The 72,089-nt window shown below is 37.7% G+C and overlaps 1 protein-coding gene and 1 non-coding gene across 2 annotated transcripts; both read left to right on the forward strand.

Annotated features, from left to right (window-relative positions):
- Positions 1-16,706: 16,706 nt before the first annotated feature.
- LOC121268736 lies at positions 16,707-16,814 on the forward strand. The gene has a single exon (XR_005941246.1). It is a non-coding gene; the product is annotated as a small nucleolar RNA R71 (small nucleolar RNA).
- A 26,121-nt stretch (positions 16,815-42,935) lies between these two features.
- LOC121267452 (protein VAPYRIN-like) lies at positions 42,936-44,816 on the forward strand. Its single transcript, XM_041171311.1, has one exon. The coding sequence runs from the start codon at positions 43,017-43,019 to the stop codon at positions 44,634-44,636; it is 1,620 nt and encodes a 539-aa protein (XP_041027245.1). The 5' UTR covers positions 42,936-43,016; the 3' UTR covers positions 44,637-44,816.
- Positions 44,817-72,089: the final 27,273 nt, after the last annotated feature.

Below are 72,089 nucleotides of genomic sequence, written 5' to 3' on the forward strand. Positions count from 1 at the left end.
TTATCACGGTAAAGTATCGCCATCCCATTCCTAGATTGGATGATATGCTTGATGAATTGCATGGCTCATGTATTTTCAGTAAAATTGATCTTAAAAGTGGGTACCATCAAATTAGAATGAAAGAGGGTGATGAATGGAAAACTGCTTTTAAGACTAAGTATGGGCTTTATGAATGGTTGGTTATGTCATTTGGACTTACAAATGCGCCTAATATTTTCATGAGATTAATGAACCATGTCCTACTTGCATTCATAGGCAAGTTTGTGGTTGTGTACGTTGATGATATCTTAGTATACAACAAGGACTTAAATGAACATGTTGAGCATTTGAGATATGTGTTTGATGTGTTGAGATGTGAAAAGTTGTAGGCTAATTTCAAGAAATGTGCCTTTTGCATGGAAAAAGTTATTTTTCTTGGTTATGTTGTTAGTACAAAAGGTATTGAGGTGGATGAAGAGAAGGTCAAGACCATCAAGGAATGGCCAACGCCAAAAAGCATCACTGAGGTAAGAAGCTTTCATGGCTTAGCTAGCTTTTATCGGCGTTTTGTTAAAGACTTTAGCACTATTGCTGCACCACTCAGTGAGGTAATTAAAAAGAATGTTGGGTTTCAGTGGGGGGCTAATCAAGAGAATGCTTTTGCCACTATTAAAGAAAGGTTGTGCTTTTCACCTGTGTTAGCATTACCTGATTTTAACAAAACTTTTGAGATTGAATGTGATGCCTCAGGAATAGGGATTGGAGCCGTTTTGATGCAGGATAGGCGACCCATAGCCTTCTTTAGTGAAAAGCTAAGTGGGGCATCCCTGAAGTACCCTACTGATGATAAAGAGCTTTATGCTCTTGTTCGTGCATTAGAGACTTGGCAGCACTACCTATGGCCAAGGGAATTTGTAATCCACACCGATCATGAATCATTGAAGCATCTCAAGGGTCAAGATAAGTTGAATAAAAGGCATGCTTGATGGATGGAATACATTGAGACCTTTCCCTATGTCATCCGTTACAAGCAAGGTAAGGAGAACATTGTTGTTGATGCTCTATCCCGGATGTATGTACTTCTTACTTCTATGAGTGCTAAAATGCTTGGGTTTGAATATGTGAAAGAAATGTATGCCGATGACGCTGACTTTTCTGATGTGTATATGGCATGTGATAAAGCGGCATTTGGTAAGTTTTACAAGCATGATGGTTATTTATTTAAGGAAAGCAAACTTTGTGTGCCAAGTTGTTCTATGCGTGAGTTTTGGTGCGTGAGGCACATGGTGGGGGATTAATGGGACACTTTGGTGTCAAGAAAACTTTGGACATTTTGCATGAACATTTCTTTTGGCCTAAGATGAAGAGAGATGTTAATCGTATTTGTGGAAGGTGCATTACATGTAGAAAGGCCAAATCTAAGGTTTTGCCACATGGGTTGTATACACCCTTACCCGTTCCTAGTGAGCCATGGGTAGACATATCTATGGACTTTGTTTTGGGGCTGCTTAGGACAAAAAGGGGTAGAGATTCTATTTTTGTAGTTGTGGATAGATTTAGTAAGTTGGCACATTTCATTCCATGCCATAAAACAGATGATGCCACAAACATAGCTGACTTGTTTTTTAGAGAGATAGTGCGACTCCATGGTGTACCTAGGAGTATTGTTTGTGATAGGGATGTTAAATTCCTTAGCTACTTTTGGAAGGTGTTGTGGGGGAAATTGGGTACTAAGCTCTTATTTTCCACTACTTGTCATCCACAGACTGATGGTCAGACTGAAGTAGTTAATAGGACTTTAACTCAGCTTTTACGCACTATTGTTCAGAAGAATTTAAAAACTTGGGAGGATCGTCTGCCATTTATAGAGTTTGCATATAATCGGACCATGCATACTACTACTTCATATTCTCCTTTTGAAATTGATTATGGATTTAATCCACTTACTCCTTTGGATTTGATACCTTTATCTGTTGATGGCAGGAGTAGCTTGGATGGACAAAAGAAGGCGGAGTTGGTGAAGTCACTTCATGAGAGGGTACGACTTCAAATTACCCAAAAGAATGAAAGGGTTGCTTCCCAAGCCAATAAAGGGCGAAGGCGTGTCATATTTGAACCGGGAGATTGGGTTTGGGTTCACATGTGCAAAAAAAGATTCCCAGCCCAAAGAAGGACGAAGTTGCATCCTCGAGGAGATGGACCTTTCCAAGTTCTTGAGAAAATTAATGAGAACGCATATAAAGTGGATCTTCCAGGTGAGTATAATGTTTGTACTACTTTCAATGTTTCTGATCTTTCTCCTTTTGGTGTAGGTGAAGATTCGAGGTCGAATCCTTTTGAGGAGAGGGGGAATGATGGAAACCAAGTTGGGCCTACTCTTAAAGATCATTTACAAATTCCAGATGAGCCAATTACAAGATCAAGGGCCAAGAAGATCAAGGAAGCAATGCACGGATTGGTGCAATCCACTTGGGATGAAGTTAGCAAGAGCCCAACACTCAAGATGGGCTTGAAAGAAGGAGAACCAGCTTTGATCCACTTGATTCAAGCTGTGGAAGCCATGACTTAGAGATAGGGCCTATTGTTATTGGAGACTTCAAATTTGATTAAATGATTTATTTTATTAGTTTAGAATAAGTAGGCTTGAAGATGCCTGGCCCACACGTCTTATTTTCAATGAACTAGGGTTTTCAAGAAGGCCTTGCATTTTGGCCAAGGGCTTAATTGGAAAGTTACTTTTTAGGAATTTGGGTTTCAAGAGGTACTGTAGCGTTACTGTAGTCGCGGGTACTGTAGCGCGACACTGTTCATCAGGGCATTTTGGGTAAAAAGGGGCTTTATTTTGGCTAGGGTTTTAATTAGGTTTAGTTTAAATACTCCTTGTAGCCTCATTTGAAGGGTAGACAATATTGAATGTTATTTGTGAGTTGAGTTTTCTCCTCTTGTTCTTGATTGAACTCTTGAACTTATCAAAGGTAGATCACAACCTTTGTGGCGTTCCTCCTTTGTAATCTTGGTTCTTGAGACGGGTTCTTCAATGGGTCTAGATTTTGATATAATCTAGGTTCTTGAAATGAGTTCTGATCGGGTCTAGGTTTTTCCATCCATTGACTTGAATTTGACTTTCTTGGAGAGTTTTCAAATTGATTGTGGGTTCAAGGGATTTCATTCCCGCGGGTTCATATCACGCACTATCTCCCTAAAAAACAAGTCAAGGTATGTCTGTGGCATCGTTTGTTTTATGGCATGGAATGAAATGTGTCATCTTACTAAATCTATCCACAATCACAAAAATAGAATTATACTCCTTTCTTTCCCAGGCAACCCCAAAACAAAGTCCATATATGTCTACCCATGGCTCATTAGGAACAGGTAAGGGTGTATACAACCCATGCGGCAAAAGCTTAAATTTGGCCTTTATGCATGTAATGCACCTGCCACAAATACGATTGACATCTCTCTTCATCTTAGACCAACATAAATGTTCATGCAAAATGTATAAAGTTTTCTTGACACCAGAATGACTATTCCAATTATATGGAAACTCAATGAAAGGCGAATGATTGTCTCGCAAACGTTCATGCAACAAGTCAATGTATGGCAAATGATACTCCCACAAACGTTCATGCAACAAGTTTAAAATCTTCTTTATACCAGTATAAGAACTCCAATTATATGCAAACTCAATGAAAGGCAAATGATACTCCCACAAACATTCACGCACCTCGTCTAAAATCCATTTTACACCATTATGACCTAACAAACCACATCCATGCACTAGCATCTCACGCATAATACTAATAGGCTCACAATGTTTATTCTCTCTAAACAAATACCAATCTAGTCTATAGCACTTTCCAAATGACGTCTTCTCACACGCTCTATACACACTAGCAAAGTCATCATCTAATACATGCAAATTCTTATCATATTCAAATCTCAATAATTTTGCATATAAAAAGGAAGACAAGGACATACCTTATTGGTAAAGCATCAACTACAAAATTTTTCTTACCTTGTGTGTAATTGATTTCATGAGGAAAAGTCTCAATACAGTCCTCCCACTTAGCATGCATTATAGTCAACGACTTACCTTGTCCCTTCAAGTGTGTCAAGGACTCATGTTCTTTAAAGAAAGGTCGTTTAGGAATTGTCGCACCTGGCACAAAATCAATGTAGTGCTCTAGCTCTCTAATAGGTGGCAATCCACTAAACACACCTCTAGGAAAAGTGAGTTTTTATCGCCTTAGCATAAAAACTCACTTTTCTCTTTGTTTTTCTCTCACTTTCTTCATTCTCTATTTTCTTTCTACACTCTTTTTCTTTTTCACTCTCTTTTTCCCTTTCACTCTCTTTTTCTTCATCTTTTTTTGAACTCTCGACCTAACTATTGTTTTTCCCTTGAGGTCTCAGCCTCAACCTCATCTTTTTTTTTTCTCTCTCTCATTTTCGGCCTCACTATTTATTTTCTTTTCAATCTCACATTCACTATTGATTTTTAGCTCAATCTCACTCTCACTCTTGCTTTTTAGCTCAATCTCCTTTTCACTTTTTCTTTTTTGATCACTCTCATTTTCACTCTTTCTTTTTTGAGCAACCTCACTTTTCATTTTCAATTGGTCCCCATGGACTTGTGTTGGAGTTAAAGGAGCAAGTTTGATTATTTTTCCATCATTTTCAAAAGTGTACATGTTCCTTAACCCATCATGGATCACCTTCCTATCATACTGCCATGGTTTCCCCAACAAAATATGACCAGCATGCATAGGCACTACATCACAAAGGACCATATCCTGGTATTTTCTAATTGAAAAAGAAACTAGCACTTGCTTATTTACCCTAACCTCCCACAATCACTCAACCACTGCAACATGTATGGTTTAAGGTCTTTCAAGGTAGGTAAAACACTAGAATCTTCTCTAACTCTGAGTATACCCTTTTACTCTCTAAAGAATAGGGTTCTTGCTGCCGCACAAGGTCTGGGCTTTACGTGAGGCTACATGGCAGCCGTAGAGGGTGGCACCAGTCGGCCTTCCTTTGCCGATCTGGTGGGTACCGTCCCTCAACCTATACCGGAGATGCTTCTTGCACCCAGGCTTCCAAAGATGTTGGAAGGTGAGGTGTATTTTCAGTTTACTAAAGAAGAAATAGCAAGATCAGCGGAACCTTTCCGCTACTCTGTAGTCCTCAAGTTCTTGAAGAACCGTCCGTCGTTGGATGCTGTGAGGGCTTTCATTCACAGTCGATGGGGCCTTACGGCCAGTCCAGTAGTTTCTGCCATGAGGAGACCGCGTAACGTCTTCGTTCGCATGGCTAATGAAGTTGATTTCACCAAAGCATTATCACAGGAGGTTTGTGAAATAAATGGGATCTTCTACCGTGCATTCAGAGATGGTCACTAGAATTCAATGAGGATGCCGAGCCATCAAGGGTCCCGGTATGGGTTTCTTTGCCGGGTCTTCCTCCAAACTTTTATCAAGAATCTTTCTTGAAGATTTTGATGGCACCGATTGGAACTTTCATTCACCATGATAATCCGACACGGTGCGCAACAAGAACAGATGGTGCACGGCTCTGTGTGGAAGTGGATGCTGCAAAACCGCCACTGTCTCATTTCTGGATTGGAGCGCCTGGACTGTCTTCTAGCCGAAAGCAAGAAATATTTTATGAAACGCTCCCGGCTTTCTGTTCGTCATGTAAGATGTAGGGTCATAATGCACGGACTTGTAATCCTAGAAAAGCTGGTAAGAAATGGGGAAGAAAAGGGAGTAGGAAAGGCCTCTCGGATGATCACGGGGTAGAGCAGAATGATGATAAGGTTGAAACTCCTCCGCTGGTTCTTGTGGAAAATAATGTTGTGGGTGAACATTCTATGCGGATGGACAAAGAAACAGAGGAGGCTGGGGTGGAGAAGGCGACGAAAGTAGCAGTTGCAGTTCATGTGTAGTTGGATGCCGAGAAGGAAGAATTGCCAGTGCAGGTGGCAAACCAAATGGTGCAGTTGGGTTCTGAGAATGATGAACAACCGGAGCAGATGGGAGAAGCAATTCCTCCTGTGATTAATAAGGTGGAGCAGTTGACGCCTCTTGTTGAAACAGAGGATGAAACAGATTTAATGTTACACGTTGGGGATGCAGATGGTCCAGGGATTGTCACGGGTGCGTGTTATGTGGCGTCTAAAATGGACGTAAATCAGAGTTTGCATGCGGAAGATAATGGTCCGATTATGGAGCAGACGCAACCAGTGGTGGAAGAGGAAATAGATGAGGACGTTGATGAAGAAGTTGATGAAGAAATCATGATGGAAGAGAACTGCTCTTCAGAACCAGAACCGGAACAGCATCCAGAGGTTTTTTCACAAACTAAAGACTACTTTACTGAATCTGAGTTGAATGATGGTAAAAAGAGGTATAATAAAAAAAAGTTTATTAAAATGCGTAGTTCTTCTCGGGTTCTTGCCCGAAATTCTAACATTGCTTAATGATTGATTCCATCTTGGTATGGAATATTAGAGGGGTGGGAACATCTAGAACCAGACTAAAGACATTGGTGGGAAGATATAAACCGAAAATTGTTGCACTTTTAGAACCGTTTCAAAATTTAAAGGGTGCTCGTAAATTGGCTAGAAGTCTAAATTTTGATATGGTTATTTCTAATGAGGTGGAAGGGGGGAAAATATGGCTTTTGTGGGATAGTATTTATAAGGTGCAAGTTGATAAGTTGGGTATGCAATTTATTTCCGTTGTTGTAGAAAATGGTGCGGATAAAATTTTGATTCATGTGATTTATGCTAAATGTTCCTGGGTGGAGAGGCGCTATCTATGGCAAGAGCTCAGTAGTAATCATGTGGGTGTAGATCCTTGTGTTGTTGTGGGAATTTTAATATTATCAAGAATGATTCGGAAAGGAGAAGAGGAAGACCTCGGCCAAATGTGGCTATGGATGATTTTAATGATTGGATTCATCAAAGGGGTCTTATGGAAATGGCTACGAAAGGGAGTTGTTTCTCATGGTGTAATGGACAATCAGGATTGGCCCGTTTGTGGGCTCGGCTTGATCGTGCTCTAATGGATAATTCATTCAGTAATTTGTTCCCTAATACTATTTGTTCTTACTTGTCTAGATCTACTTCAGACCATGCCCCCATGATCATTGAGTTCAAGAAAGATCCTTTCTCCTATGGGCCGTCTCCATTTCGGTTTCAACAAATGTGGGTGGATTATCCTAGTTTCTTGAATTGTGTTAGAGCTGCTTGGAATTTACAGATGGTAGGTTCTCCGATCCTGTGTTTAAGTAAGAAATTAAAACATACGAAGTTGGTGCTTCGGGAATGGAAAAAAAGAGTATTTGGTCACACAATAGGGCGTATTGATGCCCTTGAAAAACAGATTGAGGAGATTGAGCTACAGCTTCAATCAAATTGGGAGGTAAATTTGGAGAGAGAACTACATGAGGCAGTCTTAAATCTAGCTGGTTGGAGGCATCGGGAGGAGATGAGATTGGCACAAATGGCTAAGCTTAAATGGAAGTTGGAGGGAGATAGTAATTCAAAATTTTTTCATGCTTGTCTTATCAATAAAAGAAGGAAGAGAGTGCTGGAGATGAGATCGAATGGAATAACTTATGAGAGCCCGGAGAGTATTCATCAAGGGGCGGTGGAATTTTTTCAAGATTCACTTCGAGGAAAACTGCCCATAGAGCAATCTAGACTGGAAGGCCTTATTGAGACGGTCATACTAGAGGAGAAAAATGTTTCTTTGATTAGGCCGCCTACTTTAGAGGAAGTGTTTGAGGCAGTATGATCCATCCCAAATCAAAGCACTCTGGGTCCTGATGGGTTTGGAGCAGGTTTTTATAAAAATTGTTGGGAAGTGGTTAAGGTTATGTTTGGAAGGCAGTAGTGGAATTCTTTATGATCAAGGATCTTCCAAGATTTTTCACGGCCTCATATTTGGTTCTTATACCAAAGATGGAGTCACCCACAGGTTTTGATAAGTTCCGCCCTATTAGTCTTTGTTCTATATTTTATAAAATTTGCTCCAAGATTATTGTTTCTCGTTTAACTGGTATTTTACCTCGCTTGATTTCTTTGGAGCAAGGAGCCTTTATTCCTGGAAGGAGTATTTTTGAGAACATTAGCCTCACTCAGGAGTTGGTGCAGTCTATTAATAAAAGAATACATGGGGGGAATATCTTGTTAAAAGTGGATATGGCGAAAGCTTATGATCGGGTGGATTGGGGATTCTTGATAATGGTTTTGAGAAGGTTTGGTTTCTCTTCTCAATTCTGTGAGTTGATTTATTCATGTATCTCTAGCCCTTGGTATTCAGTCATGATGAATGGAACGGTTAAGAGTTTTTTTCAGGGTGGTCGTGGGCTCCGTCAAGGTGATCCTCTATCTCCTTATTTGTTTATCATCCAACAAGAGGTTCTTTCCCGTTTGATTCATAGGAGTGTGCAAGAGAATCAGTTTGGCCTATTCTCTCAAGCCCGAGGTACGCCTATTATCTCTCATTTGATGTATGCTGATGATGTTATGGTTTTTTCTAATGGAAGTCAAAGATCGGTGCGGGTTCTTCAAAAAACTTTGATTCAATATGAGAGGTGGTCAGGACAAACTATTAATGTTCAGAAATCTGTTTTGTATTGTTCTAATAAAATTCCAAATCGGCGTAAGCAATGGATTTTAAGGCAGACAGGCTTTATGGAAGGAACTTTCCCTTTCAAATATCTAGGTGTGCCAATAATTCGAGGGCGTTTGAAACAGGCTCATTTAGAAGATATGGTGAATAAAGTGAGGCAAAAGATTAGTGGATGGAAGATGAGGCTTCTTTCTTCGGGAGGAAAACTTGTTCTTTTGAGGCATGTTCTATCTAGTATGAATATCCATCTACTTGCTGTTTTACAGGTACCTCAAGTTACTATTGCCAAGATTCATAGATTGATGAGTTCCTTCTTTTGGGGAGAAGCTGATGGACGGAACAAAAAGAAATGGTTGGCTTGGAATAAGATGTGTAAGCCGGTGGAAGAAGGAGGAATTGGGTTACGAAGCCTTGAGGATGTTTAGAAAGCCATGCATATGCGCTTCGCTTGGAACCTTCTTCAAGGTAATTCTTTATGGGCAAATTTTTTTCAAAACCAAATATGTTGGAACCCGGCCGTGGTATCTTATAGAAAATAATAAAGGATCTCGATTTTGGAGAATGGTTGCTAATTGTATTCCGTTGTTATTAAATAATTCAAAATGGAAAATTAGAGAGGGTGATCTTTTTTTCTGGTATGACAAATGGAGGGATAATGGTCCATTGATTAATGATATGAATGTCATGGGTTCTCCTCTTTTGAAAGTTAAAGATTGTAGGTTATCAAATAGTTGGGATGTGGAGTTATTGGAGGTGTTAGTAGGGCAAGATAAGGTGGATGAGATAATAACTGATTTAGCTGGACTGAAGAATGGAAAGGATGTTCTAGTTTGGACTCCTACGGATACAGGTATTTTCTCTACAAAATCTACATGGAATTGTATTCGTATTAGAGGTAATTCTATGGTTTGGCATGCATGGATTTGGCATAAGAATCTTCCTTTAAAAATGTCTATCCATTTTTGGAGGACATGGTTTATGGCCTTGAGTGTGGATGACAGATTACGCCATATTGGTATTCCTCTTGTATCTAAATGTAATTGCTGTAATCATGGTCATATTGAAGATATTAATCATGTGCTTTTTGAGGGAGAATTTCCATGCAGAGTGTGGTCTTTTTTTGGAAATCTTATTGGCATATCTCTTGGTAGAACTTGGAAACTGAATGTTGAGATTTGGTTTAGGCGGGCTAGCTCTTCCTCACAGGTGGGCTTTATTGTTGGCATTATTCCCATTATTATTACTTGGCGCCTATGGAGAAGGAGGTGTCTTGCTCGAATGGAAGGTATATTGGAATCGCATAATTCTGTTGTTCATTCTATATGTGTGTGGTTAGGGTCCATCTCACAGGCGGCTAAGCAAAATAAAAATCTGTCTCGTCGAGATGGTATGATTCTGGAAGCTTTGCGAATAGTTCCGGTGGTTCCAAAAGTTCCAAGTTGTAAAGTGGTGAGGTGGGATAAACCGCCGCTGGGGTGGTTTAAATTGAATACGGATGGTAGTAGTATTGGTAATCTGACTCTTGTGGTATTGGTGGGGTTATTCGGGATGCTTCTGGTGGGATGGTTCAGGCTTATGCTTCTTATATTGGGTTTGGTTCTAATAATAAGGCGGAGCTTATGGCTCTCCTTTATGGGTTGAGAAGATGCAAAACGTTGAATCTCTCAAATGTGATAGTTGAAATGGATTCTATGGTAGTTATTTCTTGGTGGAGTAGAGGGAGATATGGAGTATGGTACCTTGAGGATTTTTGGGAGGAAATTGTTGAGTTAGCTTGCACGGTTCAATGTTGGTTTCAGCATGTTTTTCGTGAAGGTAATAGGGTGGCAGATTGGTTAGCAAAGGCAGGGGCCTTAGGTTCTGAGTGGGATTTTTTGAGTAGTTATAATTTGCCTCGGGTTCTTATAGGCCTGATCCGTTTGGATTCTTTAGGTTTTCCATCTTTGAGATGTTAGATTGTAAAAGTTGGGGTTATTTGTAAGCCTTGGTTTTGGGTTGTGGTGGGTTTTGTTTAAATAGTGGTCTATTATTTTTGTTCTAGATTTTTTCTTGATTATGGGCCTGTTTTTCCATGGTCCTTTCTTGTAACCACGGTATTCTTCCGCCATAAGTGAGGGCTTTATTAGTAAACTTTGGAAGGGGTCACTATTGGACATGTGACTTCCTGCTCTTTTAAAAAAAAAAAGAAAAAGGTAGGTAAATTCAATTTCTCAATTAAAGTAGTGCTAGCTAAATTAATACAACTCTTCAAATCAATGATCATACTACATACATTGTTGTTGATGTGGCATCTAGTATGAAAAATGTTCTCGCTCTGCTTCTCTATATCATCCATCTTAATTTGTGTATTGAGTGCACACCTAGTAACAAGAGAATCACCATACTCTTCTTTCTCATACCCATTTTTCAACACTAGACTCACGTCGCCTCGTATGTCTCAGGCCCTGTAGATTTCTAATTACTGCATCTTGATGATCTATTCCTCACTTCATCCAACACCAAATTCAATTGCTCAAACTTTTGTTGCATGTCATGCAACACAAAGTATGAGTTATCTGCCATCCCTTTTGGTGATGAGTCACTCCTATGAGAGATCATAATGTGCTGCACAAAATCAATGTTAGTGGAAAACCTCACACACTCCCTTATGTGTTTACACTCGAATAATGACACTTCGCTTGTGTTTCACTCTTAATTAGTTTTTTTCCGATAATAGTCTCACACTCTCTTGCCTTTTACCTCAATAGTTTTTCCACTCAAGTTTTTTAATAATTAGTTGAACTAAAATCAAGATAATATAACCTTGTATTATTCCAACCAGCAATATAGATCCAAGAAACAAGGAAGGAATAAAATGATAAGAGACTCAAGAAATTTATACGAGGGAAAGAGTAATTATAAAACAAGATACAAACTAGAAAGATGTATTCAGCCCCTTTGATGATAAAGCTCAATCAATAAATGTATTTCCTTCTCTTTGTTGTAACTTTGTAGCAACCTTTGAATACGCTACCATTTCTTATCTTCCTCTTCCTCTTCTTCTTCTTTTTTTCCGAATTTTCTTTTCTTTTCTTTTCATTTCTTTTCTTCTCTTTCCTTTCTGTTCCTCTCTTTTCTCTTCTTCTCTCTAATTAAATCACAAACGACACTCCAAGCAATTGACAAACTAAGAGATGCAGGAAACCCTAGAATTTTGAAACCCTAGGTAATGAAAATTTCAACCCAACCAGAAACCCTAAGAATTTCGGCAGCCTACTTTTTGTTTTTTTTTTCAACCATAGAACAATGAAGCCCTAGAATCAAAATTAAGGATGCAAGAATTAAAAGATAGAATCATACCTGATTGGAAACCTTGCTCTGAATACCAAATGATATGAACCCGTGGGAATGGAATCCCTTGAACCCACAATCAATTTGAAAACTCATCCAAGAAAGCCAAAATCAAGTCAATGGATGGAGAATCTAGACCCGAGAAAAACTCGTTTCAAAAACCTAGATTATATGAAAATCTAGACCCGTTGAAGAACCTGTCTAAAGAACCTAAATTATAAGGAGGAACGCTACAAAGGTTGTGATTTGCTTTTGATAAGTTCAAAAGTTCATTCAAGAAGAAGATAAGATAAACTCAACTCACAATGAATAAATTCATCAAATTTCATATAAACTTCTTAACATGAGGCAACAAAGTGTATTTAAGCCAAAGCCTAATTAAAACCCTTACCAAAATAAAGCCTTAACTTCTAAAAATACCCTTGAGTGAATAGTGCCGTGGCTACAGTACGACGCTATAGTAACTCAGCTACAGTACTTTTGAAACCCTAGTTTGCTACAGTACTTCTTAAAACCCTAGTTCAACAAAATAATAAATTTTCCAACATACCCTTGAATAGACCCCCCCTTACGTCTTTCTCATAATTAAATCCAATAATTCTAAACTAAAAAAATAAGTCATTTAAATAAATTAAACAACTTGAAACCCTTCAAGAGTCCAAAGCTTTTAAGTCTTGTCATTGCTCTCTTCCATAGCTTATCAAATGAGTCAAAATTGGATCTTCATCCTTCAAGTCCATATTAAGTGTTGGAGTCTAGCTAGCTTCATCCCAAGTGGATTGTGCCAATCATTGCATTGTCTCCTTGATCTTCTTGGCTCTTTACCTTGTAATTGACCCACCTAGAACTTGCAAAGAATCTTTAAGACTAGGTCCATCTTGGTGCCTATCACAAGGGTAGGAAAAATCAGTGTATAGGCTATAATCCAATGCAGAGAGATGTGGATGATGTAGGTATATGAAGAAAAAAAGGCTATATGTGTTTCTTGGCTCAAAGTTGGCTACTAAGGATCTATAATTCAAAGGGTTGGCTTGAAAGGCTGAAACGTTGATCCTAAATTGACTTTCTTCATATCCCAAGTATATCCATCATCTTACCACAAACCATGTAATGAGATTCTCACAAGAAGTGCCCAATTCAATAGATCAACGAATGCTTATCATAATTTACTGCATTTGTAGGCTCTCAATCCTCTCCAAATCTCACATGAATACTTAAGCAAAAGAGTTCTCTAGCTACATGTGTCAAACCACCATCTTACTACAAAGCTTGGATGAGTTGCATTTGGGGTTCTGTGAATGCTTCAGCAAAAAATGATTATGGTGGGTTTGGTGAATTTACGAAGATGACTATGAATGAGAATGAGTACACATGTGAAAAGGATGCACGTGTGATGCAAATTTTAAAAAAAAATTGACACATGAAAATATGCCACAGAGTTCCAACAAGTATTTTAAATACTGAATTTGCACCACCACCACCCAACTTAAATGAAACATTGTCCTCAATGTTTAAGAATCAAATTTGAATGGGAAGTAACTAAAAAGGGTAGAATACACCTGCCGTTGTACAGAAACCGACGGCACCGGCCGCCACCTACGCGAACCGACCGGCTGCGTCAGGAACCAGCAGGAACCGGTGGAGAACCGATCGGCGTGCAGTGAAAATTTCATGAAACCGACGTTCAGTGGTTCAGTCTCGGTTTGAAGCTGGACCAGACCGCTGAATCGACCGATATAATAAAATCTTTTTTTTTAACATACCCTTATTGAAAGGACGCCGTTCCACTTAATTTTAGCTGGAATGGCGTCGTTTTAGTTAATAAGTATTACAACAGATACTGGAAACGACGTTGTTTTGCATTAAACCAAACGGCGTCGTTTTATTAACGATGTAAGAAAAAAATAATAAGTCTGAAACGACGCCGTTCCACTTAAACTTAAGTGGAATGACGTCGTTTCGATAAGAGTCTTCTTCTTCCCGAATGCCCTTCTTCCCGAATTCGATTCTGCAACTCTCTCTATCTATCTCTCCTCTACAACTCTCTCTCTCTCCTTTGCATCTCTCTCTCTGTCTCTCTCAATCCTCTCATTATTCTCTCAGTAGAACCGTCGAGAACCGACGCCGATCGAGAACCGCTAGAGAATAGCCTAGATCAGTGTCCTCCTCCCCATCGACCGGTTATGGTTGGCGCTTCTCCCATTTTTCCAGACGTCGGTTGGCGTCAGTTTTGCCCAAAAACCGCGCCGACGACGTCGGTTTTTCCCTTTACCTAAAATGAAAAAATGAAACTAATATGCAAACAAAAATAAAGAAAACAACAACAAACAAAAAGGAAAAGAAAGAAAATAAGAGAAAACAAAAATAAAACAAAACAGACAAAACAAATAAAGAAACACATATATGCGTGGTATGGTCAAGGTTGATAGACCGGATCCACAAGTGGAATGTCTTCCACTTCTGGAACTTGCCTATCAATTAATACTTTAAGTCGTTGACCATTTATTTTAAATATCTATCCATCCTTCGGATCCTCTATTTCTACAACCCCATTTGCAAAAACATTCTTCACTACAAAAGGGTCGATCCACCTAAACCTAAGTTTTCCTGGGTGCTTATAAAGTCTAAAATCATATAAGAACACTCGATTATTAAGCTTAAATGTCTTCCTAACAATATTCTTATCATGAAACGCTTTCATTTTAGCCTTATAGATTGTAGAGTTCTCATAAGTATCATTTCCCAACTCCTCTAACTTGCTCAACTGAAATTTCTTAAACTTACCCGCATTCAATTTCGAAGAAATACTAACAAGAGAAGTGTCACCTAGGCTGAGAAATGCTTGCTTTAAACTTGAGGGCGGTGGTTTCAATTCCAATTTGGGACTCTCCACACTTGAAGGAATTTGTTTTTCACTTTTCTTAGGCAACACCTCAAATTTCGATTGCCAAGACTGTGTTCCATAATCCTAAGCTTCATAAAAAATAGCACAAATATCAACAACATCATATGAATCACTAATAGTATCAAACTCAAAATTAATATATAAATATTCAAGGGGATCAGAATCATGCGTTGCGTGAACTCCCTTGTCTATGATTGCGTCAATCATATATGTTTGTTGGCACTTATCATCCTCCATGGGCTGCCTACTTGCATGGAATATATTGACCTCCATGGTCATGTTTCCAAAAGATAGTTTCATCAGCTCATTCCTGTAGTTTGTAGGTGCATTAGCAGTAGTAAGGAAATGTCTACCTAATATAAGAGGAATTTTAGAGTCAGACTCAACAACCGACTGAGTATCCAAAACTAAAAAATCAACAGGGTAGTAAAACTTGCCAATTTGGATCAAAACATTCTCAACTATTCCTCTTGGTTTCATAACTGAACGGTCAGCCAATTGAAGCACAACAAAAGTAGGCTTAATTCCCCCAAACCAAGCTACAAATAAATGGAATAAGGCATCAAATTTACACTAGCTCCTAAATCTAGCAACGCTTGCCCAAACTCATGATTCCCCATATTACATGCAATTGTTGGACAACCAGGATCCTTGTACTTAGGAGGAATTCGCTGCTCAATTAGAGCACTAACTTGCTATGTCAGGAATATTGTCTTCTTAACATGGTGCTTCCTCTTAGCTGTACACAAATCTTTGAGAACTTTTGCATAAGTAGGAACTTGTTTAATAACATGCAAAAGAGGAAGATTGATCTTTACCTATCTAAGGTTCTCCAAGATTTCATTGCTAGAATCAAAAGTTTGCATACCAAATTTTAAAACTTGAGGAAATGGTACCTTAACTGGGCTCTTGATTACCTCAGCTTCCTTAGGCAACTCAGCACTATTATTGATTTGTTCCTCTTCAACATCCTCTAGCTTATCAGTTGTGGGATGTGTAAGGACTTATCACTTCGTGTCACAATGGCATTGACCCTCCTTCCAATTTCCTTGAGCCATATGTCGACCTTAGGGTGTGGATTGAGTTTTAGAAGGGAACTTGCCACGCTCATTTACACTCAAAGAGCTCATAAACTTGGATACATGACTTTTTATCTCCTTATTTTCTTCAATAACTTGCATAATCAAATATTCAAACTTTTGATTGGTTTTACTCTGTGCCTCAATAAAAGTATGCAAAGTGTCTTCTAAAAGACTCCTAGAAGATGAATGTGAATGATATGGTGCAAGATATGATCTAGGGGGTTGTGTAGGCTGCTGGTTTTCAGACTTCCAGCTAAAATTGGGGTGATTGCGCCACCCCAGATTATAGGTATCAGAGAAAGGCGTAAAAGGCTTATTTTACATACATAAGGCATTATATTGTTCCTCATACATCCCTCTCATATAAGCAAATGTGGGACACTCTTGGGCGAGGTGATCTACCCTGTCACACACAAAACATGGTCCAAAAGACTCCACATGATTAGCCACGTGTGTTGGCTTTAAGTCCTTAGTCTTTAACACATCTAGTTCCCTAGTGAGCATCTCAACCTTAGCCTTAAGGCTATCCTCTACCTTGAGATGGTAAATTGCACCACCATTTGGGTTTCCTGCAAGTCGTGACCTATTTGTGCTCTCAGTAGCACTAGGTCCAGTCCAAGTGTAGCTTTTTTAGCAAGCTCGTTGAGGTATTCTGTGGCCTCATTAGGATCTTTCTGTAAGAACTCACCATTACATATCATCTCCACAAATTAGCTCTCTTTAGGTGTAAGTCCCTCATAAAAATAGCTCACTAAGCGCCAATTCTCATATCCATGGTGAGGACACATACTCAACAACTCCTTAAATCTCTCCCAATATTGATACAAAGTCTCACTGTCCTTTTGTGCAAAGGTGGATATTTGCCTTTTTAATGTGTTGGTCTTATATTGGGGAAAGTATTTATTAAAGAAGACCTGAGTCATCTCACTCCATGACCCAATAGATCGGGGTCTCAGTGAGTATAGCCAACTCTTAGCTCTATCCTTCAAAGAGAAAGGAAAGAACTTAAGTCTCACAACGTCATCAGTTGCATTTTGACTATGAAAAGTCGCAACTACTTCCTCAAACTCCCTAATGTGCACATATGAATTTTCATTTTTCAAGCCATGAGAGGTAGGGAGTAACTGTATCATTCCTATTTTAAAATCCAGCTGGTGAATATTAGCTGGAAACATGATGCATGATGGTGTGGCTGTATGTGTAGGGTGGAGGTAATCATGAAGAGCTCTAATGGGTTGATCTTCGTGTTCACTCATTTCTTCTGGACTAGATGGATTGTCAAATACAGGATTTAAAAATTTTGATTCTGACTCTTCCATAGGCCTACAAGCAAATCTACTTAAAGTGTCTCTATATCTGTGCATGCAAGGTAACAAAATGCTAAAATAATAAAAATACTATAAAAAGAAAGAAGAAAAAAAATAATGCAGCAAGTTAAAAGAAAGAATGAAGTTACCGCCTTTACAAACTGCTGTAAAGAAAAACTATCTATCAATTCTTTTATCGTCTCCTCGGCAACAGCACCAAAATTTGATTACGCCCAAAGAATAACGTGATAGTTGTAGCATAGCTTTTGGGTGTTGATTCCACAGAGAGACAAATTAAAAGAATAGTGGAAGGAACAAATGAACTAAAGAAAAATATTAACTAATTAATGGAGAACAAAGATTAATTTTAAATACAAATTAAAGTGAAGCAAAGTGATTAACGGAAAAAGTACTCAAATTTGACAACAGTAAAGCGTCGGGAATCCCTTGCACAAATCTGGTATTTTAATTATTCTTAATTCATTGAATAACTCAATTGGGAACTTAATTCTCAAAATTTCCAATCAGAAGGTATAGATTTATAAGCTAAGCTTAAACCAAATTTAACCCTTTGAAAAATCATTCACCACTTTTAAAATACTTAAATTATTATCACTATTGAGAAAATCCAATGACGACAATATACTCAGGAATCGATATTGCAGCAAACAACTAAATCAATATAGATAAATAATTGATCCAAACATAATAAAAAAGCTAACCCAATCAATAGAAAAAGCATGACTGAATCCATAAATAGAATAAATTCTATGATTATTCGGAGAAGAAAATATCAACAATGAATTGAGAATGATAAAACAAAAGAGTTTTCGTAATTGAAAATCAAATACATAAATTGAAAATAAATTAAAATACCATCTAATGTGCAAGTTCATCCCTAGCCCTACTTGAGAATTTAGTTACCTATAAATATAATGGACAACAAAAATCTCAACAGAAAAATAATGCAAATGGCAGCCATAGAAATTAATTTCGTCTCCCCCTCTTCAGAGCTGAGCTGTCTCCCCATTTTTCAACTCCTAATTTCGTGCTAATGAAATACTCATATAGGGTAGGAAAGAAACCCTAATGTCTTTCATATTCCTACATACAAAATTGCCTAAATCTTAGGACTCATCTTGGCAGCCATGTACATACTTTAAGAATTTGAATTTGGAAATCCTTATTAGAGACAACGTTTTAGCCCTTTAAGATATCTTTCCAACGCAGTAAGAATCTTATCAATCTGATATATGAGCTTAAAGTTATGATCAAAATACTAAAGTATGTACAGACTGTCTTCTAGGGAATTTCATACTGACTTTTTCTCTTGATCCGAATTACTCTCAAACTCCATCATTATCTTTATTTGAAGAGTCTTACACTTGTTGAAAGTTCTTAGGTTGTTCCAACGTCTTGCTCACTTGAAAGCCCTGTGAATTTGACTAGGTTTGGACTTGTTCTTTTATAGACTCTGATATTAAATATAAAAAACTGCTCAAAAGTATTCCAAAGTAAATAGAAACTCAATTCAAGAATACACATTAGTTCCTATTATTTCTATTCACATTTTAGTATTTTAGTCCAATAATAGGATATTTAGAATGTACTTTCGTACACTCATCAAGTTGTAGTGGTTGAGTGATTGTGGAGATATTAGGGTAAATAAGCAAGTGTTAGTTTCTTTTTCAATTGGAAAATACCAAGATGTGGTGCTTTGTGATGTAGTGCCTATGCATGCTTGCCATATTTTGTTGGGGAAGCCATGATAGTATGATAGGAAGGTGACCTATGAAAGTGAAAAGTGATAAAAAAAAGAAAAAGTGAAAAAGAGATTGAGCTAAAAAGTAAGAGTGAAAGTGAGATTGAGCTAAAAAGTAGGAGTGAATGTGAGATTGAGAAAAAAAGAAATAGTGAGGTCCAAAAGAAGAGATAGAGAGAGAAATGAGTGAAAAAAAAAAGATGAGGCTGAGGCTGAGACCTCAAGAAAAAGAGAGAATGAGTTGAAAAACAATTGCAGGGTCGAGAGCTCAAAAAAAGATGAAGAAAAATAGAGTGACAGAAACAATGAGAGTGAAAAGAAAATAGAGAGTGAAAGGGAAATAGAGAGTGAAAAATAAAAAGAGAGTGGAGAGAGAGAGTGAAAAAAGCGTGAGAAAAACAAAGAGAAAAGTGAGATTTTATGCCAAGGTGAGTCTTAATATTAATGAACTTGACATATATTTGTCTAGTATTGTTGTCTCTTTGTTGCAGGGATATGAGATCGTGTTTCCTAGAGGTGTGTTTAGTGGATTATCACCTATTAGCGAGATAGAGCACTACATTGATTTTGTATCAATTCCTACTCGACATTTATTTGAAGAACAGTCATTGACGCACTTGAACAGACAAAGTAAGTTGAATAGAATGCATGCCAAGTGGGTGCAATTCATTGAGACCTTTCCTCATGTAATCAAGTACATACAAGGTAAAGAAAATTTTAAGGTTGATGCTTTAGCAAGAAGGTATATCATTGTCGTCATTTTAAATGCAAAGTTGTTGAGACTTGAATATGATAAGAAATTGTATGTTAATGATGATGGCTTGGCTAGTGTGTATGGAGCACATGAGAAAGCATCGTTTGGTTAGTTCTATAAACTAGATTGGTATTTGTTTAAAGAGAGTAGATTTTGTGAGCCTACTAGTCATATGTGTGAGTTGCTTGTGTATGGACTTGGTTTGATTGGTCATTTTGATGTAAAGAAGATTTTAGACATGTTGCATGAAGGTTTGTGGGAAAATCATTTGCCATTTATTGACTTGATGCACGAACGTTTGTGGGAGTATCAGTTGTCTTTCATTGAGTTTGCATATAATTGGAGCGGTCATTTTGGTGTAAGTAAGACTTTAGGTGTGTTTCATGAACAATTGTGGGAGAATTGTTTGCTATTTATTGCATTTACATATATAATTGGAGTGTTCATGCTACTACTAAATTTTTATTGTTTGAAATTGTTTATAGACTTAATCCATTTATTCCTTTAGATTTAATGTCTCTACCTGTTAATGACAGGAGTAGCTTAGATGGACTTTTCCAAATTTTTGAACAAATTAATAATGATAATGCATATTAAGTGGATCTTCCAGGTAAGTATCATGTTTATGCTATTTTCAATGTTACTAACATTTTTCCCTTTGATGCAGGTGGAGATTCGAGGATGAATCCTTTTGAGGAGAGGGGGAATGATGGGTACCAAGATGGATCTAGTCTTAAAGATCCTTTGCAAGTCCCAGATAGGCCAATTATAAGGTCAAGAGCTAAGGAGATCAATGAGGCAATGCAAGGATTGGTGCAATCCACTTGCGATGAGTCTACTAAGAGTCCAACATTCAATATGGGCTTGAAGGATGAAGATCCAGTTTTGATTCACTTGATATAAGCTATGAAAACATGAGCAAGAGTTATTGTTTGGACCTTGTTTAATTTATTAAAAGGGCTTATATTATTAGTTATAGGAATTAGTATAGAATAATGGGGCTTGAGGATATTTGGCCCACATATATTTTATGTTTTATGAACTAGGGTTTCGAGAGAAGATTTTAAGGGTAGTTTAGTGATTGTTTTAATTTTTAGCTAGGGTTTCTTTTGGGAAGGCCTTGGATTTTGCCCAAGGGCATTTTGGGAAAGGATTTTATATTAACTTAGGGTTTTAGGTGGACTGAGACATGTAAGTTACTGTAGCCGAGTACTGCAGCTGCGGCACTATTCACTCAAGGGTAGTTTTGGGAGATGAGACTTTATTTTATTAGGATTTTAATTAGGTTTTGGTTTAAATACTCTTGTAGCCTCATTTTAATCAGTTTATGAAATTTGATGAATTTATTCATTGTGAGTTGAGTTTATCCCCTCTTGTGTTTTAATGAATTTTTGAACTTATCAAAGGCAAATCACAACTTTTGTGACGTTCTTCCTTATAATTTAGGTTCTTGGAACAGGTTCTTCAACAAATCTAGATTTTCATATAATTTAGGTTCTTGAAATGAGTTCCTCAACCGGTCGAAATTTTCCATTGGCTTGATTTTGGCTTTCTTGGGTGAGCTTTTCAAATTGATTATGGGTTCAAGGGATTTCGTTCCCACAGGTTCATATCACCATGCTGACCCCACCATGAGACCACTGCAACCCTTCACCGGAGGCAACCGAGTCATCCAGCTGCAAGCCACTTCCACGGAAGCACACACACGGACGAGGAAATATTAGCTCGACATGTAGGGGTGCACCCTCGTGCAGGGATGTCACCAACGTCCCCCATGTCACCTAGTTCTTGCAGCAGCTCTTTCAGTGTCTTACAACTTGAGCTCCTTTGATAACAACCCGCTAGAAATTTATTGGTGGAATTTCTAGTGACTTTAGGAATCTCGTGAAAACTCCATAAGTTTTCAAGAACCGGTCAATCACATAGGTTTTAGCCTGTCAACATAGTCGGTGTTATCACTCACTCTGATGCCAGAAGTGCGATTTTAATTATTTGAGTTAGTTAGAAGCATCAGTATGCATTATGCCATTAGACTTAGTTGGTCATTTAGGATTTATGGTACAATAAGTCTATTTTTATATTTTTGGACGAAACGCCTATTCAAAATTGTGAAATTATTTTTAGGAGCATTTCGGAGTTGTATTTCAGTAAACGATTTTCAGGATAGCTTAGTATAAATATTTAGGATTTTTCATTACTAAGTTAATTATGCACTTTTTCAGAGTGAATAGTAACCTCAATAAGCGCATCAAGTGCATTATTTAAAATCACAGTTTCAAATGTTCAAATTAGCTAATAGAAGTTTTATTTGGACACTTGGCAAGATCTTAGCCACACATAGTGAATAGTATTAGACACTCGGCACCGAAAGGTACGTTTGATAGATTTAAAGGAATCAAGGTGTGTGATCATGCCACCAAAGTAAACACCCTATTCCATCCGGCCAATCAAATTGTACCAAACCAAAGAAGATTTACACCCTAGTAAAACCCTATATGGTTGGAATCCAACTAAGAATCAAAAAGCATGGTTGAAACTGAAATCCTAAGCGATTTTATCCAAACCCTAAAGTTGACCTCCAAACCCTAACTGAATCGGTTTCTAGCATTGTGTTTAATCACTTGATTAAATTTATTTCACATGTTATTAATCTTTCAAATTTATGTTATGACATTATTATTCAACCTTTTTAACCTTGGATATTTTGATTGGGTCAAGAGAAATTGGATTTGGGATTGATGGCAACTCAAACCCTCTTAATACGCAAAATTGAGGTCTATTCAGTTTAGGCCCATTAAGGCACACAAATTTAGCCACCTTAGTATTACTTCTTGGCTAAGTAATTGTGCCCCCACCTGGCTGATCAGATTTTCTCAAGTGGGCCTAGAGGGTACTTGAAGTGAAGGGCTACAAGGCCACCTCAGTCTTTCCATTATACACTCCACCTAGAGCAAATATCCTAGGCTGATTTTTGTATATTGTATTGGGTATAAAAGATCAATATTCAAGCTTCATTTTAGCCTTATCATCTTCCATAACTTTTTTAAGAAGCCCTCCATATCAGTTCCTATGCAAATCATCTCCAACTTTGCACTTTTCTTTGAAAGAACACAAAAGACACTCTCGGGCAACTTTTCTGAGCTCTTTTGCACGTCTGATTCAAAGCTCTTGTAAGTATTTTCTCTAGCATTGTGTTTAATCACCTGATTAAATTTCTTCCACATGCTTTTTAATCCTTAAAATTTATGTTATGACATCATTATGCAACCTTTTTAACCTTGGATATTTGATTGTGATGGAAACCAAGTTGGGCCTACTCTTAAAGATCATTTGCAAATTCCAGATGGGCCAATTACAAGATCAAGGGCCAAGAAGATCAAGGAAGCAATGCACGGATTGGTGCAATCCACTTGGGATGAAGATGCCTGGCCCACACGTCCTATTTTCAATGAACTAGGGCTTTCAAGAAGGCCTTGTATTTTGGTCAAGGGCTTATTTGGAAAGTTACTTTTCGGGAATTAGGGTTTTAAGAGGTATTGTAGCGTTACTGTAGCCGTACTGTAGCCGCGGGTACTGTAGCGAGACACTGTTCATCAGGGGCATTTTGGGTAAAAAGGGGCTTTATTTTGGCTAGGGTTTTAATTAGGTTTAATTTAAATACTCCTTGTAGCCTCATTTGAAGGTTAGACAATATTGAATGTTATTTGTGAGTTGAGTTTTCTCCTCTTGTTCTTGATTGAACTCTTGAACTTATCAAAGGTAAATCACAACCTTTGTGGCGTTCCTCCTTTGTAATCTAGGTTCTTGAGACAGTTTCTTCAATGGGTCTAGATTTTGATATAATCTAGGTTCTTGAAACGAGTTCTCATTGGGTCTAGGTTTTTCCATCCATTGACTTGAATTTGGCTTTATTGGAGAGTTTTCAAATTGATTGTGGATTCAAGGGATTTCATTCCCGCGGGTTCATATCAGAATGGGTCAAGAGAAATTGGATTTGGGCTTGATGGCTACCCAAACCCTCTTAGAATCTGAAATTGAGGCCCATTTAGTTTAGGTCCCCACTAAGGCCCATGAATTTGGCAGCCAAGCATTGCTTCTTGGCCAAGTAATTGAACCCCCACATGGCCGACCAAATTTTCTCAAGAGGGCCTAGAGGGTACTTGAAGTGAATGGCTACAAGGCCACCTCACTCTTTACATTCTACACTCCATCGAGAGGAAATATCTTGGGCTGATTTTTGTATATTCTATTGGGTTGAAAAGACCAACACTCAAGCTTCATTTCAGCCTTATCATCTTCCATAACGTTTTTAAGAAGCCCTCCATCCCACTTCCTAAGCAAATCATCTCTTCTTTACACTTTTCTTTGAAAAAACACAAAAGACACTCTCGGATAGCTTTTCTGAGCTCTTTGCATGCCTGATTCAAAGAATCAAAGCTCTTGTAAATATTTTCTCACAAAGTGTCCTCAATGAATGATGTTACTTTGTGTGTTTAGTTTACGTGGATACCTTATTTGTCCCATTTGAAGATCGTTGGGTTAGTCAAATATTGTTTAAACCCCAGAAATGTCATTTTTGGCGATAAACTGGAGAGTGTATAATATATTAGAGTCTTTGACCAAGCTAATGGATAAATCTTGGTCCAAAACTTTTATGAAGTACTATTAACATGTGTATATGATTATTGGTTGAGGATTTATTGCATGATTAAAGGTTTTGATGAAATATTTTCTTAAATCTTGAAACTTACAAACTAGAAGAAAAAAACCAGTTTATGTTTTAGAAAAGTTTGGATCTTTTGTGATTCAAACCTATTCCAATGACTTTGATAGTATTATTGGAGGATCTTAAGCCTCTTATGTACATGTTAGAATATTATTTTGAATATATTTAATGTTATACTCAAATATATGAATTTTTGTGCAAGGAGATATTCGGATAGGTTAAAGAATTGATGTCCTTAGCTAAATCCATGTTTTGGCTGATTTTTAACCATGTGATATTTTGGTTTGCAGATCACATCTTTATAGGTCATAGATCAAAAGGTTGATCAAAACTTATTTAGAAACAAAAATATGTTTTTGAACTCTGAAAGAAACCAAAATTTCAAGTATTGTTTTAAGTGATTTTGATATTTTTGTTCTTGATTCAAAACATGATTATTCTTAAAAATATGTTATGAGTATATTAAAAGAAAAGTTTTGGTTTAATCATGAGTTTTGAAATTTGAAAGAATTGCAACAAAAATCAAGGGAAATAGCCAATGCAAATTTCGGCCCCTATAGAGTTTTCATGGTTGTGTTTAGTTTTAAATTTTTCTGAATTGATATTTGAGTTTAGGACAAAATTTACATACCTAGTGATTTTTGAGTTGGGATGCAAAATCCTTATAGTGTGATTAAGTTCTAACTTTTAGAAATCACTACTTTCATTTCATCGTGATCACACTTAAGTTTTTTGCTAAGAAATGCGAAGCTCGAGGTAAGTTAGCTTTTAACTTATTATCAGTTTAACGTGTATGTGTGATGAGTAAATGAACTATAGTGTATATATGTATGTGATCATATGTGCTATGCCAAGTCATTACATATTCATCTGTTACACATAATTGATTCTGTCAAGAATTGTTCATCTGTTATGCAAGATATTCTATCATGTATTGCTATGCATTGCAAGTACATCATATTAAGTATATAATTTGTTACATGTATATCATGTCATGTAATATTCATTATTGCAAATACGTCATGTTAAGTATGCCATCTCATGTCATGTAATATTTACTATTGCAAGTGTGTCATGTTAAGTATGTCATATGTTACATCTATGCCTTGTCTTGTAATATTCATTGTTGTAAGTATGTCATGTTAATTATGTTTTTCGTTACATGTTATGCCATGTTACAAAATCTTGTCTGTTACATGTTACGTCATGTTACAAAATATTTCTATCTCAAGTAAGTCATGTCTTCTGAGTTACGTTCAAGTCATGTTCTGTTATGTCAGAGCTTCTGTCCTTTCGTATTCCAGTCACGTTTCATCTCGAATACAATTTGTGTATTTTGAAAACAGTCATATCAAGTTATTACTGTCAATCACGACCCTAAGTGCTAAGATGAGGTAATATCCTAGTGAGACTCTTTTGTTCACGCTGGAGTGTCTAAATAGTTGTGAAATTCTCTTTTTCACACTATAAGGTCATGGTAGTAACATAGGAAGCCCGCGAGCTAGAAACTCACACCTCATAACTATGCCAATTTTCCCTCAATTGGTTTTCTACTAAGAAAGGGCAAAGTGGTAAAAAAAAGTGGTGTTCTGATTCACCCGAGATTTGAAAGAAAATACCATAAGGTCATGTGTGCCATACGAAGCCCGCGAGTGAAAAAATCCAACCTCATAACTTTGCCACTTTTCCCACAAATGGTTTTCTCTTAAGCGAGGGAAAAGTGGTAAAAATAGGAGGTGCTTTGATTGGCCCAGGTTAGGGCATATATACCATAAGCTCATGTTAGCACCATACGATGCCCGCGAGTGAAAAACTCCCACCTCATAAGTTTGCCACTTTTCCCTCAATTGGTTTCCTAGTAAGCAAGGGCAAGATGGTAAAAATAAGAGGTGCTCTGTTTGGCTTGGGGTTGGGGCGTACACACCATAAAGACATGGTGTTACAATAGGAAGCCCGCGAGTGAGAAACTCCAAACACATAACTTTGCCTCTTTTCCCTCAATTGGTTTTCGACTAAGAAATGGCAAAGTGATAAAGATATGAGGTGCTCCGATCGGGACGGGGTTGGAGCATACAAACCATAAGGTAATGGTAGTTTCATAGGAAGCCTGCCAGTGAAAAATTTGATAACTTTACCACTTTGCCTTCAATTGGTTTTCTACTAAGCATGGGCAAAGTGGTAAAAATAAGAGGTGCTCCAATCGGCCTGACCATAAGGTCTTGGTCGTACCATACGAAGCCCACTAGCAAAAAACACCAACCTCATAACCTTGCCACTTTTCTCTCAATTGGTTTTCTACGAAGTAAGGGCAAGATGGTAAAAATATAAGGTGCTGCGATTGGTCTAGGGTTGGGGCATACAGACCATTAGGCATGATAGTAACATAAGAGGCCCGCGAGCGAGAAACTCCTAACTCATAACTTTGCCACTTCCCTCAACTGGTTTTCTACTAAGCAAGGATAAAGTGGTAAAAATATAAGGTGCTCTGATTGTGGTTGGGGCATACATACAATAAGGTCATGGTAGTGCCATACAAAGCCAGCGAGCGAAAAACTCCAACCTCATAACTTTGCCACTTTTCCCTCAATTGGTTTTCTCTTAAGCAAGGGAAAGTGGTAAAAATAAGAGGCGCTCCGATTGGCCAAGGGTTAGGGCATACATACCATAAAGTCATGATGGTACATAAAGTCATACCATAAACTCTGATATGAACCCGCGGGAATGAAATCCCTTGAAACCCACAATCAATTTGAAAACACCCCAAACAAGCCAAACTCAAGTCAATGGATGGAAAACCTAGACTCGATGAGAACTCGTTTCAAGAACCTAGATTATATGAAAATCTAGACCCGTTGAAGAACCCGTCTCAAGAACCTAGATTACAAAGGAGAAACGCCACAAAGGTTGTGATTTACCTTTGATTAGTTCAAGAGTTCAATCAAGAACAAGAGGAGAAAACTCAACTCACAAATAAAATTCAATATTGTCTAACCTTCAAATGAGGCTACAAGGAGTATTTAAACTAAACCTAATTAAAATCCTAACCAAAATAAAGCCATTTTTTACCCAAAATGACCTGATGAACAGTGTCGCGCTACAGTACCCGTGGCTACAGTATGGCTACAGTAACGCTACAGTACCTATTGAAACCCTAATTCCTAAAAAGTAACTTTCCAAATAAGCCCTTGGCCAAAATACAAGGCCTTCTCAAAAACCCTAGTTCATTAAAAATAAGATGTGTGGGCCAGGCAACTTCAACCCCACTTATTCTAAACTAATAAAATAAATCATTTAACCAAATTGAAAGTCTCCAATATCTCTAAGTCATGTCTTCCACAGTTTGAATCAAGTGGATCAAAACTGGTTCTCATTCTTTCAAGCCCATCTTGAGTGTTGGGCACTTGCTAGCTTCATCCCAAGTGGATTGCACCAATACATGCATTGCTTCCTTGATCTTCTTGGCCCTTGATCATGTAATTGACCCATCTGGAATTTGCAAATGATCTTTAAGAGTAGGCCCACCTTGGTTTTCATCATTCCCCCTCTCCTCAAAAGGATTCGACCTCGAATCTTCACCTACATCAAAAGGAGAAAGATCAGAAACATTGAAAGTAGCAAAAACATTATACTCACTTGGAAGATCCACTTTATATGCATTGTCATTAATTTTCTCAAGAACTTGGAAAGGTCCATCTTCTCGAGGATGCAACTTTGTCCTTCTTTGCGTTGGGAATCTTTCTTTGCGCATGTGAACCCAAACCCAATCTCCCGATTCAAAGATGACATGCCTTCGCCCTTTATTGGCTTGGGAAGCAACCCTTTCATTCTTTTGGGCAATTTGAAGTCGTACCCTCTCACGAAGTGACTTCACCAACTCCGCCTCCTTTTGTCCATCCAAGCTACCCCAAATGCCGCTCCGGGATAGAGCATCAGCAACAATATTCTCCTTACCTTGCTTGTAACGGATGACATAAGGAAATGTCTCAATGTATTCCATCCATCTAGCATGCCTTTCATTCAACTTACCTTGACCCTTGAGATGCTTCAATGATTCATGATCGGTGTGGATCACAAATTCCCTTGGCCATAGGTAGTGCTGCCAAGTCTCTAATGCACGAACAAGAGCATAAAGCTCTTTGTCATAAGTAGGGTACTTCAGGGATGCCCTACTTAGCTTTTCACTAAAGAAGGCTATGGGCTGCCTATCCTGCATCAAAACGGCTCCAATCCCTATTCCTGAGGCATCACATTCAATCTCAAATGGTTTGTTAAAATCAGGTAATGCTAACACAGGTGAAGAGCACAACCTTTCTTTAATAGTGGCAAAAGCATTATCTTGATTAGCCCCCCAATGAAACCCAACATTCTTTTTAATTACCTCAGTGAGTGGTGCAGCAATAGTGCTAAAGTCCTTAACAAAATGCCGATAAAAGCTAGCTAAGCCATGAAAGCTTCTTACCTCAGTGATGCTTTTTGGCGTTGGCCACTCCTTGATGGCCTTGACTTTCTCTTCATCCACCTCAATACCTTTTGTACTAACAACATAACCAAGAAAAACAACTTTTTCCATGCAAAAGGCACATTTCTTGAAATTAGCATACAACATTTCAAATCTCAACACATCAAACACATATCTCAAATGCTCAATATGTTCATTTAAGTCCTTGTTGTACACTAAGATATCATCAAAGTACGCAACACAAACTTGCCTATGAATGCACGTAGGACATGGTTCATTAATCTCATGAAAGTACTGGGCGCATTTGTAAGTCCAAATGGCATAACCAACCATTCATAAAGCCCATACTTAGTCTTAAAAGCAGTTTTCCATTCATCACCCTCTTTCATTCTAATTTGATGGTACCCACTTTTAAGATCAATTTTACTGAAAATACATGAGCCATGCAATTCATCAAGCATATCATCCAATCTAGGAATGGGATGGCGATACTTTACCGTGATATTGTTGACCGCCCTGCAATCAATGCACATCCTCCACGTCCCATCCTTCTTTGGCACTAGTAGCACTGGTTCTGCACAAGGGTTCATGCTCTCCCTCAGGTACTCCTTGCCCATCAAATCCTCAACTTGCCTCTGAAGCTCCTTTATCTCCTTTGGATTACTCCTATAGGCTGGTCGGTTTGGAATAGTAGCCCCGGGCACAAAATCAATCTGGTGCTCAATGCCTCTAATGGGTGGCAACTCATTTGGCATCTCCTCCGGGAATGCATCCTCAAACTCCTACAACAAAGAAATAGCCAAACTAGGAAGAGAGTCATTAGTTTCATCAAGGGTAAGATAAGACTCTTTATAGACAAGAAAAATCATAAGGCGATCTGCGAAAACCTCACTCTTTCTTGCATAGAAACTTGCTTTTGCCTTTCCTTTTCTCTCTGCAGACTCTTTTTCTTGTTTCTCTCGTGGCTCCACTCTTTGTTCTTTACTCTTAGCCACCTCTCTACTTTCTTTTTCACTCTTTCTTTTATGCTCATGTTCACTCTCACTCTTTCTTTTTTGCTCAATCACTTTTTCACTCTTTCTTTTTTGATCACTCTCATTTTCACTCTTTCTCTTTTGATCACTCTCATTTTCACTCTTTCTTTTTTGAGCAACCTCACTTTTCAATTTCAGTTCGTCCTCATAGACCTGGCTTGGAGTTAAAGGAGCAAGCTTGATTGTTTTGCCCTCCTTGTTCTTGAACCCATCATGTGTCACCCTCCTATCATACTGCCACAGCCTCCCAAACAACATATGCCCAGCATGCATAGGCACAACATCACAAAGTATCTCATCTTGATACTTTCCAATAGAAAAAGTAACTAACACTTATTTGTCCACCCTCACCTCTCCACAATCATTCAACCATTGCAATCTTTTCGCTTAGGTGGTTCGGTCTTTCTTTTTGCTTCAGCTGTATCATTCCTATCCTACTTTGATTTCCAAGTATTGCTAGAAATCGAAGTGTACCTTGCTGTCCCTTTTCTCTTTAACTGCCTCTACACCTTCATAGCCATGTGCACCATGTCCTCTATCTCCACATAATACTGCAATTCAATTACATTGGCTATGTCTCTATTCAAACCACTCAAAAATCTAGCCATGGTGGCCTCCCAATCCTCCTTTTCATTAGCCCGAATCATCGCCACCTCCATCTCCTTATGGTAATCCTCCACACTCCTAGACCCCTGTGTAATATTTTGTAATTTCTGGTAAAGGTCTGTATAGTAATGGCTAGGTACAAATCTCCACCTCATGAGAGCTTTCAACTCTCCCCATGTCTCTACTGGCCTCTCATAACTCCTCCTCCTATTGGTCACTAATTGATCCCACCAAATAATAGTATAATCAGTAAACTCAATTACCGCCAACTTCACTTTCTTCTCCTCAGAGTAATTATGGCAGTCAAACACCAACTCTATTTTTTTCTCCCACTCTAGATAAACCTTAGGGTCAGCTCTACCTTGGAAAGATGGTATTTTCATTTTGATGCCCCCAAGGTCTCTATCTACACCATCCCTACCCCTGAGATTCCCCTCAAGTCGTCTTTCACGCCTAACTCTTCCACGTCTACCTGACCCAACTTCAGATGCTAAGTCTTCATACTCATTCTCAACTCTATACTCACGTTGCCTCCTATCTCTCCCACCTTGCAGATTTCTAATCGCTGCTTCTTGATGATCCATCCTATCTCTCAGTTCACCCAATACAAAGTTCAACTGCTCAAACTGTTGTTGCATGGCTTACAACACATAGGATGAGTTGTCTGCTCTCCTCCTTGGTGATGCACTGCTCCGCTGAGACATTATAAGGTGCTGCACAAAAGAATGTTAGTGGCAAAAGAGAAAACCTCACACACTCCCTTACTCGTTTACACTCGAATAATGGCACTCCACTCGTGTTTCACTCTTAATTTGGCTTTTTCCCGATAATAGTCTCACACTCACTTGCCTTTTACCTCAAGAGTTTTCCCACTTAAGTTCTTTAAGAACTAATTGAACTCAATCAAGACAAAGCAACCTTGTTTTATCCCAACTAGTAATTAGGTCCAAGAAACAAGAACAAGAGAAACACGGAAGGAATGAAAAAAACTAGCACGTGAATCAAGAAAATTATACGAATGAAACAGTAACTATAAGACAAGATACGAACTAGAATAATGTATGCTGCCCCTTTGATGATAAGGCTCAAGAAAAATTTTAGATTATTTTTTTCTTTTCCTTTCTTTTCTTTTCTTTTCTTTTCTTTTCACCAACTGATTTAATCACAATCAAGAATAAGCAATTAAGAAAACCCTAATAATAACTCAAAAACCCCAAGACAAGGGATATACGGCAGCCCCTAGAACAAGAGATTTTAGCCAACACAAACCCTAGAACAATGAGGTTTGGAAACCCTAACAATAGTGAAGAAATACAACAGCTACCACTTTTTTTTTTCTTTTTTTTTTCTAATCAATCCTAGAACAATGAAACCCTAGAATTAAATATGCAAAAAAAAAAGAAGATAGAATCAGACCTGATTGAAAACCTTACTCTGAATACCAAATGATATGAACCCGCGGGATGAAATCCCTTGAAAACTCCCCAAGAAAGCCAAACTCAAGTCAATGGATGGAAAACTTAGACCCGATGAGAACTCATTTCAAGAACCTAGATTATATCAAAATCTAGACCCGTTGAAGAACCCGTCTCAAGAACCTAGATTACAAAGGAGGAACGCCACAAAGGTTGTGATTTACCTTTCATAAGTTCAATAGTTCAATCAAGAGGAGAAAACTCAACTCACAAATAAAATTCAATATTGTCTAACCTTCAAACGAAGTTACAAGGAATATTTAAACTAAACCTAATTAAAACCCTAGCCAAAATAAAGCCTCTTTTTACCCAAAATACTCTGATAAACTGTAGTACCCGCGGCTACAGTATGGCTATAGTAACGCTACAGTACCTATTGAAACCTTAATTCCTAAAAAGTAACTTCCCAAATAAGCCCTTGGCCAAAATACAAGGCTTCTCGAAAACCCTAATTCATTAAAAATAACACGTGTGGGCGAGGCAACTTCAAGCCCACTAATTCTAAGCTAATAAAATAAATTATTTAACCAAATTGGAAGTCTCCAATAACAATAGGCCCTATCTCTAAGTCATGTCTTCCACAGCTTGAATCAAGTGGATCAAAGCTAGGTCTCCTTCTTTCAAGCCCATCTTGAGTGTTGGGCTCTTGCTAGCTTCGTCCCAAGTAGATTGCACCAATCCGTTCATTGCTTCCTTGATCTTCTTGGCCCTTGATCTTGTAATTGGCCCATCTAGAATTTACAAATGATCTTTAAGAGTAGGCCCACCTTGGTTTCCATCAAACTCCGAACTCATAACTTTGCCACTCTTCCCTCAATTGCTTCTCGACTAAGCAAGGGCAAAGTGGTAAGGATATGAGTTGCTCCGATTGGCTCGGGTTTGGGGCATACCTACTATAAGGTCATGGTAGTGGCATAGGAAGCCCACGAGCTAGAAACTCACACCTCATAACTTTGCCACTTTTCCCTCAATTGGTTTTATACTAAGAAATGGCGAATTGGTAAAAAAAAAAAAAGAGGTGTTCCGATTCACCCGGGATTTGGAAGAAGGTCATGGCAGTGCCATACGAAGCCCGCGACTGAAAAATCCAACCTCATAACTTTGCCACTTTTCTCACAAATGGTTTTCTCTCAAGTAAGGGCAAAGTGGTAAAAATAGGAGATATTTTGATTGGCCCGGGGTTGGGGCATACATACCATAAGGTCCTGTTAGCACCATACGAAGCCCGTGATGGAAAAACTCCCACCTCATAAGTTTGCCACTTTTCCCTCAATTGATTTTCTACTAAGCAAGAGCAGGTAAAAATAAAAGGTGCTCTGATTGGCCCGGGGTTAGGGCGTACACACCTTAAAGTCATGGTGTTACAATAGGAAGCCGGCGAGCGAGAAACTCCAAACTCATAACTTTTTCACTTTTTCCCTCAATTGGTTTTCAACTAAGCAAGGGCAAAGTGGAAAAGATTTGAGGTGCTCTGATTGGCCCAGGTTGGGGCATACATTCTATAAGGTCATGGTAGTATAATGGAAGCTCCCGAGTGAAAAATTTCATCCTCAAAACTTTGCCACTTTTCCTTTAATTGGTTTTCTACTAAGCAAGGACAAAGTGGTAAAATTAAGAGGTGCTTCGATTGGCCCAGAGTTAGGGCATACATACCATAAGGTCATGGTAGTACCATACGACGCCCGCGAATAAGAAACTCCTTGATGGGAACCAAGGTGGACCTAGTCTTAAAGATCCTTTGCAAGTTCCAGATGAGGCAATTACAAGATCAAAAGCTAAGAAGATCAAGGAAGCGATACAAGGATTGGTGCAATCCACTTGAGACGAGTCTAGAAAGAGCCGAATGTTCAAGATGGGCTTAAGAGAAGGAGATCCAGTGATCATCCATGTGATACAAGCTATGGAAAGTGCAACATAAATTAGGATCTATTATTATGATTATGTGATTGAAGGCCTTGGACTTGTTTATTTCATTAAAGCTACTTATTTTATTAGCTCTCGAGCAAAAAAATCCAACCTCATAACTTTGCCACTTTTCCCTCAATTGGTTTTCTACTGAGCAAGGGTGAAGTGATAAAAATAAAAGGTGCTCTGATTCGCCCGCCGTTGGGCAATACATACAATAAGAGCATAGTAGTACCATAGGAAGCCAGCGAGCAAACAACTCCAAATCATGACTTCACCACTTTTCTCTTCATTGGTTTTCTACTAAGCAAGGGCAAAGTGGTAAAAATAAGAGGTGCTCCAATTCGCCCGAGGTTGTGGCATACATACCATAAGGCCATGGTAGTAACATAGGAAGCCCGTGAGGGAAAAACTCCAACCTCATAAGTTTGCCACTTTTCCCTCAATTGGTTTTCTCTTAAGCAAGTGCAAAGTGGTAAAAATAAGAGGTGCTCCGATTGGCCCGCGAGCGAGAAACTCCAACCTCATAATGATATGAACCCGCGGGAATGAAATCTCTTGAACCCACAGTCAAATTGAGAACTTCCCAAGAAAGCCAAAATCAAGTCAATGGATGGAGAACCTAGACCCGAAGAGAACTTGTTTCAAGAACTTGGATTATATTAAAATCTAGACCCGTTGAAGAATCCGTCTCAAGAACCCAGATTACAAAGGAGGAACGCCACAAAAGTTATGATTTACCTTTGATAAGTTCAAAAGTTCAATTAAAAACAAGAGGAGTAAAACTCAACTCACAATGAATAAATTCATCAAGTTTCATAAACTTCTTAAAATGAGGCAACAAAGTGTATTTAAACCTAAACCTATTTAAAACCCTAGCCAAAATAAAGCCCTTTGTTCCAAAACTACCCCTGGATGAATAGTGCCGCGCGCTATAGTACACGCTACAGTAACTCGGCTACAGTACTTTGAAACCCTAGTTCGCTACAGTACTTCATAAAACCCTAGTTCAACAAAATAATAAATTTCCCAACATGCCCTTGAATAGACCCCCCATTAAGTCCTTCTCATAATTAAACTCAATAATTCTAAACTAATAAAATAAGTCATTCAAATGAATTAAACAAGTTGAAACCCTTCAAAAGCCCAAAGCCTTTAAGTCATGTCGTTGCCCTCTTCCATAACTTATCAAATGAATCAAAACTGAATCTTCATCCTTCAAGCCCATCTTGAATATTGGGCTATTGCTAAACTCGTCCCAAGTAGATTGCATCAATCCTAGCATTGCCTCATTGATCTTCTTGGCTCTTGACCTTGTAATTGGATCTTTAAGTCTAGGCCCACTTTGGTTCTCATCACATAACTTCGTCACTTTTCACTTAATTGCTTTTCTAGTAAGCAAGGGCAAAGTAGTAAAAATATAAGGCGCTTCGATTGGCCCGAGGTTGGGGCATACATACCATAAGGTCATGGTAGTAACATAAGAAGCTTGCGAGCGAAAAACTCTAACCTCATAACTTTGCCACTTTTCTCTCAATTGGTTTTCTAGTAATCAAAGGCAAAGTGGTAAAAATAAGAGATAATCCGATTGGCCCGGGGTTGGGCATACATACCATAAGGTCAGGGTAGTACCAAATGAAGCCCGTGAGTGAAAAACACCAACCTCATAAGTTTGCCACTTTTCCCTCAATTGGTTTTCTACTATGTAAGAGAAAAGTAGTAAAAATAAGAGGTGCTCTGATTCGCCCGCTATTAAGGTATACATACAATCAGGTCATGGTAATACCATAGGAAGCCCACGAGTGAAAAATTCGAACCTCATAACTTTTCCATTTTGCCCTCAATTGGTTTTCTCTTAAGCAAGCGCAAAGTTTCCCCGGGTTTGGGGCATACATGCCATGTGGTCATGGTAGTACCATACTAATTACACCCAAAGAATAACTTGGTAGTTGTGGGCTCAAGGGATTTCATTCCCACGGGTTCATATCAATTAAGTTGAGATAATTACTGATGGGAACCAAGATGGACCTAGTCTTAAAGATCCTTTGCAACTTCCAGATTGGCCAAGAAGATCAAGGAGACAATGCAAGGATTGATGCAATCCACTTGGGACAAGTTTAGCAAGATCCCAACATTCAAGATGGTCTTGAAGGATGAAGATCCAATTTTGATTCATTTGATAAGTTATGGAGGAGAGCAACGATAAGACTTGAAGGCTTTGGGCTCTTGAAAGGTTTCAACTTGTTTAATTCATTTAAATAACTTATTTTATTAGTTTAAAATTATTGGGTTTAATTATGAGAATGATTTAAAAAGGGTCTATTCAAGGACATGTTGGAAAATTTATTATTTTGTCGAACTAGGATTTTATGAAGTATTGTAGCGAACTAGGGTTTCAAAGTAATGTAGCCGAGTTACTGTAGTGTGTACTGTAGCTCGTGGCACTATTCATCCAGGGGTAGTTTTGGAACAAGGGGCTTTATTTTGGCAAGGGTTTTAATTAGGTTTAGGTTTAAATACACTTTGTTGCCTCATTTTAAGAAATTTTATGAAATTTGATGAATTTATTCATTGTGAGTTGAGTTTTACTCCTCTTGTTCTTAATTGAACTTTTGAACTTATCAAAGGTAAATCACAACTTTTGTGGCGTTCCTCCTTGCAATCTGGGTTCTTTAGACGAGTTTTTCAACGTGTCTAGATTTTAATATAATCTAGGTTCTTGAAACGAGTTCTCATCGGGTCTAGGTTCTCCATCCATTGACTTGAATTTGGCTTTCTTGGGGAGTTTTCAAATTGATTGTGGGTTCAAAGGATTTCATTCCTGCGGGTTCATATCATTTGGTATTCAAAGCATGGTTTCCAATCAGGTTTGATTCTATCTTTATTTCTTACATATTTAATTCTAGGGTTTCATTATTCTAGGATTGATTAAAAAAAAATAAAGGTGGCTGCCGGATATGTTCACTATTATTAGGGTTGCTGAATCTCTTATTCTAGGTGCTGCCGTATATCACTTGTGTTAGGGTTTTTGAGTTATTATTTGGGTTTTCTCAATTACTTATTCTTGATTGTCATCAAATCAGTAGGTGAAAAGAAAAGAAAAGAAAGGAAAAAAAAATCCAAAATTTTTTTCCTTGAGCCTTATCATCAAAGGGGCTGCATATATTATTCTAGTTGGTATCTTGTCTTATAGTTACTGTTTCATTCGTATAATTTTCTTGATTCACGTGTCATTTTTTTTTTCATTCCTTCCGTGTTTCTCTTGTTCTTGTTTCTTGGACCTAATTACTAGTTAGGATAAAACATGATTGCTTTGTCTTGATTGAGTTCAATTAGTTCTTAAAGAACTTGAGTGGGAAAACTCTTAAGGTGAAAGGCAAGAGAGTGTGAGACTATTTTCGGAAAAAAAGTCAATTAAGAGTGAAACACGAGTGGAGTGTCATTATTCAAGTGTAAACACGTAAGGGCGTATGTGAGGTTTTCTTTTTTGCCACTAATATTCTTTTGTGCAACACCTTATAATGTCTCAACGGAGTAGCATGTCACCAAGGGGGAGAGCAGATAACTCATCCTATGTGTTGCAAGCCATGCAACAACAGTTTGAGCGATTGAACTTTGTGTTGGGTGAAGTGAGAGATAGGATGAATCATCAAGAAGCAGCGACTAGAAATCTGCAAGGTTGGAGAGATGGGAGGCGACGTGAGCATAGATGGTGAGGATGAGGAAAACTTAGCATCTGAAGTTGGCTCGGGTAGACATGGAAGAGTTAGGTGTGAAAGACAACTTGAGGGGAATCTCATGGGTCGGGATGGTGTAGATAGAGACCTTGGGAGCATCAAAATGAAAATACTTTCTTTCCAAGGTAGAGCTGACCCTGAGGTTTACCTAGAGTGGGAGAAAAAAATAGAGTTGGTGTTTAATTGCCATAATTACTCTGAGGAGAAGAAAGTGAAGTTGGCGGTAATTGATTGTGCCTTGATATTCTCTTTTTGAAATTGTTTATGGATTTAATCCGCTTACTCCTTTAGATTTGATGCCTTTACCTGTTGATGGCAGGAGTAGCTTGGATGGACAAAAGAAGGCAGAGTTGGTGAAGTCACTTCATGAGAGGGTACGACTTCAAATTGCCCAAAAGAATGAAAGGGTTGCTTCCCAAGCCAATAAAGGGCGAAGGCATGTCATCTTTGAACCGGGAAATTGGGTTTGGGTTCACATGCGCAAAAAAAGATTCCTAGCCCAGAGAAGGACAAAGTTGCATCCTCGAGGAGATGGACCCTGTCACGGGATACAATAGTGACCTGATGGAAACCAAGGTGGGCCTACTCTTAAAGATCATTTGCAAATTTCAGATGGGCCAATTACAAGATTAAGGGCCAAGAAGATCAAGGAAGTAATGCACGGATTGGTGCAATCTGCTTGGGATGAAGCTAGCAAGAGCCCAACACTCAAGATGGGCTTGAAAGAAGGAGAACCAGCTTTGATCTACTTGTTTCAAGCTGTGGAAGATATGACTTAGAGATAGGGCCTATTGTTATTGGAGACTTTCAATTTGGTTAAATGATTTATTTTATTAGTTTAGAATAAGTGGGCTTGAAGATGCCTGGCCCACACGTCTTATTTTTAATGAACTAGAGTTTTTGAGAAGGTCTTGTATTTTGGCCAAGGGCTTATTTGGAAAGTTACTTTTTAGGAATTAGGGTTTCAAGAGGTACTATAGCGTTACTGTAGCTGCGGGTATTGTAGCCGACACTGTTCATCAGGGGCATTTTGGATAAAAAGGGGCTTTATTTTTGCTAGGGTTTTAATTAGGTTTAGTTTAAATACTCCTTGTTGCCTCATTTGAAGGTTAGACAATATTGAATTTTATTTGTTAGTTGAGTTTTCTCCTCTTGTTTTTGATTGAACTCTTGAACCTATCAAAGGTAAATCACAATCTTTGTGGCGTTCCTCCTTTGTAATCTAGGTTCTTGAGATGGGTTCTTCAACGGGTCTAGATTTTGATATAATCTAGGTTCTTGAAATGAGTTATCATCGGGTCTAGGTTTTCAATCGATTGACCTGAATTTGGCTTTATTGGGAAGTTTTCAAATTAATTGTGGGTTGAAGGGATTTCATTCTTGCGGGTTCATATCAGTTGATTCTCTAGTACTCTTTTGATCAGAACCATTTTGGAGTAGCGTTGTGATCTCAGTTGTTTAGTATGTCAATATGTGTGAAGTATGTTTTAAGTATTTGAAATATTTTCAGTTTGTTGCATAGTATTGCTGTAAAAAAAAATTATCCTCTGCAAATATTGTATAATGCTAGATGCATGCTAGGAACATTACATCTTATATGTCATGAATGAGGGCAGGTAACCTTGTGTTGTATGTCTTGACGCGTCAAATGTCCGTCCAATCCCAAACGGAATTTGGGGGCATCACACACTCTCTCTCATCAATTTCTTTGTCTCTCTTAGTGCCGCGCTGACCACCTTCGACCTCTGCCCAGCCCATTACCATGTCGCATCTGTCCCTCCCTCTCGGTGAGTCTCCATTGCACTGCCCCTAGGTCTCTCTAGTGAATATTTATCATTTACAAACTAAAAGGTGGCTTTTGCATTGTACGTAAAGCACAACATGCCTTAAAGTTTATTTATAAAAAAAAAAAAAAAATGCCATCAAGCACTTTGGTCATGTGATTATGTGTAAAGCCCATTGAGAACCCTTTTAAATATTTTTACATTATTGTCCTTAATAGGTAAGCCATAGGTGTAGCCTTATTTACCACTAATTGCAGCTGGACTTGACTTCTAAAATTGGACATGAGTCTTATGTCGGGTTGATGTTAGATAGACTTGTGATTGAGTGGGAATTGTGTTAAGTGGATATTAAGTGGAGATGCATTTTACATGAGCTTAGTTTTCACTGAATAAACATGTAGCCATACATTTTGTTTTACATAAATAATTTAGAGTTTTATGTATCAATCGAAAAGGTTAGGTGGATATCGATGAAGTTGGGAAGTGATGATATTTTTCAAGAATGTTAGACATTAGAGAAATATAGATTTTTAATATCTTGGGTGTTAATTACAAAGTACGTATTCAATGGAAGTTTTCCGGGTGATGACTATTAAATAGGTGATGATTGATACTCTCTTAGCACCATTGAGAGAAAATTTTGAGAAGTTAAAAAGTCCAGGTAAGCGGGGTTTCTATGCTAGACGTTACATGAAAGAAAGAACTAAGGTTGATTTTATGAAAAATGTGCATGACATGCTTTGAAAATAAATGTGAAAACAACCTTAGTCTTGTGTTTTGCATTAGTCATGAAACTTTGTATAAGAAGAAAGTATTTTCTGTATGATTGGTGTAGAAATGAGTTGATTTTAGCATTCTGTTTCTGAATTGTACAAAAAGAGCAAATATGAGATCTGAAAGGTTTTTGGGTTGATTAAGTGAAGATGGTTTGAATATGTTTTTGAATATGTGAAATGATATGAATTTATTCAATACTCTGTTTTGATATGATGTGGCATCTAAAAACCTTTGGCATGACTTTCTGATTTTATATCTGATTCTGCTCTGGTTTTGATTTTGTTTTTGATTTGTTCCATTAAGGCCCTACCACGGGTATAATAGTGGTATATGACTCTGTCACGGGTATAAAGGTGGTATGTGGCCCTACCACTAGGGTTAAACATGACCTCTATTCTGATATGATGCTATGATATGATGGCGATGATGGTCAGTTATGCTATGCCAAATGATACTTTTAAATAAGAATATTTCTGAAAGTCTTGCTCTGATATTTTGATAACATGTTTTGATTTTGCATTCTAAAAGTAAATGTTTTGTTTTGCATTCTAAACTCTGTAAATGCTCATATTTCCATACTAATATATGTTATCTGCTTACTGAGTTGCTGATAACTCATTCTTTATCTCCACAATATTTTTTAGATGACTTGAATGTTTTAGTTGAGGATCAAGAATATGGAGCACGGGTGAGATTATTTAAGTATATAGTGGATTAAGCACAAAAAGACGCCATGGTTATTGGAGGATATTATTCAAGTAAATTTGTCATGTTCTGATGACGTGATATATTGAGAGGTTGAGATTATATTAAGACTTGTGGTGTCTTTAGTTAATTATTTTGGAATAGTTGGTTTAAAACAACAAAATATATGTGCAATTGAGAATTTGGAGCTTATATCTATATGGTAAGATATGATTTTAAGTGACAAGAAGTAACTCTCTAACCCATCCGGGATCGAGGCGTTACACTGACATATTCACACCTCGTCAAGAGGGTCGGCTATGTGAGGCAGTAACTAGTAGAGAGCCTATGATGCGTAGGGGAGCCGTGAGGTGTTCACCTACATTGTTATTGGATTACATGGCTATAAGTGGTTAATATGACTTGAAAACGGTACTTTTACATAACTATTTTTGCTATTCTATTACATTAATACATGGCAATGATCTTAAAATGAATACAAGAACGAAAGAATATTTTGGTCAAGTTCATATCCATGCATTCATACTCATGGTTTGACTTTACATGCTTATGTTATCTTCTTATATGTTATTGGTATAACTTTCTGACTTTCTCGAAATCTCACTACAATAGTTTTCACTGCTATCCCCCCAGAAGGGTAGAAGTTATGACACAGGTTTAGGTGATAGCTATGGGGAAACGCAAGTGGGAAGATCCCCCACCAATTAAGGAGGCCCCTAAGAGCCTCAAGCACTCTACGGAGCCAACAATAGAGGAAAGATTAGAGGCAGCCTATAAATTCATTAGTGAAGTACTAAAGCCTTTCGAGAACTTGTAGAGGATTGTAGAAAAAAACAAGCCCAAATAGGATTTTTTTGGAGGTTCCATATAAACAGTACTTTGAGATTTTTGGTGAACTAAGTATGAAGGGTTGTAGTTTAAAACCCTCATTATGTATCAGGAGCTTTGGACAAGTACTCTGGGATTTTCAGTACTTACTTTATTTCGTACCATACTTTAATTGCTCTATCTTTACTTAGACTTGAACATTTTTCCACTGCGATTATTGCACATTGCTAGTAACATGTTAGGTGCATTGCATGTTAACTGTCATGAACGAGGGGTATGTAACCTTGAGTTACATGTGTCTCAGTCCAAACTCATGCAAGGTCTGGGTGCGTCACACTCCCAGTCCTATGTAAGAGGACAAGGATCCTCTATGTTGGACACCCCACACCTTTCCCATGTCGAGTTTTTTTTATTGTCACCGTTTCTTGACAAACAAATGTTATAGAGAGCTATTTTGTACTCCATGTTCAGCTTTTCATTAAGAGAAATGATAGTTGTAGTCGTGAGTACGCAAATGTCATACAATCACTTTGAAAAAATTAAAAAAATACGGGACTCACATGAAAAAAAAAATTAATTTTTTAATTGTAGATTTCACTCTTTTTTAAAGCAACTACAAGACGCTTACGTACTTCATAACTACATGTAGCATTACTCTTTTAAAAGGCAAACCCTAGCAACCAGCACAAGGAGGAATTTTTTATCGATTAACCCGTATTATAATTCTAGCTCCAGGACTCCTGAAGAAGTACTTACAGAGTCTTCTACTCAATTTCACAGTAGAGACAGCATCAAAGCTGTTTCTGCCTCGATCCCACTTTGGTTATAATGGAAAATAATCAGTTGATATTAGAAGCTTCGGCGTAACAAAATAAAATAAAAAATCGTTTTCTTGTAGGCTTATATCTCACAGCATGCTTGGCAGAAGCATCTCCGAATCAACTTTGTTTCTTTGACGTATACAACTGTCCTTGGAATTATACAGTTCGGACGCCGAATAGAACAAGTCAGCATTGTTTTTAACACCCCCCACTTGGCAATCTGTCGTTAAGCCGGCCTTCACATCCCCCGTTCCTTAAAATACTCCAACCAATCCTTTTCCTTCACTTCCTTTCGTGTTCCTCTACATGGGTTTTCCTTTTCCTCCAAAACCCACCAACAATATCAAAAGCCGAGAAGTTTGAGGTTTAAAGATTGTAATCAGGAACAAGTGCTCACAATGGACAGGCTTATAAGCTTAGAGCCATCAAACCTTGTTCCTATCCTCATCGAACATGGTCAGAAATGTTACGGTGTCCTCACCTTGCGAAACGTTATGTACACCATGCCGGTCGCGTTTCGGCTTCAACCACTGATCAAAACCCGTTACACTATCAGGCCGCAGTCGGGAATCATATCTCCTCTCGCAACTCTCACTGTAGAGATTATTTATCATCTCCCACCGGGTTCCAATCTTCCACACTCCTTCCCTCGTAGCGATGATTCGTTCCTTTTGCATAGCGTTGTGGTTCCAGGCGCAGCCATCAAGGAACCGTCATCCATGTTTGATGCTGTTCCAAATGACTGGTTCACAACGAAGAAGAAACAAGTTTTCATAGACAGTGGTATCAAAACCATGTTCGTTGGCCCGCCGGTTTTGGCTCAACTTGTGGCCGATGGCTCTATGGATGAAATTAGGGAGGTTCTTGAGAAGAGTGACCCGGCGTTGAGGGCGGTGGATTCCATTGATGCGCATGGCCAAACTTTACTTCATTTGGCCATCGCTCAAAGCCGAGCTGATCTTGTCCAATTACTTCTCGAATTTGAGCCGGACGTAGAGGCTCAGAGTCGATCAGGGTCCAGCCCACTTGAATCCGCGGCAGCCTCCGGAGAAACCCTGATAGTGGAGCTATTATTGGCTCATAGAGCTAACACAGAACGGTTGGAGACCTCTACTTGGGGCCCTATACACCTTGCGGCCGTAGGTGGTCACACAGAGGTGTTGAGGCTCCTCTTACTCAAGGGGGCTAATGTGGACGCACTCACAAAGCACGGGAACACGGCTTTACACCTTGCAGTCGAAGAGCGCAGGAGGGATTGCGCGAGGCTTTTGTTGGCAAACTGGGCGAGGCCCGACGTCCGAAACACCGAAGAAGCTGACACGCCGTTGCATATCGCTGCAGGCATAGGTGACGAGCAGATGGTCAAGCTTTTGTTACAAAAGGGAGCCAACAAAGATATCCGAAACAGGGTTGGAAAAACCGCTTATGATGTTGCAGTCGATTACGGCCACAACCGGCTTTTCGATGCGCTCAAACTTGGGGACAGTCTATGTGTTGCTGCTCGGAAGGGCGAAGTAAGAACAATCCAAAGACTTCTTGAAAATGGCGCAGTTATTAACGGGCGTGACCAGCATGGCTGGACAGCGCTGCATAGAGCCTCATTCAAAGGAAAAATAGATGCAGTTCGAGCTCTACTGGAGAAAGGCATTAGTATTGATGCTAAAGATGAAGATGGTTACACGGCTTTGCACTGTGCAGTGGAGTCGGGACAAACTGAAGTGATAGAGTTGATAGTAAAGAAGGGAGCAGATGTGGAAGCTCGAACCAACAAGGGTGTGACTGCACTGCAAATAGCAGAGTCGCTGCACTACATAGGGATTACAAGGATACTCGTTCACGGAGGTGCCACCAACGATAATATGATACTTGTTCCAGCAATATCCCCGCCGGTTCCATTCGGAAACAAAATGCGCGAGCCACAAGATCAGGCAGAGATGGGCGGGCTGAAAAAGAAGTCGAGTAGAACCAAAGCGCCTCGGGGTAGCTTGGATAGACCAGTGCCGTTGGCAGTGCTCTAGCTATAGCTAGTAGATCGAGCATACATACATATATGAGCTTTTCGTTTTTATTTTCTTCTTCTCCTTCGATCTCCAACATTAGAGCACAGAATGGATCTTTTATTTAATTTATTTATGGCTAAAATTGTGGAAGATACATACTCGTATTTAAAGCCTAAATATAAAATCTTGCTACAAGTCCCTGAGAAATTACATGAAGTTTCGACGTTTGTGTATACGACTCGGTCTTGCACTACTGGTTTTGTGTCATTGATGCTGTACGTTCGAACATATTGCTGCGATGGATTTTGGTAATGAACCTTGTAAGATGATCAGCCGTTCTTGTAGACCATTTGAACATCATGAGATTCAAGTCTTTTAAAGTGTATCAACAAAATAAACCTTAGAGATAACTTGTCATCTATTATTTCCTCTCCTATTAATTATTGGTGTTTTATTTCTTTCAAATGTCGTACTTAGATAGTACTTATCCTGTGTAAATTAATATATATGACTTTCCTCAACCACCCTTATTTTTTTAATTATAATACAATAAAAAAACCAATTAAATAATGCAGAAAATTCTGCTTGGGATAAAACTTCACGGCATCCGGCCACTTGGAGTATTGAACAGCAACTTGCCTAGCTTGCTCACGTACCTAGTGGAAAGTAACGGTTTTTTATTTGAGCCTGATGCATTCCTGGTGATTATTCACCAGGTTGGAATTAGCACCAAGTATAAAATAGTTCGGATGAAGGGAGGTGCTACCATGGGCTCTGTCCTTACTTCGCGACAAAATTTTCAATGCCTGACACCCATTGGGAGGAGACTTGTCCCTCTCATTCTGCCTAGTGCAGCACATAACTGTGAGAGGTGCGTTGATATTGATGGGCGAGATGCCTTCTCGTCTCCGAGTACCGCAGCCCATACAAATGGACAAAAATGGTATTCCAAGAAGTGAAACTAGTTCTTAACGAGAATGTCCGAATCTCTCCTCTCTCTTGACGACGGATTTTACGCACCACTTTAAATGGTTGTTAGATGATCCGTAATCGGCATGAGAAAGAAAAGCACATAATTACAATAATATTTAATGTGTTTCGGTGTTCATACCTGGCCTGCCTAAACGAATGGCCGGATGAGGATAAATCTACAATCAAACAGAGAGATTACGGATTGTTTGGATTGAGAGAGCCGTTCATCTCATCTAATCTCATTATTATAATTTTTCTAAACTCTCACAAAAAAATATAATAAATAATTAAACTTTTTTAAATTTTAAAATAAAAATAATACTAAAAAATAATATTTTTATAATATTTTATTTAACTTTTATTTCAACTCACTAATCAAACATCCCCTAAAATATGAGGAACTAACCCACTCTCCTTCCTATATTAACCATGGTCCATTAATTACCTCGGCTTCCCAAATATTAACAATCTACTCCTAACTACATGGCCCTCTACCCTATAGCTCTTTTATCTCAACCCTTTGAACAATAAAAGGCCTCTCAACTTCCCACCATCAAGAAACACCTTTCTAATCCCATGAGACTATGAGTTAGGGTTGGGTCACAGGCACTACCACCCGCCACCCCATCCAACATCCACTTGGCCAGGATGACGGCCCCCATTCATAGACGAGGGCATGTGAGTGGATGCCCGCACGTAGCTAGGAGTTGGGGGCAGGGCTCAGGCTGGGCTGAAGCCCGCCCAGGGTTTATCCCATCCACCGGCCCAGGCAATATATATATATATATATTAAAAAGGTAAACTCCGAAAAACGACATCATTCTATCATAAGATTCATTTTTTTGAAAAATAAAATGACATAAATGATGTCATTTCAAAGTTAGATTTAAGCCCCTATCTCTCTTTCTTTCCTATCTCTCTCTTTCCTCTCTGGCTCTTTTAATCTCTCTTCCTCCCCCCGTCGCGCTCTCTCTTTCTCCTTTACGCTGGCACGACGACGCACCCAACCTTATCTTGATCTCCTCCTCTTCTCCTCCTCCTCATCCTCGGCTCCTCCTCTACTTATTCTTCTCAACATTCTTGAAGCATGAATGGCAGTGGAACCACAACCATGAGTGACCATGGGTTTGCTAAGAGACCTACGGCCATTCGTGGCCTTTTGCATTTCTCAGTTATGCTGTATTTCGATTGTATTGGAAATTTTCCCATCTGGTGTGGATGAATGTGGATTTGTTAATGTTTTTCAGTTGTTTGGATTTTTTTTTTCTTTTTGCCAAATTATTTTTCTTTTCCTCTTTTGTTGAATGGTTGATAGCAAATCTCACTACAAGAAAAATAATTAATTTGAACCATATTTTTTGTTGCAAAAAATTCATTTTTGTCACAAATATCTTGTCTAGAATAAAAATATCTTGGCTAGAATAAACAATTTTCTTATAGTGTCAACTATGTCCGTAACACTAGAGAGCTATTGTGATGACCTGAATTTTTGCCAAAATCCTCAGTGTTATTTTATCTATTTGATTTAACTTAGATTTCAGTCCAATATCTTAACAAGACTAGGACATGTTAGGGCCAAGAAAACCACTTGGATCTAATAGCAATGGCGTCCAAGCCCAATAGAGGCCCAAATGGGCTAAGTGGCATTCAGTTATTACGGGGCAAAAAGGGGTTTAAGGAAACCCCTAACTAGGATTTAGAGCATGGGGGTGCGTACTTAGAAGGAGAAAGATTTTTTCTTTTTTTTGTGCTTTTCCTAGAAATCTCATCATTTGAAACCTACGGAAGAAGCATTTTTGATTAGCACATAGTTGCCACTTAGCAAGCATGCATGAAGGTTTCTAGAAGAAGCCAAAGAGATGAAAAAGGATGTAGGGCTCAGTACATCTAGAGGCACACACCCATCTCACCTACCCACATGACACATGGCTCACATGCAAGTCTACCTTTTGGATATATTGAACCTAGATGTGAAAGTGGAAGAAGGGGAAGAGGAACATGGGAGATGCCAAAAGTCTAAAGCACAAGTGTAAAGAGACTTTAGGGTTTAGGCCAAAGGGATTACACGCCTATTGATGAAAAGCCAACCACCACTTTAGCCATGTGTCATGCATGCACTAGGTGTTGGGATTTCTAGAAAAGGTAATGATGAGGAAGAGGAAGAGGTGCATGGGTAAGGGACACACATTCTCCAACATTCTAGAAGAATCTTAGTGGGAGATGAAGACAAGGGAGGAAGAGAGAGGGTCGTCTAAGGCTAGATAGACGCACACGAATGCCAAATGGCAACCATGCAAACACCTAGGGATAAGGACTCAAATGCTGAAGAGACACCTTAGGGTTTCGGTCACAAAAGATCTACAAACCCCTTGCCACTAGCATGCTTCATTGAACCTAGACCACTAGAGAGGACACAAAGGGAACTTTTGTGTGGCAATGATTAAGAAGAGAAAGGAGGGGTTTCGGCCAAACAAGAGGTAGGGTGCCACATGGTGCGCATGCACAAAGACCTTTGGTCTTTCTATGTCAGAAATGATGATGAGATGAAGGTCTTGTGCGGGAAAACGAGAAAGTATATAAGGGGAGTTTTTTGGGGATACTCGAGAGTCATTTTTGCCATTTCCAATTTCAGATTACTCCTCTCTCTCTCTCTCTCTCTCTCTCTCTCTCGCGCGCGCGACCACCTTAGGGAAAGATCAACTCCCTCACTTTCTCATCTACCATTCACACTTGCCTCACTTTTCTCTCCACCCAAACACTCCATACGCACATACCATTCCCTACCATCTAACCACACGGGTGGGAGGAGAAGCAAACAGCCCACGGTAAGAACCATTAGGGCTTGTTTGGAAAAAGTTTCCATACCAAAATTCTTATCTCATCTCATCCTATATCATCTCATCTCCTTTCCAAACATCACTATAACAAACATTTTGAAACTAATCATTACTACCTTCCCAAACAAAAATAATATTAAAAAACTATATTCTAACAATATTTTAAATTTATAATATTTTTATTCAACTTTTTCTCTCTTTCCCTAAAATCCAAAAAATACTCCACTCAAACTATTTCAATACTATTTACAAACCATCTTACTACTATTTACAAAATTCTCATCTCATCTCATTCCACAAGCATGTTTTAATCTTCATCCCAATATTTTCATCTACACACACATGGCCACATGAAGTTGAGGGTGATGAGGGGCTCGGGTTTGAGTGTCTTATCGTGATGTTGAAAGGGCACAAGTGATTAGATGCATGTTATGTTTGAACAAGGGGGAAGACTATTGTTCCTCAAGATAAACACTGAACCATCACTAGAAAACATGAGTGAAAATGGCCTTTGAAAGGATAAGGAATTTTCGGTCACCATTAGGGTTCAACTAAAGTTTTTTCCTTTTGAGAAGTTTTAGCCATGGGAAGTGATGATCACCATGTATGGCCTACACCACACACACACATGCCATGCATGCCACTAAGACCAAGCCATTGTTAAATGAGCATGAATATCATTCGTCCTAGGGCAACTCCTTGAGACTAAACACACGAAGAGTTATACTAGACAAGGAATGAGCTCTACCACCGAGAGGGATGAACCCTAAGTACGCCATACACTCACTCTCAAATTAGGATTTCTTTATCTCACTTGATCTAATGATTTACACATAGCTCGCTTAACGTTGGTATTTCACCTCTTCAGATATTTGTAAGTTAGGTCTTAACCTACCTTCATATAAAGTTCGTATGTATTGTGTGAACTTTACATTTTATTGACCAAATTGGATTATGGAATGGTTGATTGTTGAATGCTTTATATGCGGTTTCTCATGACTTTGTCATGTTTATATGTGTCGTCTATGGATATTGTGATATTCAACCATACCTAGTTTGTCTTGTTCAAAATGTCTTTGCTCAACATGCTATGCATCGATTTTTGTTTTATGACAAGTGTATCATTTTTTCTAATATTTTCAAGCCGTAATTGTGATATGCTTAGAAGTGTTGCATAAAAATTTGTAAACCATTACCATGCATGATCGGGCATCTCATAAAAGAAAAAGAGTTTTCAAACTTCATGTCACATGCATTTCGGGTTGTGCATCGTCGTTTTAAAAAGAAAATGTCATTTCATGTTTTGTCACGACCCCAAATGCTAGGATGAGGAAATGTCCTAGTGGAACACTTTTGTCCACTCTAGAGTGCATAAATTAGAAGTGGTAACTTCTAGGTCGACGAAGCATAGTCGACGCGCCTCAAATGGGTCCTTTCTAAAGGATTCTGGAGTGAGGTAGCACCTAACGCTAGTGGGTGCCACAAGATGGATGCGGTGAAGGTGAAATACGAACTGTCGCATAATAAGAACTCTAACGTAGTCACTATAGGTCAAGTGGGCCGGGAAGTGATGTGGTAACTAGCAGGGAGCCCACAATGCGTAAATGACCCTTGAGATTTCCAGCCATGTGTTACAAGGACTGTAAGACTACAAGTAATGTGTAATATGAAAAGAAGAAAAATGTTTCTCTGAAATGTCTAGCATGATTTTCTGTTACAAGATTTCACTGTTAGTTATTTTTGAAATGTAGATGTATAAGTCAAGTTTTTGGGTCAAGTACATGTGATACCCCTTGGTCACCACTTGGGATGTAACGGAAACTTGGAGCGTCAAGATATGCAACACAAAGTTACATACCTCCGTTCATGACAATTTATGCAATAAATCCTAGTATGCAACTAGCAGTATGCAATAATCGCAGTAGAATAAGGGTGATTAGTTATAACTCACGCCAAAATGAACTAAAACATCTCAATAGCAATAATAATCATCAAAAGTTCAAACTTAAGGATGGCATTTCCTTAATACAAAATACTTAATCCAAGTTCCATGGTTAGATGAACTATTTCATACTCTGAAGTATGAAGAGTCAATGCTTATGAGCATCAAAATTATATCTAGTCTTCGCTCAAGGTCCGGCTCTTCTTCAACCATCTGCATCCAATGGTCCATCATGTTTATCCTCTACCGGTCCTGACACAACTTCAATCATTCTAGGGGGAATGATAGTGGGTCCACAAGGGTGAGATTTATTTGGAATCTCAGTACGTTAAACAACCAACTAAATATATGGATTGATGCCAAAATGAACTAAATATCCTAATGATTTATAAACCATAAATAGGTACTTCCTCACTTAAGAGGTCCACTTGAGTTCAGCATAACGTGGGGAGATAGAATCTCCATAAAGCAAAATCTACATAATCATACTAACTCTTACATTCACTCTATAGTATATAGAGCGATTGCTACAGAAGTTAAAATCAAGTCCAGCCTCATCTCTAGATCAAGCTCTTCCTTAGCCATATGAAGCTAACTGTTCATCTTGTTTGTCAAATTCTATTCCTGACACAACTTCTACCATTCCGGGAGGAATGTAGTGGGACTACTATAGTGAGATTCCTTGAGATCTCAACAAGTTAAACATATTTTCTGTGTGTTCTAAAGTCATCTATACCCTTAGAATTTCAAAAATCAAAGTGCAACTATGCCAATCATACCCAACCCATGGCATGCATTTTAGGTGACCATTTTTGTGATTTCAAACCCTTTGCGTGCATGTATGATCAAATTTCATCAAACAATATATCCATAAAACTGATCTTGGAATATGTAAACAGCTTAGAAGAAAAATTACACATGAGTTCATCCAAACACTTACCAAATCATCCAAAAACCTTCAAATCGTGTGTATGCATGATGTTTCTAGCTTCTCTTTGTCAATGCAGATTTTAAAGCCTAAATAAATCATGCATTTCAATGTCTAACATGATGATAATTGGTTCCTAAAGGTTCATAAAGTTATCCTTGAGGAAATAAAACATGATATGCCAAGATCAATCTCATACAAGTGCAAACCGAATACTTAGATGATAAACACAAAAATTCATAAGACAAGCAAGTCATAGCCTACGATTTTGGGTTTCCTTCAAAGTTGTCCAGATTTTTTATCCTCTTTTGTCCCATCCTCTTGGTCTGATTTGGGGGCATTATGACCATCATTTGAAGGCTTTTTCAGGTGAGGAATAGAGAGATGAGTGGCTGCCAAGTGATCATGCTTGGGCAAAAAAACAAAGGGGCGAAATGAGTGATGGTTTTAAAGTGTGCCTCTCTTTGTGCCAATCGGTTGGGCTGCTTTGGGGAGGTAATTGGTGAAGCAAGCACTTGAGTCCTTTGAAGCACTTCCAAGGAAAAAATGACAAGGGTGGTGCCATGGGGAAGTGATCAAAATTGGTGCAGAAAATTCAATTGAAATCCAAGGCCACTCGGTTTGGTTTCAACTAGGCTTGTAATGGAATTGATTGGGTTTCTTGGAGCCAATTCATCCAATGCTAGAACTGAACTAGGAGGGTTAAGGTGAGGTGTAAATAATGAAATTTTCCTTGATAGAATCATGTAAATGGCGTGGGCTAGGGAGTGATTTGGTGCGATGCACATGAGGGTGCACCTATGTGCTGATTGGTGGTGACTTGGGCATTATCATGACTTTGCTTCTATTGACTTGTGTTGGGTCAAGATTAAACTTCTAAATTAGTCTAGGAATAATGCAAACAATAATAAAATCAATAAATTTCAGATAAAAAAAGTGGAAAATAATTTGAAGAAATATTAAGCTTAAAAACATGGTTTAGATGTTACTAATCATGTATAAGTTGATTAATAACCTTAACTCAAGTTAGAAGCTTTATTATGGTCAAGTGGAAACCTTAGGGGCGTGCAAAAATTCTTGGGCTTGAGGGAAACCAATGGTATGTGGGCTTCAAATAGAAGTGTAAAAATGAAAGACAAGGCTTTTGGGCCTTGTGGGTTGGGCTTGCTTGGTCATTGTGCATGCCTTGGGTGTGGGCTTTGGTGTGGGGTATTGAATGGATCTTATATCCTGATGTGTGGGGCCTATCTATGACCTCAAAGGTCTACTAGGTTGGGTCCTAACTTTGGGTGTTTCCTCAATTGGGCCAAAGTCTTGAATCTTACTAAGTTAGGCCCAATGACCTTATACTTACTAAGTTGGGCCTAATATATTGGGTCTAATAAGTTTGGCCCATAGTCTTGTGTCCAATAAGTGAGACCTAAAATCTTATGTCTTCCAAGTTGGGCCTAAGGCCTTCACTATTATTAAGTTAGGTCCAATGACTTTATGTCCTTTACATTGGGCCTATTTTCTAGTGTCCTCCAAGAAAGACTTAAAACTTTATATCTCTCAAGTTGAGCCTAAAGGTTTTTAACATCATCTTATCCTTAGCCAGTCACATCATTTGTGCATCAAGGCCCTAAAGTCTTATGTCCATCAAGTAGGGCCTAAAGTTTTATTGCCTCTTATGACGCCCACATATTCCGCTTCGGATCGAATGGACATCTAAAGCATCTGGACATGCAACACAAGGTTACCTGGCCCCGTTTATGATATATAAAGATGCAATGTTCCTAATATGCATCTAGCATTATGCAATATTCACAATGGATAATTTTTTTCTTGAGCAATACTATGTATCAAACTAAAGATATTCCAAATACTTAAAACATAATCTATAAACATTAAAGTGCTAGACCTTCTTGATTACATCATGAGTCCAAAAGGTCTGTAATCATAAGAATACTGGAGACCGAGCTCCTTAAGTATAAGCTGGAACTAAAGCAACTACCAGGCTAATCGATTGAGTAGCTCGCACAACTCAGTCAAGGATGCCATAATACTAACGATAAATGGGGGCATTGAGGCTATGAGCTCCACATCGTTTCATAGTTGTTTAATTGATCATCTTGTCAATCATCTTTTGAAGCGCCTCCTGATCCTGACACACAATCTACCATTCCAAGGGGAATGGTAGTTAGGACTACCATGGTAAGATTTGATTACAAATCTCAACAAGTTAATATATAACTTAACATACAGTTTACAAATGTAGGCATGATAGTAAATGCATGAATGCATAATCATAATCATAAATAAGCTTGACGTGACTTGACATATAACATGGCATGAACTAACATGACTTGAACTTAAGCATAGACTGAGCTGAAACTAAACTTGACATGAACTTAACTGAGACTTGAGTTGACATGACGTGAACTTGAACGTGAACTGACTTGGTCATGAACTTAAACATGAACGTGAACACACATTCAACTTGAACTAAATTTAAATATGACCTTAACATAAATTAAAACCTGAACTGAGCATGCACTTAAAACATGAACTGAACGTGAACTTGAAACATGAACTAAATGTGTACTTGAGCTTGAAATGTATTCTTGTCTCATGGAGTTACCATAATGATATTCTTGTCTCATGGGGTTACCATAATGATAGAGTAATCTTATCTCATGGAGTTATAATAATAGAATAATCTTGTCTTATGGGATTACCATAATAAAGTAATCTTGTCTCATAATAAGGATCTTCTTGAGAAATGGAGGCAAAGTAGATGTACACCTAATTTCATAGCTGAATGCCGCAAGCCAATTCTACCCCTATAACTATATTAGTTAGACTTGACTTTATGCGTTCCCCTGGTCTTTCATAATAACAATGAAATGAACAATAACTTAATTGTACGTGACGTAACATGATTAGACTTGAAAAATATTGTTTTGGAGACATTCCATAATCAAGATATGACGTGACATGAAATGAAAGACAGATAGGTTGGCGTAATGTAACATGACATGTAGGTGAGATGAATGAGTTGGCATAACATGAAACAGACAGAAAAACAATAACTAACATGAAACATACAACATTATGTGACATGGCCAAACAAGTAATAGATAACAGTACGTGACATGGCATAACGTGTAACAGACAATATTTTATAACATGTCATAACATGTAACGTACAATATTTAGTAACATTGCATAACATGTGAAAGAAAATATTATTTGACATGACCTATGTGTAACAGATAGCATTACATAACCTGATATTCTTGTAACAGATAGCAATACATGACAGAATAAATTGTGTAACAGATAATCATGAGGTCACGTGTTATAATATGGCATATATGATAACATAATAAAATGTAGTTCCATTACCCATCACACATATGCAATAATCTGATAGTAAGTTAAGAGTTAACCTACAGTGATCATTGCGTTTTACAAGACAAAACACGAAACATGAGAAACTGTAATTAGAAGTTCTAAATGTTAGAAATTTAATCACTAACAAATTAGAAATATGAAAAAATGCTAACTTAGCGTAAAATGACCATTTTACCCTCTACATGTAGAAAAATGACAATTTTACCCCTAACATAAGGATTTCACATCCTAACTCCAAAAATCTCAAAATTTACATTCATCATGTAAATCTTGTTCTAAACTCAAATATCAACTTAGAAAAATTTAAAACCAAACACAACTATGACATAGGGTTGAAACTAATGAAGGCCATTTCTCTTTGATTTTTGTTGCAATTTTATCCAACTCCAAAACTCATGATCAAACTGAAATATTGCAACAAATTTACTCATATCCTAAGTTTGAAAACAAGTTTAAAACACCCAGCAAGATTATACTTCACATAATCACAAAACTCTCTAGTAAAATGACTTTTTTAACTAAAATACAACTCTTGAATCTCAAGATTTGATCTATTTCAAAACCATTTCCAAGAGCTCCACAAATCAAAACTTTCTTCTAACATGCTCATAACACAAACCTAAAAACTAACATGCTTTGAATCAACACATACAAGTCACCAAAAAATCACAAGATAGAACATGAAGCACTCGGCTCCTAGCCTTAGCCAACAATAGAATTTCTTTCCCAACTAGTTTTGATCAAACACTTGATCTACGGCATTCTATGGTGAGAGATCTTCAAACCAAAACATCACATGTTTTAAAAATGTGTCTTAAAGTTGATCCAAGCATTAAATTTAAAATCACATGGCTAAACATAACTCAAAACATGGATCTAACTAAAAAAATCAAACTTTTGACCTAAGCGTAATAATCTCTTGCTTTAAAATTCACAACTTTGAAACCAACATCAAAAAGCTTCAAACTAACGTCCTAGCATGTAGATGAAACGCTTAGGGTCATCAAATAAAAATATCAAAGCTATTGCAGTAAGATTAAACCACAAAAGACTCAAATTTTATTAAAATAGAAACTATTTTTCCTCTTTCCATTTCTAAGTTTCTAGATCTGAGAAAAGCATTCAAAAAAAAGCTTTAATCATGTAACTAGTCTCCAATAAACATTCATATATACATGTCAACAATACTCCATAAAAAATTTCAGACCAAGTTTTGTCCATTAGTTTGGTCCAAAACGCAACACACTATGCCTCAAGTACTTCTGAAAAGGAAGGTATGACCTTGTATGAGACCTTGAGATTTGGTGGTTATGTCACAAAAATGCAAGAATAGTGAGTGGTTTTTAGCCAAAGAAATATCCAAGAGAAGGGTGATGATGAGGTGGCCTCTGGCCTTCAAATCATGCACGACTTTTGGTCGTCTCAAGAACTTAGATTACAAAGGAGGAATGCCACAAAGGTTGTGATTTACCTTTGATCAGTTCAAGAGTTCAATCAAGAACAAGAGGAAAAACCTCAACTCACAAATAACATTCAATATTGTATAACCTTCAAATAAGGCTACAATGAGTATTTAAACTAAATCTAATTAAAACCCTAGCCAAAATAAAGCTCATTTTTACCCAGAATGCCCTGATGAATAGTGTCTCGCTACAGTACCACAGCTACAGTAACGCTACAGGTCGATTAGGAATTGTCGCACCTAGCACAAAATCAATGTAGTACTCTATCTCCCTAATAGGAGGCAATCCACTAAACACACATCTAGAAAACATGACCTCATATTCCTGCAACAAAAAGACAATAACACTAGGCAAAGATACGTCAAGTTCGTTAGTATTAGGATTCGCCTTAGTATAAAAACTCACTTTTCTTTTTGTTTTTCTCTCACTTTATTCACTCTCTCTTTTCTTTTCACAATCTTTTTCTTTTTCACTCTTTTTTCCCCTTTCACTCTCTTTTTGCTTTTCACTCTCTTTTTTTCTATCACTCTATTTTCCTTCATCTTGTTTTGAACTCTCGACCTGACAACTGTTTTTCAACTCATTCTCTCTTTCTTTTAAGGTTTCAGCCTCACCCTCATCTTTTCTCTCTCTCATTTTCGGCCTCATTATTTCTTTTTTTCTCAATCTCACTTTTACTCTTGCTTTTTAGCTCAATCTCCTTTTCACTTTTTCTTTTTTGATCACACTCATTTTCACTCTTTCCTTTTTGAGCAACCTCACTTTTCAATTTCAAATGGTCCCCATGGACTTGTGTTGGAGTTAAAGGAGCAAGTTTGATTGTTTTTCCATCCTTTTCAAAACTATACATGTTCCTTAACCCATCACGGATCACATTCCTATCATACTCCCATGGCTTCCCCAACAAAATATGACCATCATGCATAGGCACTACATCACAAAGGACCATATCCTGGTATTTTCCAGTTGAAAAAGTAACTAGCACTTGCTTATTGACCCTAACCTCCCCACAATCACTCGACTACTGCAACATGTATGGTCTAGCATGTTTTAAGGTAGGTAAATTCAATTTTTCAACTAAAGTAGTGCTAGCCAAATTAATACAACTCCGCAAATCAATGATCATACTACATACATTGTTGTTGATGTGGCATCTAGTATGAAAAATTTTCTCGCTCTGCTTCTCTGTATCATCCATCTTAATTTGTATATTGAAAGCATGCCTGGTAACAAGATGATGCAAACCAAGGAGCTGGACATGCTGATCATACAAGTGGGAATGGAGCTGAATTTGCACAAGACCCTTTGTCACTTCCTAGTGGCCCAATTACAAGACTTAGAGCCAAACGTTTCAATGAAGCACTAAATGGGCTAATCCAAGAGAATTGGGCTGATTCTAAAAAGACCAAGATGGGCTCAAATAATATTCAAGACTTAGTCCATGTCATCAAGGCAATTGAAGAAGCTAATTAGCACGTAGAAATATGATGAATGGTCTGTCCATTAAAGGATGTGAATTTGTTAAGTTTCAAGAATATTAAATAGGTGAATGAACTTGGTCTTGCCTGGGTACCTGAAATACATTGAATTTAGTCATTTAGTCATTTCTGGCTGCCTCTAAAAGTCCAAGAGGCCTAAAAATCGTGGGACTTGTTATGTTAATATTTGTGTTGCTTTTAAAGCTGTAGTTATGACTTTTCCTATTCTTGGAGGGTTATTCCAAGTATATAGAGGGCTTATTTCGAGTTTTAATATCAGAAGCATATTTGTCTTTGTGAGGTCTTGTGTTCCTCTTGGTTCTTCAAAGAACTCTTTGAACTTATCAAGTTAATTTTGTGGCGTTCAAGCTCCAAACTTATCACCTTGATTCTGATTTCTTGGTGTGGCGTTTTCAATCCTTCGTAGTCTTGGTTTTCATCTAGTTGGGTGACTGGTCAAGGCTCAACAAATCTTGTCAATACGATCTTGGGGTTCCAAGCCATCATTGTTATCGGGTTTCATCACAATTGTTGGTGGAGTTCATATCACAAGAAACTCACCATACTCTTCATTCTTACAATTATGTTCAATACAAGGTTCACTCCTCCTCCTATCTCTCCTACCTTGTCAATTTCTAATTACCATTTCTTGATGATCCATCCTATCCCTCACTTCACCTAACACCAAGTTCAACTGCTCAAACTGTTGTTGCATGGATTGCAACACAAAGGATGAGTTATCTACAATCCCCTTTGGTGAAGAGCCACTTCGATGAGACATTGTAAAGTGCTGCACAAATGAATGTTAGTGGAAAAACCTCACACACTCCCTTAAGTGTTTACACTCGAATAATGGTATTCCACTCGTGTTTCACTCCTAATTGGCTTTTTCCCCAATAATAGTCTCACACTCTCTTGCCTTTTACCTTAATAGTTTTCCCGCTCAAGTTCTTTAAGAATTAGTTGAACTAAATCAAGACAATACAACTTTGTATTATTCTAACCAGTAATATAGATCCAAGAAACATGAAACAAGGAAGGAATAAAATGACACGAGACTCAAGGAATTTATATGAGGGAAAGAGTAATTATAGAACAAGATACCAACTACAAATATGTATTCAGCCCCTTTGACGATAAAACTCAATCAACAAATGTTTTTCTTTGTCTTTGTTGTAACAATGTAGCAACCTTTAAATATGCTACCTCTCCTTATCTTCTTCTTCTTCTTCTTCTTCTTCTTCTTCTTCTTCTTCTTCTTCTTCTTCTTTTCTAATTTTCTTTTCATTTCTTTTTATTTCCTTTCCTTTCATTTCATTTCATTTCTTTTCTTTTCTTTTCTTTTTTCTAATTCAATCACAAACAGAAATACTCAATTGCAAAAAATAAGAAATTGAATTGAAGCACACAAGAATTGACAAAGAAATAGAAGAGAATCAATGGAACGACATTCCAAGCAATTGACAAACTCAAATATGCATTAAACCTTAGAATTTTGAAATCCTAAGTGATGCAAATTTCAGCCAGACCCAAAACCTTAAGAATTTTGGCAGCCTACTTTTCGTTTCTGCAATTTTTTTTCTTCTTTTTTTTGGCAACCCTAGAACAATGTAGCCCTAGAATTAAATTTAAGGATGCAAAAAAAAAATTAAAAGATAGAATCAGACCTGATTGGAAACCTGGCTCTGATACTAAACGATATGAACCCGCGGAAATGAAATCCCTTGAACCCAAAGAAAGCCAAATTCAAATCAACGGATGGAAAAACCTAGACCCGATGAGAACTCGTTTCAAGAACCTAGATTATATCAAAATCTAGACCCGTTGAAGAACCCGTTTCAAGAACCTAGATTACAAAGGAGGAACGCCACAAAGGTTGTGATTTACCTTTGATAAGTTCAACAATTCAATCAAGAATAAGAGGAAAAACCTCAACTCACAAATAACATTCAGTATTGTTTAACCTTCAAATGAGGCTACGATGAGTATTTAAACCAAACCTAATTAAAACCCTAGCCAAAATAAAGCCCATTTTTACCCCAAAATGTCCTGATGAACAGTGTTGCGCTATAGTACTGGCGGCTACAGTATGACTACAGTAATGCTACAGTACCTCTTGAAACCCTAATTCCTAAAAAATAACTTTCCAAATAAGCCCTTGGCCAAAATACAAGGCCTTCTTGAAAACCCTAGTTCATTGAAAATACGACTTGTGGGCTAGGCATCTTCGAGCCCACTTATTCTAAACTAATAAAATAAATCATTTAACTAAATTTGAAGTCTCCAATAACAATAGGCCCTATCTCTAAGTCATGTATTCCACAGCTTGAATCAAGTGGATCAAAGCTGGTTCTCCTTCTTTCAAGCCCATCTTGAGTGTTGGGCTCTTGCTAGCTTCATCCCAAGTGGATTGCACCAATCCGTGCATTGCTTCCTTGATCTTCTTGGCCCTTGATCTTGTAATTGGCCCATCTGGAATTTGCAAATGATCTTTAAGAGTAGGCCCAACTTGGTTTCCATCACTTTGTGACGTTCTTCCTTTGTAATCTGGGTTTTTGAGACGAGTTCGTCAAGGGGTCTAGATTTTAATATAATCTAGGTTCTTGAAACGAGTTCTCATCAGGTCTAGATTCTCCATCCATTGACTTGATTTTGGCTTTCTTGGGGAGTTTTCAATTTGATTGTGGGTTCAAGGGATTTCATTTCGTGGGTTCATATCACATTTTCAACACTAGACTCACTTTGCCTCTTATCTCTCCTCCCCTGTAGATTTCTAATTACCGCATCTTGATGATCTATCCTATCCCTCACTTCACCCAACACCAAGTTCAACCGCTCAAACTGTTGTTGCATGTATTTCAACACAAAGGATGAGTTATCTACCATCCCTTTTGGTGAAGAGCCACTCCGGTACACATTGTAAAGTGCTGCACAGAAGAATGTTAGTGGAAAACCTCACACACTCCCTTACGTGTTTACACTCGAATAATGGCACTCCACTCAGGTTTCACTCTCTTAATTGGCTTGTTCCCGACAATAGTCTAACACACTCTTGCCTTTTACTTCAATAGTTTTCTCGCTCAAGTTTTTTAAGAATTAGTTGAACTAAATTAAGACGATACAACCTTGTATTATTCCAACTAGTAATATAGATTCAAGAAATAAGGAATGAATAAAATGACATAAGACTCAAGGAATTTATAAAATAAATATAAAACAAGATATCAACTACAAATATGTATTCAGCCTCTTTGATGATAAAACTCAATCAACAAATGTTTTTCTTTCTCTTTGTTGTAACTATGTAGCAAAGGGTTCTTGAGACGGGTTCTTCAACGGGTCTAGATTTTAATATAATCTAGGCTCTTGAAACGAGTTCTCATCTGGTCTAGATTCTCCATCCGTTTGACTTGATTTTTGCTTTCTTGGGAGTTTTCAAATTGATTGTGGGTTCAAGGGATTCCATTCCCGCAGGTAGCATATGCAAAGGTTGCTACATAGTTACAACAAAGAGAAAGAACAACATTTGTTGATTGAGTTTTATCATCAAAGGAGCTAAATACATATTTGTAGTTGATATCTTGTTTTATATTTGTTTTATAAATTCCTTGAGTCTCATGTCATTTTATTCATTCCTTGTTTCTTGATTCTTGGATCTATATTATTAGTTGGAATAATACAAGGTTGTATCGTCTTAATTTAGTTCAACTAATTCTTAATAAACTTGAGCGAGAAAACTATTGAGGTAAAAAGGCAAGAGTGTGTCAGACTATTGTCGGGAACAAGCCAATTAAGAGAGTGAAACCTGAGTGGAGTGCCATTATTCAAGTGTAAACACGTAAGGAGTGTGTGAGGTTTTCCACTAACATTCTTTTGTGCAGCACTTTACAATGTGTACCGGAGTGGCTCTTCATCAAAAGGGATGGTAGATAACTCATCCTTTGTGTTGCAATCCATGCAACAACAGTTTGAGCGATTAAACTTGGTGTTGGATGAAGTGAGGGATAAGATAGATCATCAAGATGTGGTAATTAGAAATCTACAAGGGAGGAGAGATAAGAGGCAAACTGAGTCTAGTGTTGAAAATGTGATATGAACCCACGAAATGAAATCCCTTGAACCCACAATCAAATTGAAAACTCCCCAAGAAAGCCAAAATCAAGTCAAACGGATGGAGAATCTAGACCCGATGAGAACTCGTTTCAAGAACGTAGATTATATTAAAATCTAGACCCGTTGAAGAACCTGTCTCAAGAACCCAGATTACAAAGGAGGAACGCCACAAAGGTTGTGATTTACTTTTGATAAGTTCAAAAGTTCAATTAAGAACAAGAGAAGAAACCTCAACTCACAAATAACATTCAATATTGTCTAACCTTCAAATGAGGCTACAAGGAGTATTTAAACTAAACCTAATTAAAACCCTAGCCAAAATAAAGCCCCGTTTTACCCAAAAAGCCCCTGATGAACAGTGTCACGCTACAGTACCCACGGCTACAGTACGGCTACAATAACGTTACAGTACCTCTTAAAATCCTAATTCCTAAAAAGTAAATTTCCAAATAAGCCCTTGGCCAAAATACAAGGCCTTCATGAAAATCCTAATTCATTAAAAATAAGACGCGTGGGCGAGGCATCTTCAAGCCCACTTATTCTAAACTAATAAAATAAATCATTTAACCAAATTGGAAGTCTCCAATAACAATAGGCCCTATCTCTATGTCATGTCTTCCACAGCTTGAATCAAGTGGATCAAAGCTGGTTTTCCTTCTTCAAGCCCATCTTGAGTGTTGGGCTCTTGCTAGCTTCATCCCAAGTGGATTGCACCAATCCGTGCATTGATTCCTTGATCTTCTTGGCCCTTGATCTTGTAATTGGCTCATCTGGAATTTGCAAATGATCTTTAAGACTAGGCCCACCTTGGTTCCCATCAAAGGTTATGATTTACCTTTGATAAGTTTAAAAGTTCAATCAAGAACAAGAGAAGTAAAACTCAACTCACAATGAATAAATTCATCAAATTTCATAAAACTTCTTAAAATGAGGCAACAAAGTGTATTAAAACCCTAGTTCGCGACAGTACTTCATAAAACCCTAGTTCAACAAAATAATAAATTTCCCAATATGCCCTTGAATAGACCCCCTTAAGTCCTTCTCGTAGTTAAACCCAATAATTCTAAACTAATAAAATAAGTCATTTAAATGAATTAAATAAGTTGAAACCGAGCCCAAATCCTTTTTAAGTCTTGTCGTTGCTCTCTTCCGTAACTTATCAAATGAATCAAAACTAGATTTTCATCCTTCAAGCCCATCTTGAATGTTGGGCTCTTGCTAAACTCGTCCCAAGTGAATTGCATCAATCATTGCATTGTCTCCTTGATCTTCATGGCCCATCTGTAAGTTGCAAAAGATCTTCAAGACTAGGCCCATCTTAGTTCCCATCAATTCCTTTATACATGCTGGAGTGTCTAAATAGATGTAAAATTCTCTGGATTGATGAAGTACTGTCAATAGGTTGCGAATGAGGAGCCTAACTAGGTTGTCACCGAAGCGCGCCAGACACTAAAGCCGATGTAACCACACTTTATATTACATGTGTCCACAGTAAGTGTGGCACAAACAATTCATGGGGCCACAACAAATGTGGAGCATACACAACGTATGACGCAGAGATTATAACACGTTGAATACGTGGAGCCACAACAACTGTAGAATACGTATTAATGCACTCACAGCTGATATAGACGCATGTGTTGTGATGCAGTAATTAGCAGGGACACAGGAGTCAAGGGGAACCGTGTAGCACCTGTATGATCACTTTTATTAATTAAGTTTATTCAATAAGATTCCAAATTCATGTATTTCATGTTCAAGTCATGTTTCACGTTATGTTATATTCAAGTTCACGTTCATGTTATGCATGCTCATGCTCATGCTTTGTTTCAAGTTCATATCATATTTCAAGTTCACGTTCATGTCAGGTTATGTTCATGTTCATGTTATGTCATGTTCATATTCAAGTTATGTTTCAAGTTCATGTTTATATTATGTTATGCTTAGGTTCATGTTATATTCAAAATTATGTTCAAGTTATGTATGTTCACATTCATGCTATGTTTCAAGTCTATGTTATGTTTCAAGTTCACGTTTATGCTATGTTGATAGTCCATGTTATATTTTAAGTTCACATACATGCCATGTCACGTCAAGCTATGTTTTTGTTTCAATTCAAGTTATGTCATTTATGTCATACTATATGTCAAGTTATGCTATGTTTAAGTATGACTTTGATTATGCATTCATGCTTTTACTGCCATGCATGCATCATTAACCTGCATGGAAGTTTCCTGTTAACTTGCTAAGATTTGTAATCAAATCTCACCGTATTAGTCCCAACTATCATTCCCCCGAATGGTAGGCAACGTGTCAGGATCAGAGCAAAGAGTAGACACTGGTAGACTGAAGGAGATTAACTAGACGCCGTAGACACAACATGGAGCTTGTAACCTCCATAGTTAGGTTTTTGGATAGTATTCAGGCATTGTTAGTCGAGTTACGCGAGTTACTCAATGAACTAGCCCAATAGTGTATTTTGGTAATGTAATTATGGAGACAGGTCTCCGTTGTTTTGAGATTACAATCTTCGAAGACCCATGATGTAATCGTGGATATTTATTTTGTTAAGTATGCATGGATTATGTTTAACTATCCGCTGCGATTATTGTATAATGCTAGATGCATGTCAGGAACATTGCATCTTATATGTCATGAACCGGGGCAAGTAACCTTGTGTTGAATGTTCCGACACTTCGGATATCAGTCCGATCCCAAGCAGAATCTGGGGGCGTCACAATCTGTGTAAGTTCATCCTCCTGTCCAGTTTGAATGTCCCTCTTGATATGAACCCGCGGGAATGAAATCCCTTAAACCCACAATCAATTTGAAAACTTCCCAAGAAAGTCAAATTCAAGTCAATGGATGGAAAAACCTAGACCCGATGAGAATTCGTTTCAAGAACCTAGATTATATCAAAATCTAGACCCGTTGAAGAACCCGTCTCAAGAACCTAAATTACAAAGGAGGAACGCCACAAAGGTTGTGATTTACCTTTGATAAGTTCAAGAGTTCAATTAAGAACAAGAGCAGAAACCTCAACTCACAAATAACATTCAATATTGTCTAACCTTCAAATGAGGCTACAAGGAGTATTTAAACTAAACCTAATTAAAACCCTAGCCAAAATAAAGCCCCGTTTTACCCAAAATGCCCTGATGAACAGTGTCACGCTACAGTATGGCTACAGTAATGCTACAGTACCTCTTGAAATCCTAATTCCTAAAAAGTAACTTTCCAAATAAGCCCTTGGCCAAAATACAAGGTCTTCTCGAAAACCTTAGTTCATTAAAAATAAGACGTGTAGGCCTGGCATCTTCAAGCCCACTTACTCTAAATAATAAAACAAATCATTTAACCAAATTGGAAGTCTCCAATAACAATAGGCCCTATCTCTAAGTCATGTCTTCATAGCTTGAATCAAGTGGATCAAAGCTGGTTCTCCTTCTTTCAAGCCCATATTGAATGTTGGGCTCTTGTTAAACTCATCCCAAGTGGATTGCATCAATCCGTGCATTGCCTCCTTGATCTTCTTGGCTCTTGACCTTGTAATTGGCCCATCTGGAAGTTGCAAAGGATCTTTAAGGCTAGGCTCACCTTGGTTCCCATCACCTCTGTTGATCATCCAATCTAGATTTTTCGTGATCTTTCAGATCAATTTCAACCAAATGTTTTGCCACATTTTTTTGTGAGTGTTCAACACGAGTTTCAGTTACCTTTTCTGACCCACCCGAAAAATCCTCTTTGAATATTGTCTCATAGAGACCTCCCTATTTTTTGCCAAAATTAATGGGTTCTATTTCACAGTCGCTGGAACTGCTATTGAATTTGCGAAACCACCGATTCGATTCTGATCATGCCATTCCCATCTCCTTCATTCATCATTTCCTGCACATAGCCATTGTCCATATGGAAAACCTTCCTCATATGTTGTCTGCAAATCCTCCCATTGTTCACACTCCCGATAACCATGATCGAGTCTTTTGCAGTGGTAGCAAAAATTTGGTAGGCATTCATAGGAGAAACGAACCCAACAAGATTTATTAGAGCCAATGTTAATCTTCTTACCTCGGAGAAGAGGTTTGGAGACACATCTAAAGCAATTCTAACTTGCATGAATCCTCCCCAAGTCATTTCCCCTTTTTCAATATCCAATTCTTCCACTCTGTCAATTTTATTGCCTAGCAGATTACCAATATACTCGTTCCTGGCAATCAATGGTAGGTCATGAGTTGAATCTAGAATAGGGCCTCTGTAAGTTGTCTTTGGTGCACTTTCTGGTTCTCGTCAACCTCCTTTATCATCACCATTTTTTTGTAAAATGACAATGGACCCTCTCTTATAACCTAATCTTTATCTCTAATATCATCAAATTTGACCAGTATTAGAATAGATGCCAGATCTTTGAATTTGATAAGCCTTATTGGTCTCTAGATCTTCTACATCTTTTGTTTGAATGCTTTCCTTATTGTAGTGCCTATTTGTTAACAATTTGATAATCAGGCATTTCCCTCCTTGAAGCACTGCATCTTCAAGCCTTTGTGTGTTCACAAGAATTTCCTCTTGTTCTTGTTCAGTGAGAGACAACCTCTAATACAATTCCTCCATATTTCCTTCCATTATAATGGAAATCGTAGGAACATAGACCAATTTTTTAATAAAATCGCAGACCATTTTTCCGATACTTGTGACAGGAGGGAAGCCTCTACTCGAGAGAGTCTGAGAGAGAAACAACAAACTCGCCTTTAACACTTTTTTAACTCTTTAGCACCTATAAAAAGCTGTTCCTACCCACCCAACTCACCCCCATTCGGTTAGGCTGTCTCATTTTATTTATTTATTTTATTTTTAAGCTACTATGATAATATAGACCTATGAAATTAAGATTTTATCACAATTTCCTATTCTATCTCGAAATTTCACCTGTAAAACTATTTTTCTTTTAATTTTACGACTCACTTTTCATTCATTTTATATTCTCAGTTTTGTTTTATATATCACTTAGGCATTAGAATTATTAGTATAGATCATTATTATAATGGTTATTTTCTCTTTTTCTAACTATTGTCATTTTTAATTCTAATATTCTCCACCAATTATATTTTATCTCTTGCCGCGTTAAATCACATACATTACTAATTTTAAATCTTGATATGGTTGTTTATAGCGTCTTCCCAAATATATGATGACATATGGGTCTATTTGACAATACAATTGTTCTCAAATATTTTAAGATATTTTCTTCCCAAGCATCACTCAAATACAAAATATTTTTTAATTTTAAATCTTCAACTTTTTCATCTAATCATTACCAAATCATTACAACTTTCCAAAACTCCCACAACAAAACATAAAAAAAATACTACTTTTTCAAAACTTAAAACAAAAATAATATTAAAAAAATTTATAATATTTTTATTCAACTTATCCTCTCTTCTTTCTCAAAACCCAATAAAACATTTTAACTCAAATTACTTCACCATTATTTACAGATATACTGAGATATTCTAAGTATTCAAGCGAGCCCTAAACTACTAATATCTTATTTGACAAAGAAAATTCTTTTGGTGAAAATAAAATTTAAAATAATATTAATTTATTACATAATTATTTTAGTGGTCTTTAAAACATTTTTTAGAGTTTAATTCTATTTCTTACTCTTTTTAGCATTTTTTATCTGAAATTTTCTTCTTTCATTATTCAATTACATCATTCTGATCATATTAGGATCCTAGATAAACCTCCACACATGTCACTAGAAGAAATGACATATGAAACCCCAAACTACACCAATTGGCACACATAAGTGCCCTTTGTGTGCAATGGACTATTTTGCCCTTAAGTCCAATCTTTTTGTGTCTTTTTCTCAAGGGAACTATGACCTTTAAACACCTCATATGATCCCTTTAGACCCAAACCAAACCTTGGATGAAATTTGGCTTCAAAAACTAAACCCAAAACCCCAAACCGAATGCACCTAGGACACTAGTTGGATGGGAACCGAATTCGTTGAGTTTCAACCTCCCTTCTACCCATGGCTAAGCCACCACCCCATGCCACCTCCAGCACCAACCAATCTCCAAGAGGCCTCATGGTCGTCATGAACCTTTGACCAGTTTTTCCCACCCAGAGAAGTCACCAATCTGAAGGCACTTAAGCCACTCTACTCAGCAACCACCCTCCCTTGCATCATTTTCTTTGAGCTGCACCTTCATGATCAAATGGCAGCCAACCCTCCACCTTCTTCCACCGGAGAAAGCCTTCAAGAAGTGACTTATGACCTACTCAAATCAGTCTTGAAGAAGAGACAAAGGGATGAGTCAAGGCTATGATCAAAACTACCCAAGGAAAACCACCACGAACCCATTAGCTCCATGGTTGGTTTTTGAGTGTTTTTCTTCTCTTCCTTCTGCACCACAACTTGACCAGCACCCTTAGGATCAATCTAGCACCTGTAGTGATGAATTCCTGATGATTTAGGGCACTATTTCATTCTGCACAAGTGACCCAAGGTGATGAAGTGCAAGCTGAAAATTCAGCTCCTTACATCACCGCCCATCTCATCCAATCCCCATGGATTTAGGCCAATGTCTCCACCCCCTTGGCCACCTATAAAAAGCCCCGCCATCCCCTCATTTCCTCCACACCTCATCTCCAACTCCCCCTTGAGCATTGAGAGCCATCTTCCCCTTAGTTTTGAGAGAAACCAAAAGGTGTGTGAGTGCGTGAGTGTTCTTGAAGTTCTTGTGCTAGGAGCTTGAGTGGGCTATGAAATTTGTAAGTTTCCTAGATCTTAGTTTACATGTCAAGGTGTGGTTTCAAGTGTTGGAGTGGTTTTTGGATGAATTTAGAAAAAGTTACCATGTTTAATTCAAAATCGGGTTCACTAAGAATGGTTTAAGTGTTTAAATTGTTTTAAGTAGAAATTTTAGCTATGACATGTCTTAGCATATTTTAATATGATTTATTAATGTCTTAGAATGTTCATGGAAGGTTTTGTTTTTTATTAAATGCCTGCCATGATAAGTTTTAATTTTATCTTGTTTTGATCATCAAAACATGCATGGGTTTTAAGTAAGTTTGTGTGATTAAGGCAAGAAGTTTGATATATTCCACCTAGGCTTGGTGATTAAACATTTAGAAACCTTCTAATTGGGATAAGAACGAAAGTACATGTTTTGGGTGAGTTTTGAAAGCATGGCTTTGTGAATTACACTAGGAACATCAAACTTTATTAATGGAGGATTAATGAATATTAAGGTTTTTAGCCTTGATTAAGTATTGTGATCAACTTGTTCATCAAATAATTGTCCTTTATCATATCATTAAGGACTATAGTGATTGTTTGTGACTAAAGAAAATTGTATAAGCATGCATTCATAGGGATCAATAGTTGAAAACACACTAAGACATAAAGTAGAGTGCACGCCATGGGTTGGGAATGTTTGAGCTAGTTTTACTTTAAATTTTACAATTCTAAGAGTATAGATGGTTTTAGACTATGCTCACAAAACCTTACTCATACTTCCTATTCTTGAACCTCCATTGAAGTATTCAAAATGTCTAAAAAATGTTGTGGTGAGTTATCAATAACTCAGTAAGCAGAGGACATATATTAGCGTGCAAACATGAGCATTTATAGAGTAAAGTATGCAAAACAAAATATTTTCTAGAGTTATCATACAGAACAATACATGTTTTTAAACGTAACAGAGCGATGGTATTTAGACATATAAAACCCAGAGTACTTTGGCATAACATAACCTGAGTATCATCATCACATCAAAACAGAGCATCTCACAGAGCAGAGACCATGTCTTGCCCCAGTGGTAAGGTTGTGCTAATCCCGGTGGCCAAACCGGGTAAAGACAGAGATGAAATCTTTCCCTTCTTACTCTCTGAGCCATAAGTGTGCACACAGGAAAGACCACATAAAATCACTTTGTTTCCAAAGTGGATGGACCCAGAGACAGAGAAGTTGGTACCAACCCAAACAGAGCAGAGCATAACTGAGCAGAGCAAAGTAAAGATAGAGTCAGATACAAAATTCAGTACACCATGTCAAAGGTTTTCAGATGCCATATAAAAAAAAAGACAGAGTACCAAAACATAACCCGATCATTCTCACATGCTGAAAAACCAAAAGTCAGAGCATCTTTCTAAATCAATGCACAATTTTTTAGATTCTCAATATCGCTCTTTTTCAGATTTCAGAGACAACATAACAAAATTTAGCTCATGTCTACACAATGCATGTCAGAAACATTTTCTCCCTTTCATACAGATTTCATGAGTAATACAAATAAACGACCGAGGTTTTTTTCCCAAGTTCTCATTTCATAACAAAACATGCAAAATTTTCAGAAAGTCAACCACACAGTCTGAACAATTCCTATAAAGTCTAGCATAGAAACCCTGCTTACCTGAACTTCTTAACTTTTCAGATCTCCAAAACCGTGCCAAAAGAATATTAATTGTGATATGAACCCGCGGGAATGAAATCCATTGAACCGACAATCAATTTGAAAACTCCCCAAGAAAGTCAAATTCAAGTCAATGGATCGAAAACCTAGACCTGATGAGAACTCGTTTCAAGAACCTAGATTATATCAAAATCTAGACCCTTTGAAGAACCCGTCTCAAGAACCTAGATTACAAAGGAGGAACGCCACAAAGGTTGTGATTTACCTTTGATAAGTTCAAGAGTTCAATGAATAACAAGAGGAGAAAACTCAACTCACAAAAAAAAAGTTCAATATTGTCTAACCTTCAAATGAGGCTACAATGAGTATTTAAACTAAACCTAATTAAAACCCTAGCCAAAATAAAGCCTCTTTTACCCAAAATCGCCTGATGAACAGTGTCGCGCTATAGTACGCGCGGCTACTGTATGGCTACATTAACGTTACAGTACCTCTTGAAACCCTAGTTCCTAAAAAGTAACTTTCCAAATAAGCCCTTGGCCAAAATACAAGACTTTCCCGAAAACCCTAGTTTACTAATAATAAGAGGTGTGGGCCAAGCATCTTCAAGCCCACTTATTCTAAACTAATAAAATAAATCATTTAACCAAATTAGAACCCTCCAATAACAATAGGCCCTATCTCTAAGTCATGTCTTCCACAGCTTGAATTAAGTGGATCAAAGCTGGTTCTCCTTCTTTCAAGCCCATCTTGAGTGTTGGGCTCTTGCTAGCTTCATCCCAAGTCGATTGCAGCAATCCGTGCATTGCTTCCCTGATCTTTTCGACCCTTGATCTTGTAATTGGCCCATCTGGAACACTAAACGTTACTAAACTTCTAAAAGAACTTGTTAAAACTCTCCATTTACCTAAACTCATACTACAGAAAATAGCTTTGATAATTATTTTAGTTATAAAAAATCTAATAAATATATTATCATTAATAAATATATAAATAAATAAATAAGCTTAACTTATTATAAAATAATTTTATCAAAAATGGAAAAACAACTTAAATTCTCTTCAAAAATTAACCTAATCATATTTATATCTCTATAAACTATTATTAAAAGGGTAATTTAATACTTCAACATATATCCTAGTAGGAAATCATAAATTTCTTAAGCAATAGTAATTCATAAAATATTCGAATTCAAATAATATAAACAATGAAAAACTCATTTAGTAAAATATACTTAAATCAATTTTAAAGCATTTAGAATAAAATGCTAAATCTTATTATTTACTACTAAAAATAGTTATAACTATTATTACTATATAACTAAAATTTTAGATCTTTAAATACTATCTATATGAAATTATAATTTCACGCTAAACATGACCCACATGAAACATCTCAAATAAATCAAACTCAATATCAAAATAAACACCAAATGGCAAGAAAGCATACTGACTTAAAAACTAGATGTAGTAATATAAATATATTTAAAACAATTTCTTTACTATTCAACAAATTTGTAGGTAGGGACCAAAAACTTGAAACGGAAATACTTATGAAAATGCAAACGAAATACTTGAGAAATGCAAAACCATGCGATAAAGTCTGGGCAAACTAAGAGAAATGGGCAGGGTCGACGGAAGTGGTGGTTGGCTAGGTCGACAGTGTATGGCTCGGTGACACGGCACTGAGAGGGAGAGAAAGTGAATGTGTGAGAGAGAGAGATGGAACTCAAGAGAAAGAGGAAGAGGGAGTTACGGACCATGCAACGGGGGCTGCAGTCTGACCATGTGAAGGGTGGTGGCAATGCGGAGCTCCCTTCGTGAGGTGGTGGCTGGAATTGAACGTGGGAGGATTGCAAGGTGGTAGTGTGTACAAGGCAGTGGTTGGGTGGTGCAAGTTCGTGGGGTGGTTTTCGTTTG

Source organism: Juglans microcarpa x Juglans regia, chromosome 5S, assembly GCF_004785595.1.
Source record: "Juglans microcarpa x Juglans regia isolate MS1-56 chromosome 5S, Jm3101_v1.0, whole genome shotgun sequence".
NCBI lineage: Eukaryota > Viridiplantae > Streptophyta > Magnoliopsida > Fagales > Juglandaceae > Juglans > Juglans microcarpa x Juglans regia.

What these genes read in the sequence shown, in the direction of transcription:
- LOC121267452 (XM_041171311.1), top strand. Translation starts at nt 43,017, where the DNA reads ATGGACAGGCTTATAAGCTTAGAGCCATCAAACCTTGTTCCTATCCTC.